Source organism: Lutjanus erythropterus, chromosome 11 (genome assembly GCF_056507025.1).
Source record: "Lutjanus erythropterus isolate fLutEry1 chromosome 11, fLutEry1.hap2, whole genome shotgun sequence".
Classification (NCBI taxonomy): domain Eukaryota; kingdom Metazoa; phylum Chordata; class Actinopteri; order Lutjaniformes; family Lutjanidae; genus Lutjanus; species Lutjanus erythropterus.
Window position 1 is genome coordinate 5335098 of NC_139327.1, and position 63432 is coordinate 5398529.

General features: G+C 39.2%; 2 protein-coding genes across 2 annotated transcripts; both read right to left on the bottom strand.

Moving 5' to 3' along the window:
- Positions 1-14379: 14379 nt before the first annotated feature.
- Positions 14380-36097, bottom strand: wnt11 (wingless-type MMTV integration site family, member 11). The gene is made up of 6 exons (XM_084730549.1): positions 35810-36097; positions 32102-32293; positions 26599-26843; positions 21215-21492; positions 20295-20587; positions 14380-15394 (listed from the first exon to the last, which is right to left on the bottom strand). The coding sequence occupies exons 2-6, from the start codon at positions 32182-32184 to the stop codon at positions 15220-15222; spliced, it is 1074 nt and encodes a 357-aa protein (XP_084586675.1). The 5' UTR covers positions 32185-32293; positions 35810-36097; the 3' UTR covers positions 14380-15219.
- Positions 36098-48496: 12399 nt separating this feature from the next.
- On the bottom strand, positions 48497-61057 carry LOC146318578 (uncharacterized). The gene is made up of 11 exons (XM_084730551.1): positions 60695-61057; positions 58964-59084; positions 57393-57500; positions 57257-57293; positions 55306-57104; positions 55122-55152; positions 53036-54801; positions 52862-52910; positions 50900-52692; positions 50771-50807; positions 48497-50644 (listed from the first exon to the last, which is right to left on the bottom strand). Exons 1-11 carry the CDS (start codon positions 60781-60783, stop codon positions 49107-49109), a joined length of 7368 nt encoding a protein of 2455 aa, XP_084586677.1. The 5' UTR covers positions 60784-61057; the 3' UTR covers positions 48497-49106.
- Positions 61058-63432: the final 2375 nt, after the last annotated feature.

Below are 63432 nucleotides of genomic sequence, written 5' to 3' on the forward strand. Positions count from 1 at the left end.
GGAAAAGTGGGAAATGGATGACATATAAAGTGCATACAGTTAATTTTTTACTTACATAAAATATGCAAGTATGAAAGAAAACAAAAAACAGTCACAAATTAACTTAACAGCAACCATTCAGCAGAAATAGATCATTCATATTTGAAAAGGAGTAGAAAGAAGTGAATACCAATGAAGTCCTTCCCCCTTTTTTATATTTCATTGATACACTTTATGAAATTCTTGAATATTCCAGATTTTTTCCCCAATTTTTCACCACATACAACCAATAAAATCAACACATGAAAACATTCATAACACAGCAACAGCAAATAAGACAAATATTCAATTTTATTTGCCAAGTAAACAGCACCGTATGAATATTTTTCGGAATAAGGGCAATTACTGGGATATTTTGTGCATGTTAACATAGTCAATGACAGTGAAATATTTGTTAGAAATAAACAGGACTCACATCTGTTCTCCATTTTTCAAAATGTATGACAAACAAAGTGCTTTCCAAAAATATCAGCTAGCATTCATTTTTATAAAACTAGACACTGACGCAAAGGAACGCACCAGCTGCACTCCGCTATGATTCAAATGAAGATCCACAAATCAGTACAGAGTTAGTCCAAATGTTTCCAGACTTTTGAACTCATAAAATCTCTTCCTCAGTTCATACAGATATGAACAAATCAGTTAACAATAAACATGTGACACATAAAAAGAAGCTATAAATCTGGCAAACACATCTAAAAACAAACCAAAAATCTAATGGACCCCACTGTTTCCTCTGCATCAAGTGACCAATGGAAAAGTCATTTTAATAATACCAAGTCTTGCATTACATGTCCTTTTTGTTCTTTTTAATATTCCACCATTTATTCATAACATTAAGCAGATTTCTTTGATATGTTTGCATGACATCAGTCAGCTTGGCAGCACATGACAGCTGACTGTCAGACGAGGATATTATAGAGGAAAAAACGCTTCACGCAGGATGACGACACACAAACGCAATCGGTCCGACGCCTCATGGGTGGAGTGGGGTGGGGCTGCTCCATTTATCAGATCATCTCTGCTCATTGTAACACTTCTGGCGAGGTGAATGTTCTCCCTCATTGATGTTCTCACTCTGCTCTCACTCTGCAATTTTGCAAGGCTTCTCTGTTGGTCTAAGGGTTCCATTAAGAACCCTTTTCATCCAAAGAACCCTTTTTGGGAGAAAGAGTTTTTCAATAATTGTTGAAAACGTTAAAGAACTTTTTTGTCAAGGGTTCTTTGGACCTGGGTAGGTTATAGATAGAACATTTGCAAAATAAAAATGTTGTCTGAAGAACCCCCTTAGTGTATTCTAGATAAAACAGTTCTCAGTAGAACTCCCTGGAAGCAAGTAAAGCCTTTGGAATATAAAAAAAAAATCTCAATAGAACTTCCTTGGTGAGTTCTAGATAAAGTTTAAAGATAAGTTTCTTAGTTGAACTTCCTAGGTGGTCTCTAGATAAAAGTCTTGTAATATAAAATGTTTCTTGGTAGAACATCCTTTGTGGGTTCTAAATAAAAACTCCAGCAATATAAAAAGGTTTTTGGTTGAACTTGACGGGGTGGTCTCTAGATAAAACTCTTGAAATGTAAAAAACGTTCTCAGTAGAATCCCCTTCGATAAAAAAAAAAAAAGGTTCCCCTTGGTGGGCTGGCTCTAGATAAAAAAAGTTCTTAGTAGAACTCCATAGGTGGGTTCTAGGTAAAGCTCTTGGAATATAAAAAGGTTCTCATCAGAATCCCCTTGATCGGTTCTAGATAAAACCTTTGAGATATAAAAAGGTTCTGAGTTGAAACCCCTGAATTTGTTCTAGAGAAAAAGTTTGTCAGTAGAACTCCTTGGGTGGTGTCTAGATAAAACCCTTGAAATATAAAAAGGTTCTCTATAGGATCTCCTTAATGGTTTCTAGATAAAAAGGTTCTCACTAGAACTCTCCAGGTGGGTTCTAGGTAAAGCCCTTGGAATATAAAAAGTGTCTCAAAAAACCCTCATTGTTGCTTTAAAGCCCTGGAAATGTGAGAAAGTTCTTGGTAGAACCCCCTTAGATAAAAAGGTTCTCAGTTGAACTCCCTGTGTGGTCTCTAGATAAAACCCTTGGAATAGAAAACGGTTCTTGCTAGAACCCTCTTAGTGGGTTCAGGATAAAACCTTTGGAATATAAAAGGATTCTCGGTAGAAATTCCTGAGTGTATTCTAGATGAAACCCTCGGACTATAGGAAGCGGAACATTTAAAAAAGGTTCTACCAAGAACCAAAAAGAGGTGGGGACAAGCCGAAGAACGCTTTATGGTTCGTGTTAGTTAGCATGTGGCCTTAAACAACGGCAGGTTTCGTGTCAGAAGTGGCTTTAAGATTGTCGGCCATGTTCACAGGACACACCCCTACACACACACACTCCTACACACACACACACACACTCCTACACACACACACACACACACACACACACAGGTTAAAAAGCCTTTAAAACAGTGACTGAAGTCATCTTTACATTTGTGACCCTGAGTTCTCTCCTTGAATTCTGCGTTGAGGTTTACACAGTTTAACTCAGCCAGACACTGGGTAAACATGGCGGCGTTTCACTGATCTTCATGTGAATAAAGCCGTGCCTCTCCCCTCTTTAACCCCTCTCACTCATGTTAGTTAGTTAGGTGCTTTTTTCTCTCCGTTTGTTGACTCCTCGACTGAGGGTGCAGCCTGCTCTGTCGGCCCCCCGGCCAGATTTACTGTGATTACACGGAGCAGTGTTTACTTTTCCCAGCGTACTTAGCTCGCTGTTTCTTTTATTCATATTAATTCAGTCCCCTCTTTCTCTCTCCAGGGCTCTTTTCATCCATTCCTCCTCTGGTGGCTTTTACTCCAAGGGTCTGCCATCCAGATAGGCTCTGATTCACTGTATGTTGAGATTATGGACGTATAAATTTATCTATTTAAAGCCCAGTTTAGTCTGAAGGTGAACAAATTTGTTTTTATCCCAAACAATGTGGCATGTGGTTTAACTTTTACTCATATGGAGGGTGTAGGAGTCAAAAACAGAAAATAAGTTACTTTGATTCACTTTCACAGAGTTTTCAAACACTTCAGAAAGAATATGATAAAGATATATAAATATAATAATAATATATATAAGTAAATCTTCTTATTCCATGTTTTAAAGCATGACTGTCTATATATGGCCAAGCTGTTCGCTGACCTTCATTACACACATATTATCTTGATTTGTGGGCTCTATTAAATTACAGGCTTATTCCGATTACCTTGTGAAACTCACTGTGACTCATAACAGAAAAATTTAAATATGTGCTGTGGTTCGGCTCCTGTTTGAAATGTCCGACCACCGCAGTCATTGTAAAACACTCTGGGACAAATCCATATTTTCAGGGGGTTTTGATTTTTACTCTTCAATTTTGCTGCAAAAATATGTTTTAAAAGATCAGAACTCCTGGCTGTTAAACCTTGAAACTTGCCAACCTCCTACTGATTAAGTTTTTATTGAATGTAGATGTATTACAAAGCTGTTCAGAATTTTCATTTCACAGCTCAGTCGTGGTGAGCAGCTATTTTATTTTTTTAAAGTTGCTCAGAGTTCTCTCAAAGTTCACATTTTTAAACCATAATTCATATTCAGCTTTGATTCAGAAGGACTACAGAGTTGAAATGTTCTGGTTGAGACACATCTGATAGCAACAAAATTTAATGAATTTGTCAAAAATAGAAAACTTACCAGTGTTTGCGCAGTATTCCTGCCATTTATAAACCAGGAAGTGAGACAGGGTAGGGTATAGCTAACTCTGTCTATGCCTGATTAAATCATGTTGACACAACTTTAAAGACCTAACATTTTCATAAAAAATCAATTTTAAAAAATAATAATAATGATTTACTTATAGCACATTGTTATACTACTGTATGTCATCAGTAGGTATTGTTAATTTTATATTTTGAAGGCTTTTAAGACATTTTTAAATTGTTTGAAGTTGTAAATTCTTCTGTAACAAGGTTATTTTCTGGCACAGAGCAAATTTCGAAATTAAAATAGCAAACCAAAGCAAACCAAAACATTTTATATATGACATATATTTCATATACATAAATCCTTAAAGAATAATGTTTTGTGTTGTTGAGTGTTGATATTAATATTTTTTTAAAGATATTTTTTGTTGGACGTGATTTATCCCAATTCTCAAGAAAGAGTTTGAAACAAATAAAATGATGGCATTTAAACTGAAATATTGCAATTACATGTTGACATATTCTTTATTTCTATTAAATTTAAATTATCTATTTAAAAATAGATATTTACTATAGATATAAGATATGATATGATACAATGCATATTTTTTGTCAGTATATACTGAAATTCATTTTGCATCCTTAGGATCTATTCAAGACATTTCCTCACAGATTAAACAGACAGTTACACATCTGACATTTTACATAATTCAAAATACTTTCAAGATTCAAGATTTTTATTGTCTCACTGTTATACAAGGACAAACATGTAAAAAACTTTTGCTGTGAAGCTCCACTAAGGAGTAAGTTAAGTAGGAAAATAGAACAATAATAATAAAATATATACAGTGTAGAATAAAATAAAATTAGCAAATGTAAAATGTGTATTTGCTAAATTACATACAATAAGTAAAAATACTCAGCAGTTTTTGTAGTACTCACTATGGACACAATAAGTAACAAATAGATATAGCAGCAACATCATAAGGAGTCATAACAGTTAAACATATATTATGTCCTCTAAGTTCAGATGTGAGTTAGAAACACGCTGTTTTTGGTTCAGTAACAGGACAGACTGATGTGTAAAAGAATTCCTCAGCCTGTTGTGTTTAAATGGTGGGACTCTGAATCGCCTGCAGGAGGGCAGAAGTCGCTAATCTCCATTTAAAAGTAATTTGCCGATTGTTTCTGGTTAATACTAAATGTGTTCCAGAATTTGTTTTTTAAGTGTTATATAATCTGTCATAGTAGTATAATGATTTAAAATAAAGGCAAAGCTTGGTTTGATTTGTTTTGATCTGATTCTTTTGGAAACAATCTGCAAGTCCAAATATTCAAGAGACAAAACAACAAGAAAACAAAAGACACATGGGGGCGGACATGCAGAGAGGAACGGCTGAAAATAACATGCAATACAACAAGCTGTAAACAGTATCAAACCCATATAACATGTTATGTATAAAAATGATGGATGACACAGGATGAAAGGATGAAAAATAATTTCCAAGAGACAGTTCAAACAAAATAAGAAATATTTTCCTGTAATGCTATTTATCCATCTAGATCAGAGGTTCCCAAATGTTGTGCCGGGGGACACTGGTGTGCTGTATAACTACTATACGAAAAGTTATGATTGAGTATTAATGAACTATATCAGAATTTAATATGCAATCATTTCCCAAAACAGAGACTAATTCTATACCCTAAAAAATTTCCTTTACAAATAGTGGGAATTAGAGTGCGACACATTGAAATGGCCCCGATTTCACCTTTTCTTAATATATTTTGTCAAAGTTTCAACTGAAGTCTTGTTTTATTTTGTTAATAAATATTTCATGACTATGCTTAACATAGTTATATAGTTGTTTCTCAAATTTTATTCACCATTAGTAAATTGAAATAACTCTTTACAGACTGTGTTATGGGCACAATTTTGCATGGATATGTTTCATGTTGTTTTTCATGTGAGTTGCAGAGTTTTGGAAATATTGGTTGTTGTGATGTCTGTCTCCTCTCCAGTATAATGAAACAGATGGCACTCTGTTCGTGGTGCTCATACAGCCAAAGATAAATTTGACAAACTCAACAGCAATGTCTGTTTCCGCTAATCTCGACCCGGTCAGTCAGTACAATCCACAGGCCTTAATGTGAGCAGGAACTATTTTCTTTCTACCAGACTACACCTGCCGACCGCAGCACCACGCTGGCTGACTCAGTGGTGTTGAAGTAACTGCTCGGCTAAGGAGGACGCCATTAATGCTTATGTCACAGACACAAGCCTCTCACCCATGAGGAGATGCACACTTTGATCTATGTGGTGATACGGTTGGTGGGTCTAAGATAAGATATGATAAATTTTATTGATCCCACACTGGAGAAATGTTACAGCATCTTAAAAAGTACAAGTAGCAATGATACAAAAGAATTAAAAAATATAAAATATAAAATTCTGAATTTGTCAAAATTATACACTCAGGACTATATACATTATATACACTTCCACAGATATACAGAGATGTTTGGATATATGGACAGATGTATGGGTATATATGTACAGTGTACAGTGATGGGTCAAAGTATAAATACTCCTGGTCAAATATTACTCAACTACAAGTGAAAGTTGCTCAGTCAAAATTTTATGAGTAAATACTAGAGCACTTGCTTTTAAAAAATACTTCAGTATTCAAAAGTACAAATTACAAAGTACATTTGTTAATATCAGTACATGCTGTATTGTTTTCATGATGCATTTACAGAAGCTTGTATCTCTCTGAAACCATCTAATGATGCACTGACCTGCCTGTAGAACCACTCTGCTACACAAAGTCTATAGAAACACCTATAAAAACTTCAGCAGAGAAATTCAGTCAAAAACATTTTCTGATGTAACTGTATTAAAATCACTGCATTAAATTAGATTGAAGCCGACTGTAAGGAGTTCTTTAAGTCTCTTAAATAACTGAGATTTCTTTCTGTCTTCAGAGGCAGTATATACATGAATTATGTGGTATTTTTCACCCCAATGAAAACAATCCAACATTAAAAGCTACCTGGAATTATTATTTTTCTAATTATAATAACATCTTGAGATTTAATTTAGTCTTCCTCCTGCTGTCATCATTACTGAGTTTTGTTTCAATGAAAGAGGGAGAGTTTGCTTGTTCTTGTTACAGAGCGTCTGGATGGTGTATTTCTACTTTTACATCAGTCCCAGTTGAGAGCGGGTACTGTGATTGGTTTCCTTCTGTGAGGAACACAGCGTGTGACCAATTTATTTTAGAAAAGAAAAAACAGCAACAGCTGACTTTAAAGCTCTGCTTAGACTAAAAGTAACAAGTAACGACAACCTTCCTAAAATATAGTGGAGTGAAAGTCTGAAGTTTACAAAAACAACAAAGACTCAAGTACAGATACTTAAAAAATGTACTTGATTACTGTATATGCATAACTGTGCAGGATAATTGCACACAAGTTCACACAGTGTGTAGCATTAGAATTAAGAGAGAAAACAATGTAAATAGTGTTACCTTGTGAAGGCACATTGCACAGAGAACTAGAATGGATTGCACACAATATTAACAGCAAAAATTTCACAGTGATGATTTACAATTGTATATATATATATATATATATATATATATATATATATATATATATATATATATATATATATATAGCACAGAAAATGATTTAACAGTGTAAATATACAATATATTCACAAGATAATTGCCCATTAGAGATGTGAAGACTTAACAGTATGTATAAAGAGAGTATATGAGAATATGTTCTGCCAAATGGTAATGCATATATGTCATATATGTCATATGCAAATATTGTCAAGTATGATATGCAAACTGTTACAGAGAAGAGTGCAAATAAGTCGAATGCTGATGTTGTAAGTGATGTAACAGACACGTAACAGTGCTACATTAAGTCATGCTAGTATTAAAGTCTGCTAAAGAAATGCACTTTGAGCACCATGAGTGCAATCTACTTCATTATATTCCAGAGAAGACATCTCTACAGCTGATGTCTCCAAATCTCTGCAACTCACACCAAAACTGCCTCGATGGATGAATGGCACTAGAGGCTGGAGAAGAAATATGTATTTTTGATTTTGGGGTGAACTGTCTCTTTAAATCTTTATTTGTATCCACTGAGGGTCTTTGGCCAAATGAGTTTCCGACTAAACACTGTAAACTCACTGTCTGCTCCTCCTCAGTCATCCACTGGTGTGTCTTTATCTGGAAAGGTGCCTGTGGGTGCACACACGCACACACGCACACACACACACACACACACACAGAGAGAGAGAGAGAGACACTCACTCACACACACAGACCAAAACAAAAAATGGCTTTTAACAGCACATACTGCTGCTGGGCTCCTATTTAAAGGCTGGAGGGTGGGGGCGGGGGTGTTGCCCACAAAAGTCCATTTACAGTACGGGTCAGTACATCTGAAAGCCTTTACCACTGCAGCCAAATTCTTTGTCTCCCTCATTCACAGCCAGTTACCTCCACCACCGGCTGCACAAAGGCAATTGGTATTATATTGTCCGGGCTGACATTAACCCCTGATATTTTCACTGCTCTCCATTAAACTCCTCTTTTCCTTCTCTATTACTGGGCAATTCCCACAGAGCGAGGGGTCACACCAACCCCGCAGAGACGCTCAGATACTTTGTGACAAAGAGAGAAAAGAAACAGAAAGCGCAGCGGCGATTAGTTCCGTTTTTTTGTCGTCTTTACTTTTGTTTAGTTTTCCTTTCGGACACAATGGTCTTTAACAGCCCGGATGAGGGCCGCTCTTAAGCGGTTTTCTACCTGATCCCCGCCAAAACGGCAGCCCATTCAATCCCATTTTCCACACAGTCACTCTTCCTCTCCGCCGCGGCTTTGAGAGATGGAGGAATGTGGAGCAAATTAATGCTAACAACGGGTTCATACTGTCACATGAAGTGTTGTCTCATTGTGTGGACTTTAAAGTGAGATATTTCAGGGGGGTTAGACGGAGGTCAGCTGAATAGTTGCACATCTTAATGATAACAATGGTTGCTCGGAGGGTCAGCGTTTCCAGACTGACTTCTGGCCCTATCTAATCTGCAGACGCCTGATGAAATTACTCCATGGTATTGGTGTGTGGCAATGAATTTATCAACTTGATTCCAACATTTACATAAGCACGATTTTGTGAAAATAGTAAATTCCTAGACAGGGCTTAAATTGACAGAAGATGACAAGGGTCGATAAGTAATTTCGTGAGACATATCACAGATTTTAGAGGGTCAGGAGTTCAGCTGACTATCAGAAGTGCTTTAAACATTCCAGCGAGTATCTGACATGTTCAAAATACACTATTTTAAAAGACGTTGTGGCAGGGGTTCCCAGACTTTCTCAGCTCTGGACCCAAAAGAGAAATTTGGGGGACTGTCTGGGGACACAAACTTACAAAAATACATCTTGAATTGCCATAGCGTGTACAAACAAATGAATTTTGTTACTGTATGTATGCAAATCAAATTTGCTGAGTGTAAAAATGTTTCACTATCTCATAACAAACCTGCTTTGTCCACCGAAACTTGAGGGCTTTTAATTTGAAATGGGCACAGGTGTGGAGTAAGTAATGTGTGAAGTAAGGGATAATCAATAAATACTTTGAAGCACAATGTTGAGGCAAAAAACCATGAAAAACTCCATGAAGTGACTTCAAACCATTTTAATGCACACCTACAAGTTGATTATCCTGATTATACCATGGTCACTTGCTAACAATATGAAATAAAAGCATTTGCAGATTTGTTTGGTGAAAGTTTTGCACTCAAAATCAAAAATTATCAAGCAAGAGCTTACCGTTACTGTTATGACAAGGAATAATTTTAGTCCCTTTTACAACCAAACTCAGCTCCGCAGTTGACAAATAACCGCTTTCTAACTAGAAAGAACTTCTGAAAGATATGCATCTGACAGCCAATCAGCAATACAGCAAGCAGATCTGACCAAACAATCTGATTGGTCAACTAGACTTTTAGAATATGCTCAAATCAGCATGACAGCACACCGTGCTCATCACTAAAACTGTTATTCTGCTACTTAATCCATGGTGTTGTTAGACTGCTGATGGACCAATCTGTGAATACAGGTACATGCTGTCTTTGTGTGCAGCAAACATGAGAGCAAACCTCAATGAAAATGTTGTCTTTGAAAGGCTGAATGGCAACAAATGTAGCCCGAAGCAGAATATTTTGTTAGCTAAAACATGTTGTGAATTATTCAGTTTGAGAAATCCAAAAATCTCCAGACAGCATCGGCGTTAGCTCATACTTTCTGTTGCTAGGTCGTTACTAAGGGAAGTAAACTAGTTTTCATTACATAGGAGTCTACTATCGTGGCTGATTATTATCCAGTTATTAGTCAGGCCCCATTTGTTAACAGGGAAACAGAGATAACACAAGCAAGTTTTTTGTTTATTTATATTGAGACCAAATTTTCCCACAATATGAATACTTTTTCATTTTGTCTTTTGGTTTGTTGGTAAGTGTTATATAATATAGTCTGCAAATAGGAGTGGATCATAATTTCCCATCATGCCTACACTGAGCAGAGTGTTGAGTGTTATCTTCCAAAATGTTACTTTTTTGTCATGACCTTGGGGTCCTCAATAGCACCTTTTCATCCAGTGGTAGTTCAGACTCTGGCTGAGACACCTCTGTTTGAGGACAGTGTGCAACAGTCATGGAGGAAGTATCCTTTTCTTGAACATACTCCCAATAAAAGTTCTGCATAGAAAATGTTACTTAAGTAAAAGTAGCAAATGTGCATTTGTACTCAAAGTATCAAAAGTAAAAATGCCTCATGTGCGTGTTTATAGTATGCCCAGTGATATACTATACATACTAGTACATCTTATTTCTCATGTATTAATGTTTCAGTAGAATTTTGTGGTGGGTAAAGGGATAGTTCAGGCAAAAATGAAAATTCAGTCATTATCTACTCACCCTTATGGTGATTGAAGGTCTGGTTTATGTTTTTTAGTCCACAAAACACTGCTGGAGTTTCACAGGAAAACAGTGTTGCAGAATCTCCCAGACAATGGAAGTGAATGGTGACCAGTTTTCAAATGGAAAAAAACAACAACCAAAAAAACAAACATAAATGCCTCCATACTGCTCGTCTGGTGTAATCCAAGTCTCCTAAAGTCCCACAGTTCAGACAGTGTGCACGTGAACGTGGCTCCAAGCTCAGGATCTACAGTGAAGATTGAGGCTAAAAACATGGTGTAAATGATCTTTCGAGTCAACTTGGCATGTTGGGGCTTTAGAAGACTTGGATTACATCAGACGAGCAGTTGCTGTTGTTGTTTTTGCTCACCATTCACTTCCATTGTTTGGGAGACTCTTCAACACTGTTTTCCTGTGAAACTCCAGCAGTGTTTTGTGGAATAAAAAACTAAACCTGACCTTCAATTAGTATGAGGAGGGAGTAGACAATGACTGAATTTTCATTTTTGGGTGAACTATCCCTTTAAGGTGGAGCTAAGTTTGACTGTTTATCACAGGGCTGCAGCTAATTATTGAATTTAATTTTGTCCATTCAATAGTCCTCGAAATTATTCTGTCTACTGAAAGTTAAAAGGAACAACAGCAGAAAATTGTTTTTTTTTTTCTTTCTTTCTTTTTGCTAATTGACAAATCAACTAAATTGTTTAAGCTCAAATTTTATATATTGTTTTTAAAAGTATATTAATATTAAGTGACAGTAGCTGCTAGATAAATGTGAAGTAATAAAGGTACAATATTTCCCTCTGAAATGGAGTAGAGGTACAAAGTGTCTGGAAATACTTAAGTATTCATACTTCAAATTTGTACTTAAGTATAGTACTTGAGTAAATGTACTCAGTCATGTTCCACCACTGGTGCACAGCTCCTCAATCAGCACGTGAGGCTTCACGTTTGTGTAGCAGTGAACCCAGTGACAGACAGCAGTGGGTGGACTCACACAAACACAGCCCGTTCTCTCCTACTACCAGGCTGAGGAATGCCAGTGACTGGAGAGTCCTTGAGGCTGTCGACGGACAGGCCTGTGTGCAGAGCAGAGCGCCACATCCTCCCTGCCCCCAAAACAAAAGACTACACAGCCAGGTTCTGTTTCCAGACTCATCAAATCTTTATGCATGCATCGCCTTTGGTTCTCCGTTAGCGGTTTGTGTGTCCAGGGTGTTGGCTTTGGATGTAATTGCTCCTCATGACCTGAAATAAACAGACCTAATCAACTCTTTTTATGTTTTAATCCAAAAAAACAAGTCCTGCATCATTAAATGGCCACTAACATCTTAACGCCTGGTGATAATGTTCCCCTCGGCCTTGTTTTTCCAGAGTTGCTCTGGCGCTTTCTGTGTGCGTCCACAGGCCGGGGTCAACAAGTGTTACAGCCTCAGTGAGTGTGCAGCCTGGTGCTGCGATGTATCATGTGAGCTCACAGCATGGGCCCTACATCTTCCACAGCTATTTCTGTCAGTGTAAAATCATGAGAACCACTTTAACCAACACAAGGCTGGCCAGAGGGTAATATCTCGGCTCGACACCGCGCCAAGTATGTTCTCTCAGACAGGCCAGCGGTCTGAACATATTAAGTGAGTTCAAAATAAATTACCCCTCTCATTCTTTTTTTTTGTTTTGTTTTTTTTTTTAGTTAGATTTGATGTTTGTCATTTGGAGGTCTGGCTCACAGACTGATGAGTGTTAAAGCCGTGACAGGAGTGACAAAAATCCCTTTGTAATGGCCTTTGTGAGGAGGTGGAATGTCCAAACAAACACTTTCCCAGGGTTTGGGTGATTCAGAGAGCGATCCCAATAGGCTGTCAGGTTGAACCTTGCAACTCATTACAGACTGTGCCGAGCTGATTTACAATCACAGCGGGCTATAAGTTGTGGTAAACTGCTATTTTATAACACTTGGATTTGCAGTGAAGTACACTAAATGTTGCTTAGTTTCAAAATAATTAGGCTTGGATGTTATGGAAGTGTCTGTGCCTAAATTCTCTGAAATGAGTTACACAGTATCACAAGCGTTTCCAGACTTTTGTGACCAGGGTGGCCCAAGTGAGGAGCAAATATCTACTTTAATTACTAACATTACAGTGTCTTACAATTTCTTACATTCCTGTGTTTAAAAATATCATTTTAAATATAAATTGTCCTACTAATCACAACACAACAGAGTGGCACCATAAAAATTGAATAAAAAAACTTCCATATTTAATTGTTTAAGTCCTTCAAAAGAAATTGTACCTCCAGCATACATTAATTATTAATTATGAAGTAAATTTAACTAGTAAATAATTAAAAGAAGGCTACATACAAAAGAAATCAATGCACATTTAAAAATACTCAAATAGCTGGTTCAAACCAGCGTTTATCTTAATTGAGATTTATGTAAATCTTTTGTGAGTTTTACTCACACTTGAGTCTTTATTATAATTTTTGACAGTTTACATTATTCACTTTATTTAAAAATGTTCATCCTTTATCCTTCAGTAAAGTTATTTTAAAATTGGGTAGTGAGGATCATATATAAGCTAATTACCTCTCGTTGTTACATCTATACTGGGGCAACAACTGAACTCTTTGTATTTGACAGTAATTCACATTATCCGTGTTTGTGTGAATGCATAAGTCATTACTGATGCGTTATTATTGTTTATCAGACACTGATCATTTTTATTACCTGATAAAACAGACTTTTTATGTATTACTGAGGTCTTCTGCTGAATTATGTGTCATGTTTCACTCAGTTACTGAGTTACTGTTACTCAGCTAAATCAGCTTTAAAAATGAACCACTGCATCATTCAGGCAGACGAGGCTGACGATTAACAGGGAAAGATCATGTTTATTCACTTTTAGTGGAACTAAAACTGATGCAGAATTATGTTAGATGTTAATGAGTCGTAATAAATTATAAATGACCTTTTTGTGGGAGAAGCTCGGCTCCACTGAATTAAACATGTTAACAGAGCGCATCAATGTGCCCCGAATCTGCACAGAACATTTAGCTCTCTAACATTAGCTTACTTTTAGTTCTAAAAGGGAATTTACATGTTACTGAATCAGCCAAGTTAGGTCATTGATATTCACCTTGGCAGACACTGAAGGACAGTGTGTTTTTTAGGTGTCTATGGCACATTTTTAAATCCACAAGACGCTCATCTTAGTTGGGAACGATCCACCCATTCTTTTGGTTAGGATTAGTTATGAGGGTCTCTCCTCTTTTTCTCTATTTCCAACTGACAAGCCGCTGGTGAAGATGAGGTACACACTCAGCAAGATTTATTAGTAATCTGAGATGCTGATTACTGTGATCCAATTAGATTGCCTGCCTGAACAGAGACAAATATTTCATCTCATCTTTATTCGTCAAAAACTTATCGCCAAAACTTTAATTGACAAAATTAACACTGGTTCAAACTTAAGTCCCACCTCTCACCGGACAGATAACCAATCACACATGAAGATAATGTGGTGGCACTTGGGGTGGCCAACCAGATTTCAGGGGTGGTCAGTGCCCTCCCTCTAGAGCCGCCCCTGCACATTATATCAAAAGAGAATAACGTGCACTTCCCATGTAAAGATGATGGTGAAGATCATTTAATTATTTTATAAATACTTCTTTCTTTATTTCAGTATACAAAATAACAGTATGTACATCCACACAAAAGTGGTTTACAAAATCCATGAGTTCAGCTCATACGCTCATGAAAAATAGAATATATTTTGAACTGCATGTCAGACATAAAGGAGATAATGCACCATTTTATAAAGTCCTTATTAATGCTCCTCTCTCAATCCACAGGGATGCAGGCGATGTGAAGATCCACATGAGTCCAAAACGTCAACCACAGAAATGTTCCGTGATTGAAAAGTACTTGAAATTCCCTTTGTGTTCCCTTTTTTCCTCTATTGTCCATCACTGCCGAGGAAAAAAAAGTTTTATAGTACCTAAAAAAAGTACCACATGGATCCATCTTCGATTTCCGTGGAATGAAGCCAAACATCAGTCTCTGTCTAGTGAGGGAAAAAAAAGACAATCCCTCTCCTCCAGCATAAAATCCAATATTATTTCTTTTTACTAGAGATATAATAAAATAGACTTTCAATATCCCTGTCAGAGGGATTTATAATCATTAACAAGAAAAAGGAAATACCCAGGAGGACGGCGGTCTTCACGTAAACCGGCGCTGTCACCACGCTCTCCACATCCAGGCTTGTGAAGAGCTAAAGCTTAGGAGCCCAAGTGGCGGTTTGGAGATACAAAAATGATACTGACACAAGAATAGACCTTTTCTCCTTGAGATACACATGCTAAAGCTTAAGACAAAAGTAAGCCTTCTCGATATTGTAGTGCTTTGGTTAATCTGTAGCCTCGGGCGGCCGGGTACACATAGAGGAGGACAACCGGTGTGGAATCATTTGCAGACGTATCTCTCCACGATCCGCTCGCATTTCTTGCAGGTGACGTAGCAGCACCAGTGGTACTTGCAGTGGCAGCGCTCCACCAGCTTCTCGGTGTACGGGTTGTAGCCACGGCCGCAGCACATCAGGTCGCAGCTGTCACTGCCCAAGGAGGTTTTGTTGCACTGCCTGAAATTAAAACAGAAAACAAAATAAAGTATTAGACGTTTTATTTTGTGTTACAACTATTAATTTTGGCTCAACCATAGGGATAAAACAATATATCAAGTAGCTTTTCAGCTGTTCACAACAACAGGCAAATAGCACGGTTGGCTACAGACACCCGGGTGCCTCACAGTGGCCAGCCCATCCCGGGTGCAAAAAGCATCTTCCATGAAAAACCCACCCAAAAAAACTGTGACAATATCTACCATGATATTACATGGTGAATTATTTTTATTTTGTATTTTTTTTATTTTCAAAAAGGTCTGCTATTCACTGCTGCATTGTTGCATTACTTTGTTTTTGTTTTCATTGCAACATTCATTGCTAAAGACAAATCATGGCATTATATGCACATGCTTCAGTCATGGCTGCTACTTTCATTTTATTAAAGTAAGAAAGCAGAAGCAGTTTAAGTTAAAAGGGAAAAATACAGAAACAAAATAAAACTGCTGTACATATAACAGACGTTTTTCAAATCGTCACTTTATTTTGTTTTTTAATATCCTGATAAATATCCTATCATCAGATGTTTTATCATGATATTATCATATGTTGAGTCTTTGGTGTCGTTACATCCCTTCTCAACAAGGTTAAGTAGAGGGAAGAAAAAGGACTGAACAACGTGAAAGTGAACTGTGCCTTGGTTAGCTTTAGCTAGGTTAGCTAGTTTAGCCTAGCCTTATCTAAATCTAAATGTATTTAAGAGTAACACAAAAAATGACAAAAGACGTAATTTGATGATGTGTGAAATAGCTTGGGACGATGAGAGTCATCTTGACTTTTTAACAGCCACCACAGCTAATTAAAATCTATCTGACGCGATTCAAACAAATTAGGAAATTAGCAGGAAACAGTGTTACGTTAATTAAATCACGTATTTCTCTGAGTTTGAAGAGTGTTGGAAACATTTGGGATAATGTAAGCACACGTCTTAAGAAAATATATAACATTAGTATAGCATTTTGAGACATTTTATTACAGCAATATTACATTTTTTCAAGTCGTATTTTTTCTCCATTTTGTTTTACTATAATTGTTATGTCGTAGACTTTTTGTTGTGGTATTATTGTAAGTTAACCCACCTATGAAAGCTAACTGAATCTAGGTTACTTTTAGCTAAGTTAGCTAGGTTAGGTTTCTAAGAGCCTGAATTGATGTTTAATTCAGCTACACTGTAATGAGGTTACTCACTAAATGTATTTCCACGTTAAAATAAAGGTTTAAACATGCATGAAGTAGTGTGGGATCATGGGAGTTGTTATCTTGTTTATCTAGGTAGCATTAAAGTTTTATTCATGTTATGTTTTGTCACATTCTCTGACTTCCTTCCTCACCCTCTGATGTATCCCGTCTTTTCCTCATAGCAACTAGAGGCTAACAGGAAATGCACTGTTACGCCACAAAATTACATTTTAATGGTTTACCCATTGATGGAAATATTTGGGATAATGTAAGTAAACAACTCAACAAAATATATAACAGAAGTCCAGGGTTTTTAGACAGTTCCGTTGTTGGTTAGAATGAACATTTTCCCAGTTTGGTTCCCTGCTGATGACATTTAAGTTTACAGCTTCATTCTAAAGTAGTTTGTACAACCGCGCAGCCTGTGAACAACCCGCAATAGCCCTTTAAAAGTGCTTGACCGAATGGCATGCCTTAACCTTTTGTCCAGTCCTCCCTCCAAACATTTTTTCTTCCATCTTCTTTTTGTCTTTGGCAAGCGGATGCTTTGCCTCTCATTTCAGAAGCCTGAGGCATCTTGAATGAGCAGAGAATAGCCCTTCGTAAATCACACTGAATACACAGGGCTGCCCTCCCTTTCTTTAGCTTGCCCTCCCCACATAATTGCATTGTTTTACGATGGCAGAGTGTTAATGACCGGTGCTGTGAGGGAGATGCTGAGCTCATGGCTGCTGCAGGAGTGAAGGAGGGGGGTGGGGGGGGACGAGACTCATTGAGAGTGTAAGACAGGTTTATTACATCGGTGGGAGCTGGGAAATAGACAGAAACCCCCACACAGTACTGTTTTGTCAGGAGCGAGATCTCATTATATCATTGCGGTGCTGTAAGTGGAGCAGGAGGACGGCACTGTACATTCTGTAGTTCACATCTGCTGCTTTAAGCAGAGGCACAATAATGTAATTTAAGACTAAAGCACGAGCTTCTTTTACGTGCTTCACCCCAGGGCCATGACACTCTTTTACATCACTGATCACACTTAATCTATTAGGGACTGGTGCTAAAATTTGCCTGCCCCAGATTCCCTCATTAGTACAAAAACAAAGAAGCTGACTCTAGAAAGAGTATCGACCGCTCTCAGGTCTTGTGAATGGATCAGAGCTAAAAATGTAGACAGGACAAGGTCATTTCAAGTGCAAAAACTGATAAAACCTCTCCACCAATAAGCGAGAAATCAAGGCAAAGCGCGCAATATTGTGACCATGTGATTGAGTGTTATGATGTTTGAGAATCTAGGCACATGTGGATATCCACACATGTACATTGTAAAAAAAAAAAAACAATAAACAGTTCAGATGACTTAAAATTTGATGACAACAGGCTGCAAGACAGTTTTGAGGTTTGAGCCCAACTCTATAATCTTCAGCTGAGAACATCTACTTTTCCTCTTAAGATCAACTTGAATCTTTGAGTTTTAGAAACTGTGAAAAAAAAAGTGAAAAAAAAAATTGGTCACAGTGAGTTGCGAACATGGTGTGTTTTCCATTTTTACAGTGTGCACATACACAACCTTCAGGGTCACACGTTCATGTGATGACTTGGCAAAAGCACTCATGTTGCAGACTGTGTGTGGCTGCTGCTCTATCAGGCTGCAGACATGGGACACACAGGGCACTGTGAGTGTCCTTGACATGAAGCATGTCCTCTGGTTATCTGCAGAGTGGCCTATGGCTGGGGAACACATGATATGACAGTCATATGATGTATGACATTTATAACATACAACAACATCAGTGGAGCTTTTTATCCTCAGTGGCTTACACGACCACGATTACTGGCTGTTGGCATTGGAGCTCGCTAAAATGCACGTAGATGCAGAAATAGGCCACGTAACCAGATGAGCCCCCACTTATCACACACATTGAGCTGCTTTGTGAAAACAGCTTAGCATAAAGAGTAATTTAAGTATTTTTTTAACCTGGACCCTCTTTTCCATGTTCTGTGTCTAAGTGCCCTAATAGGGACAACAGTTTTTGAAAGGGCTGCAGCCAGCAACAGTGAAACTAAGCTATAATGTAATCCTTAAGGGCAACTGCGCACCGTCAAAGTATGCCCACTAGAAGTGCTTGTTGTTGCAACTGACAGGCTCAGATTGTTTTGTTTTTTTTGTTGAGCCTGACAATATTATGGAAAGGATTGCTGCAGAGATAGAGCTTTTATCAAGAGAAAGATTTGTTTTGTTCACCAGAAACAACTCTTTTATTGCTCTTACCACACTCCGTTTGCAGAAATGCTCATTTTATCACCACCATCGTCATCTTCGTTCAAACTCAACAGAAACAAAATAAAACTCACGAAAAGCATCTTAGCTTGCCATTCCACTGTTCCAATGATCACCAACTCTGGTTTGGTTGAAATAAACCCTTACTTCACAGCGCTGGATGTAAAAATATCGGGAGAAGAGCGGGAAGGAGGTTGGACATTGGAGAAGCAGTGGGGGGGGAAATTGTGTGCAGCCAGAATATTTTCACATCTAGCACGGTGAATTGAGGGTTTATTTCAAACCAAACCAGAGTTGGTGATTGTTGGAGCAGTGCAAAAACGAGCCAAGATATTTTGGGTGACTTTTATTTTGTTTGTTGTCGAATTTCGAATGAAGTTTGTTTTACAGTGATAAAATTACCATTTCTGCAAAAGAAGTTTGGTGAGAGCAATAACACAGCTGTTTTTGGTTAAACAAAACACATCTTAGTCTTTTAAAAAAGTCTCTTTTTGTAGCCATACTTTCCATGATTTTCCCAGACATTCATAACAACAATCCGAGCCTGTCAGTGACAAAAAAACAAGGACTTTCAGTGGATGTTCTTTCACTGTCTGCAGTTGCCCAGAGGGATTACATTGTAGGTTAGTTTTGCTTCTCAATGCTGGACAAATTTCAAAAACTGTTGTTCCCATTACACACTAAAACAGAAAAACAAAACATGGGAAAATATGGTCCAGGTTGAAAAATGCCGTTAAACAACACTCATTAAAATGTGCCTCCTGTGCCATGCAATTCAAAACTAAAAAATAAAGCCTGAGATATGATCTGTCTCTCCCTGCAACATATTTATAAGCTTGTCAGACAGGGCTGCATATTTGTGCCTCTCTGATATGAGTTAGACCCTCTAACAAATGGGCTCCTCACTGCCCTACAACCCAGCAGCACTTAACACTGTCCCAACTCAAACACTGCAGCTGACTGGTGTAAATAAACCTTTATCTTTGGGGGACCAGCAACTGTTTCCCCATTTGTGTGGCCCTCTACAATCAATATCAGCTCGAGTGCACTCAGCCCTAAGAATAACCGCATTAGTCATTGTTTTTCAGATAGCGGGACAACGACTCCAGTCACAGCAGTTCTCTCAGCGACACACACTCAGACAGGCCACAGACGGAGCTCTCTCAGGGGCTGCTGGCTGTTATCAGCCAGGCTGCAAACGAAACGGTGCCACCGGGCAGGAACGCACTTCACTAAAGTCAACATCCCAGATGAGCAGTCTTTCACGACTGGTCATTTCCTGTTTGTCAGCAGTGTTGTGGGTCTGTCACTGATATGACTCATGCTAAGAAATCCAGATACAAAGGAATATCATCATCCCACTTTGTCTCAGTCAAACACAGCGACGTGGCGCGGTGGTCTCACCTGTCCTGTGTGCCAACGGATCCCTGTTTATCGTTCTTGGTGCAGAAGTCTGGGGAGCTCTGGAGGTAGACCAGCTCGTTCTCCCTCACCGGCCTGATGTCGATGTCTTTGGGCACCAGCTGCTTGCGCGTCCCCATGGGCCGGTGAACCACCTTGGTGGCAGACAGGTACTTGGTCTTCAGGTCCATGGCGATCTCCCTCAGGTCTTGGAGGCCTTTCCAGCAGGTCCTTATGGAGCAGGAGCCGGACACACCATGACATTTACACTTCATCACCAGCGCCTCTCTCAATACCTGCACATGAAGACAGATGGTTAGATAGTGTTAACATTCATACAGATTAGATCCACAAATAAATTTACAATTTAAAGTAGCTATTGCACACACAAAAAGGAGTACAGCTGTCCAAATAGCAAGTTGGAACCATAGACTGTATATTTAATAGGTTGTAATCCTGTTTAAAATGTGATCTGTGGTTGAAGCGAGTTGTTTCCCCTGCCCTCTCCACCCCAGACAGCAGAGACAGGCAGGCTGCAGGAACTCTGCAGGAGCGCAGGATGCTTGAAACCTCGTGAACTGACAATAACTTTTTTAACAGTTTTCTTTACTGTCAGTTGTCTGTCAATGTAAAGATAAGCCTGTTATTCTGAAAAAAAAAAGCTGATATAACGTGCTCTGGACTTCTGGGTTCAATGACTGCCTGTCACACTTTTTGGTAAACTCCATTAACATTTTGCTCAATTTAACAGTTATAAACATCTACACCTTCTACAAGATTATTACAGATTTTTTACAACTCATCAGCAGACACTTTCTCATTCTGTGAAAATTCGGCATTAATTTAAACTCCTTTAAACTGTTGTATCCAGTAAAAAAAAAACATATATAAATACATAATAAAAATCTGTCCATGCTGCTTACTTGTCTCCCAACTTCACTGTTGTGTAGGTGCATCAGTTTGTTGGCGTGGGAGCCTGCACGCTTCATCTTCATGGGAGCATCAGAGAACTTGGAGCCCATGATCAGACCGTAGTGCAGGTTATCAGCGCAGCCGCCCCAGCGGTAGCCGGGCTCCAGGATCTGAGCGGGGATGGGACCACACGAGCACAGCCGCAGGTCTCCAGAAGTGCACGCCCGCGCTATAGTGTGACTGATGGTCGCTGCCGACAGGGCGTAGACAAACGCAGCCTCTCTCGTTCCTGTCAAAACAGATAAGAAACACAAATGATACAGGTGAAAACTCAACTTTTTTAGGCCCCAGTAAACTGCAAACTGAAAGAGCAGACAGCAAGTTTAGTAGTTGAATCATCAGTCAGAAACCACTCAGTCAACTGAGATTCTTCAGGTCTTTTTTTTTGTTGTTGTTGTTGTCAGTAAGCTGGCATTACTATAACAGGATAAAACAGAGAGAAGCTCACAAAAATGCACAGGGAGTACATTTCAATGAGGAATTTAAGAGAATCATAAATCTATTTTTACATTAGCTGGTGCGCTTATGAAAAAAATCCATGTGAGAATATGCACTGACAGATAACTGATGACAGAAGGTGAAGCAAGTGGTTGGTAAGCAAGTTTCAGTTCTTGTTTAGCTGCGTCATTGCACACAGAGCACCGCGACAGCATGGCAGGCTGTAAACTTTCCAAACTGAGTTTCAAAATCACCACAAACCACAAAAAAATAACTGTGATGGAAGTGGAGAAGAGTGACAGAAGCGGAGCGTGACACCAGACAGCAGCTGACACGCTATCACTGGCCCGGCAGGAGAGGTGTCCCATGGTACACTGAGATTTTATACCTGAACCATAGAAGCAGGTTGACGGACACTTTAACTCTCTCTGGCTGTGTGGATATCTGATGTTTTCACGTCACACATGATGAAGAATGTCTTATGGGTAATATATACTCATGTAAGCTGATATAATGGGATGACTTGAAAAAAAAGAAAAAGAATAATTGAAACTGCATAGTGAACAGCCAAATCCAATCTGACTGACAAACCTCTGAGCCTTAGATTAGTGCTAACACAAGTATAACTTATATTCAGTGGTCATTAGCAGTTATTAGGGCTGCAACTGACAATTACTTCCATTATCAATCTTTTGTTATATCAAATATAAGAATATGGTGAATTTTCCATCACAATTTCCTAAAGATATTTCCATCAGATATTTTGATTTGTCTGACTAACAGTCTAAAACTCAAGTTTGCAATCACACCAGTCGAAGCTTAAAAATATATATATTATCATATTATAGTTACACATTATTTTTATGTTTATTAATTAATCAAGTAATAATTTCAGCCATAACGGTTATTAGTAGCAAAACCTACTATATATACGTATGTGTGTATATTTGGTGTTTTAAAGGGTTAGTTGGAATTCATCAAAGACACATAATAACACAAACAATCTAACTGATCAAGGCAGTGGTAGACCAGCAACTCTGCACTAAAATTTGACTGTTTGGTTGTTTTGGTTGCTTATTTAACGGTGGTTTCCTGTTGAAAAAGGCTGTCTGACAGCAAGGTAAAGAGGTGACAATACTCTATATATAGTATAGTAAAATTAAACTGATGTAGATATTTTTAGGTGGCTAAACTACATTTTGTTGCTGATGCTGTCCACAGCAGCACATTGCTTAGCTTCCATGCTAGTGCTCCTGCAGCTTTTCAAAGTTGGTTGTGTGTTGACCATCATCTAGTGTAGGTAATAAAAAAAAGGAAAAGCCATGAATCACACATAAAATGTTTGTCAATTTAGAAGATAATTTTACAAATCCACAAAACTGCTGTTTGATGTAAAACTATTTAAGTATTGGACTGTGAAGGTACATAGTTAGAAAGACTGCACACCCAGAAGTCACGTAAGTGATGTCATGATTTTCTCCTTCCTAAAGCTAACATTAGCTGCTGAAGCTATGTGTGTGTGTGTGTGTGTGATTGTAACACAATCAACAGGTCTTGCTCGTTCCTTCACTTCCTGGCTGATATAAAAGCATCAGGAGTCACTGGATAAAACACCTCATGTAAGATAACGATACAAGTGACAGTGAGATTGGTGTTGATGACATATATTGTGTGAGACGATAGATGTAGTTCACTGAGTGCTTTCACACAAAACTAAACTAAATTATGACAAACCTATGACAACTTTGTTGACTTGTGAAATCTTTTTTAAACTGACAAACATCAGAAATGCAATTGATGACACAATTAAAGTGGGACTATCATTAGTATTTTTTCTGAAGTAAGGCACCAGAAGGGGAGGGTGCAGGGCCTCCTCTACGGAGTCCACCATGTTGCTCTGCCATGTTTCTACAGTAGCCCAGACCGGACGAACCAAATAGCTCTAGAAACAGCCCTTCACATTTTTCAAGAGGTTCACAGCTATCATAGGTTCTTCTACACGCTTGGAAGGGGAAGGTGAGACGAGGTGTTTGCAATCTGCAAGCTCCCACCTAGATGCCATGATACCCTACAAACTGGTCTTTTAAGATAATATGTATTCTTGAATGCATACTAACCCATAATGCTATCCCACCTTGTCTTGAAAAATTATCTTTTAAATTGACAAACTTTACTTAGTGGCATAGTTCAAGGGGGAAGAGAAAATTATTTGTCTCCATAGACTACAGTCCAACTATGGATCATGCCTCATCCAACCCAACATTAAACTATCCGAACTATACCTTTAAATCATGAAAAAATATTTACTCAATATAGGGTGCTACTTGTACAGTTTCTGAATATTTTTTCAGATTTTCAAGTTTGTGATTGTTTTTAAGTGTGCGCTCTCTTTTCTGGTTGTCAGAGGCTGCAACATTTCATACTTTCAGGACAGGAGGCAACTCGTCTGAATATGTTGGCATGTTAGCATGGAGCTTGTAGCGGTTAGCTTGAACTGATGTTGGTTACAGTGTATTCCGAGGATGAAAGGTTTTTACGGAATATAAAAAAACAAATCAAAACATGTACTGAAAGTTCACTTCCACGTCTCTGTGATCCTTCTATCCTGTTCCTCTAGTTTCCTCTCAGCTTTCTAGTGTCTCAGTGGAAAAACACAGAAAGTGATTGAGTGCACAAAATGAAACTATCAAACACAGTCAATCACCGCTTGCGCTGAGTGAGCCCTGATGTGATTGGTAGTGATGTGCGTACACGGAAAGCACATATGTTGAAGGCCGAGGAGCAATTGGAAGTAGAGGAAGAAATCATGTATGACCGTGGGCTGCGTACTAGATCAAAGCCATCCCTGGACAGAGATGAGCCATTTCCTGCTTGCTGCAGACTGTTCATTTGGCAAATGGCAGCCATGTCCTTCCCCCACCCACAGCCCAGCCCTGCAGCAACTGTCTCCGGCTGACTCAAGGTCCTTTTTGGCAACACAAACAGCCAAGTCAGACTGCGACGCAAACGGGCGTGCAGTCAGATAATGCTGTGGATTTCGGAAATAACAAGCCAATTATTTTATCATACAGAATGTACACATGTGGTGGTGTGTGTGGGGCGGGCGGGGGTGGGGGTGTCTTCTCAAATAACAGCTTCAGTACTCGTCCATGCTGAAAGCTCCTCAGGAATGAATAATGGAATAAATTGGCTGGCAGCAAAGAAGTGGAAAGATGAAGCAACACGTCATCTTCAAACCAGAAATGATTTTTGAAAAGGACATAATTCTGTATTAAAGTTCACAAGCCAGCCGTCATGTTAAAGGGATAGTTTGAATTTTTTAAAGAAGGGTTGTATGGCGTACTTATCCATAGTCAGGGTAATACTTACAGTAGATACTTGCAAGCGCATCCCCAGTTTGGAGAAGCAGAGAGGGGCACCAGCACAGAAGTTAAGCAATGAACTACTTTAGCCACTTAAAAAAAGGTCCACCTAAAAAAATCATTATTAATTTAAGTGCATGCTATATTTAGGATGTTTTTGTTGTTTTCCTTTACTGTTTGACAGCCTTTTCTGACAGGGAACTGCTGCTACATAAACCACATATTGTTCTCTCCAAACCAACCAAACTCCATAGGCAAATTAGTCACTTTACCCTGCAGAAGATGGGATTTGTTAGTCTACTGCTGCCTCGATGTGTTGTGTTTGTTTGTAATTGTGTGGCTTTCGTGAATCTGAACTATCCTTTTAAAACATGAAGGTCACATAAATAACATACAGAAACTTAATAGATTGAGGCAGCGGACAACCAGCAGCTCCTGTGTTCTGTGAGGTAAAATTGAAAATTTTTCCTATGGAGTTTGGTTGGTTTGAAGAGCGTGATATTTGGCTTGTTTAGCAGCATTTTCTTGTCAGAAAAGGCTGTCTGACAGCAAAGTAAAATGATGAAAATATTCTAAATGTAGTGTATACTTACACTGATACTGATTTTTTTAGGTGGACCTTTTTTAAGTGGCTAAAATACGTTTTGTTGCTGAACCTGGCCACAGCGGTTCATTGCTTAGCTTTTGTGCTGCTTCTTCTCTTAACTGAACTGAACTACTGTGGACAGGGACAGAGTATTTTCACAATTTTACTTTGCAGTCAGACAGCCTTTTCTGATGGGAAACTGTGGTTAAGCCAATTATCTGCTGGTCTACCACTGCCTTGATCAGTTAATTAGTTTGTGTTATGGTGTGACTTTGGTGTTTTGTTTAGGTTAGTTCAGATTCACCAAAGTCACACCATAATACAAACTAATTAAGAGATCAAGGCAGCAGTGTACCAGCAACTCACCTTTTCTGCAAGATAAAAATAATGATTTCATGTATGGAGCTTGGTTCATTTGGAGAGAGTGATATCTGGCTTATTTAACATCTGTTTTTCCATCATAAAAAGCTTAGTGGCAGCAAAATAAAGCAGTGAAAATATTCTAGTATAAAATAAATATAGTGTACACTTGAACTGATACTATTTTTTTAGGTGAGCTCTAATGACCCCGTCCACAGCAGTACATTGCTTTGCTTCTATGCTGGTACTCCTATCTGCTTCTCCTAACTGGAGGCACACCGACTGGCATCTACTCTAGCTAATACACCAACTATGGATAAGTACCTCATACAACCCTACTTCAAATAATCTGACCTATCCCTTTAATACATATGGCTAAACTGTTGGGATGTATGAGCACAGACACCATTTAAGAGCTCAGGATCATTTCACCAGTTACCGTAAACTGAACCACAGCACATACATGCAGCACTTACTGACCTCGATTTGATATATTCACTGAATGTAAAGCGTGACCATAAACATTAGACTCTTGTGGGTAAAAAACTTTGGAAACAGCTGTCATTCCAAACTGTTTACAAAAGCATACCTCTGTCGAGGTCTGGCCGATACTTGGGGGCATCGACAGGGATGTCGATGGAGGAGCAGTTCCAGCGCATATCAGCAAACGTCTTCTGGCACGTTTTCTTGACTTCGCGGGCAGCCTGGATGATGGTTTGCATGAGCTCCAGGTTGCTGCGGCACAGCTGAGCTTGCGATGACACCATGCCCGGCAGCAGCTTACAGTGTTGGGTCTGGTTGATGTGGAAAGACGCAGCAGTGTGGGATAGCGCTCTGTAGGGATAAACAAAGACAAGAGGTGTGGGTCAGTATGCTGCGAACAATGCATATTCTCTTAAAGGACAAGTATGTAGGATATAGTGACAACTAGCAGGGAGCTTTGCAAACACCTTGCCTCACCTTCCCCTTCAAACTGTGTAGGAGAGGAGTCTGCAACCTTCACAATCACTAGAGCTATTTTTGGCCAAAAAAGAAAAAAATGACTGCTTGGAGCCTCAACTATCAAATTCTCTTTTCTGTGAAGACTTTTTTTTTCAAAATTTGGTGTCCATAGTGAGCTTATGGAGACTCAAGAAGACGAGCCACTGTCAAAATTTAGAGGAAACCGTCACCGAGCCATAGATGTAGGCTATGACACACATTTTACCTAAGAAAATATTTAAATTCTTTTTTTTATAAATTGGTGTATAGGCTACATATTTTTACAGTAGACAAGACCCACTTTACACTGTAAAAAAAACTGAGATGACTCAAAATTTCATGGCAACATACTGCAATATATTCAAATTTTGAGTCCAGCTCAAACTACAATCTTTGAGATAACTGAGATAATTTACAATTCTTCTGTAAATAAACAAATCTTTGAGTTCCCAGACACTCAAAAAAATGTGTCTCAAAATTAGTTTGGTGCCTAAAAATTAAATGGTTTTAATAGAAAATATTGAAATTTTAACCACCAGTCACTTTCACTTGAATTAATTTACTCTATCATTTTTTAAATACTATTTTGGGGGGTTCTAAAACTCAAAGATTTAAGTTTATCTAAAGAGGAAAAGAAAATTATCTCAACAAAAGATCAGTAGTTGGTAAAACTTACAAGTCTGAGTTGGGCCCAAAGCTCTAAAATCTATTGCAGTACGTTGCCTTGAATTTTTGAGTTTTGTCATCTTTTTCATAGACCTACAACAATTCTAAGTTTCCATATCTTTTTTGCCAAACTCACATGGAACCACTGGTGAGGGGCTAAAGAGCTGCATGTTGCAGACCCCTGGTGTAAGACAACCTTCAGTAGCTGTGAAAATCTCGAAAAATGTGAAAGGCTGCATCTAGAGCTATTTGGTTTGTCCATTATGGGCTACTATAGAAACATGACGGAGTAACATAATGGACTCCATAGAAGAGGATGTGCGCCTTCCCCTTCCAGTGTGCCTCATGGGACCTTACTCCAGAAAAAAAAATACTAACCAATGTTGAATCACCAATTAGACATTTGATGTTTGCCAGTTTAAAAGATGATTTCACAAGTCAAGAAAGTCACAGTTTGTCATTGGTTTGTCATAATTGTTTCCTGGTCCTTTTATCAGCCAGGAAGTGAAGGAACTTCTGAAGCGTCGGAGCTTCGGTGGCTAACATTAGCTTTTGGAGGGAGAGAGTCATGACGTCACTTACGCGACTTCTGGGTGTGTAGCCTTTCTAATTACTTAAACAGTTTTTTGTCTTGATTTGAAAAACTATCTTTTAAATCGACAAACATCAAATGTGTGATTTTGACGCAATTCAAATAGGATCAAAAATAAAGAAGTAAGGTGGCATCGTGGTCCACTGGAAGGGGGGGGGGGGACTTAACCCCTCTATAAACATCTCTTTCTAAGGTAATGATCATTATTTTCAGGTAGTTACACACCAATGAAAACACACTTACACGTTAAGTATATGAATTCCTGTCAATCTCACACACTGGACCTTTAATTGAGGTGGTGATGACAACAATGGGGTGATTTCATAATCACGTTTCTTTGTTTTATGAGTTGTGGAATTATCCGTTTATGGGAATAACAAAGCATGCTGGGACTTGTAGCTACAGTGGTGTGTTAGCGATTTGAGGTTCTTCAAGCCTCTGAGACACATCAGCTTTGAACAAACAATTGAAAAATCCAAACAGATAATGCTGCAGGCGGGGGGAATATCTTGGCCCGCGCCGGAGAAAAGAACCATCTTATCACACGAGAATCCCAAAGGAGAGTCAGCTGCAGATCCATAAAATATAAGTGACACGTTCTTGGCACATGGATTTCCTTTTGTTAAAGCGCAGAAGAGGCCTCAAGATATGCCAAAAAATCTACAAAACCCCTACTAAATTCTGAAGCACAGTCAGATCCCTCGCCATTTACATTTTGCACTGCAGGAAGCAGCGTCCTCTGTGGCCTCCGTTTGACATGAATCGTCTGTTTACAGACTATTAAAGGGTGCGCACATTTGATTTAAACAATTTAAACTTAATGAGGATTAACTTAATAGAGAAGCCACAGGCGGAGCAGGTTAGCTCTGATGTCTGCTCTCTGTGTCCTGCACTCTGCTGAGGGTTCGTGAGAACCAGGCAGCACCGCGGCCTGTTTTGCATTAAGGGGCCGAGGGGCCGCCACTCTGTGCCCAATGATAAGCTGTGACTCCGCTGGCTTCGTGGTAACCCGGCACTCACAGGTGTTTACAGCCGCATCTGTTTTGCATTGCACCGCTGCGTATCATCAAGACTGTCAGACCCCTCACTCAGATTTAGCAAATGCCATCCGAGCTCTCATGGGCACATCTGCTCAAGTCTTCCCACTGTGAACATTACAACCACTCATGCTGATAAGGAGACGTGGATATGTTTGGTGAAGCCGAAAGCAGAAAGATGTGGTTTCACAGTGATCAGAAACAAGAACCAGAGGTTGGACATAACGCTGTTCTTAAAGGCATAATATGCAACATTTTCCTAAAAACAAAAAGTAAAAAATAAAACAATACATAGTCTCACATGAACATAATCCCTTTCAGTCGTCACTCATGACCCACTAGAAGTGTGTGCTGGTGTCTGTACCTGCCTGCATTTTCTTATTTTAATATTATTTTGCTGCTCGGGACGCTTTACCAACACAAAATGTTGGTATTTGACATCCTGGTAAAGAGACTCAACAATTAATTATCTTTCTGGTGAATTCTGAACAATTTTTTCTGATTCTACCTTTAAAGAACCTTTCTTTCTAGTAGACAGAAAGCAGTTCTGGTCGGCTCTCCTGCATAGAGAAAATAGTTCCTATATGAAACTTTTTGATTTTTGGAAAGAGACACTGGTTTTGAATTTTTAAAATGTATTTTTTGACATTTTGAGCACCACAAGCCGAGCGCCTGTTATATTAGAGTGAAGGCAAACGTCTCTATGGCCGACATCTACAACAGTCTAAAACGCATACCCAAAAAATCTAGATGGTGAACTTTGGGGTGAACTGTCACTTTAAGTAGATTTTTAGTTGTGTATTTATTTTTCTGACAATTTTTTTACTCCATTCCTCCCTACATTTTAACACAAATATCTGTGCTTTCTACTCATTAAAATTTCAAAGTTTGGCTTGTTACTTTAGTTTTAATGAATTTAAGGGACATTATTGATTATTTATAATAATTGTATGGGACAATAACACCCAGAAAAGACAATTCCTTGGTGTATCCATCAGAGTATATCATGCGTGACAAATGTAACAAGATGAAAAACCACGTAAAAGACAAAACAGACAAACAGTGTGCGACTGGACCGTGGAGAAAATTTGAGGTTCAGTCAGAGAAACTTTTTACTTTTATATTTTGAGTACTTTTTGTGTCCTTTTTCAGTCTTGCTTGAGTAAAGAAGTTGACTCCCTATTTCTGCTTTTACCAGATTCTTTTTTTACACAAGTATCTTTTCCTCAATTGTGTTTTTGTGTGCATTGATAGGACAATCAATCAACTTAGTGTTGGTTTATTCGTTTAAAGAATGGCTTCTATCTGTTTCTGCAAATGAAAATAGACAAAAGAGTACGCAAACTGTGGAGAAAACCTCAAACCGTTTAAACAAAACCTTCCAAAACTGTCAATTGAAACAGAAATAAATTCAAAAACTACCAACTTGGGAATTTTACGGACTTTCCAAAATTATTGCGAAAATTATTGTTTACTTTTACTCACCATAAAACCAGTGTGGCACTCGGTACGAGCAATCAACATCCGTGTCAACATCTGTGGCATCAGTTTACTTCTACAGACACTATTTTTAAAGAAATGTTTGGGTACGAGCGCTTCATGGACTCGAGATAAGTTTGTTTGAGGCGCTGTTTGGTTAGGGACACATGCATACAAAAATCACAAAAAACCCTAAGGCACTCTGAGGTCGTGTTAGACCTTAAAGGGGTAGTTCACCCAAAAATCAGCCATTATCTACTCACCCTTCACCCTTATGCCAATTAAAGTTCGGGTTTAGTTTCATTTTTCAAATGTAAAAAACAAAAGGAAAACTACATAAAGCACCTCCATACTGGTTGTCTGGTGTAATCCAAGTCTCCTAAAGCCCTGATATGCTGTTCACTTGCGCGCACGCACCATCACACCACACACACCCAGTTCAGAAGGTGTGCACATTCACATGAACGTGGCTCCAAGTTACAGATCTACAGTGAATATTCAGGCTAAAAACAAGGTGTAAATGACATCTTTTAAGTCAGTCTGGCATGTGGGGGCTGTGGAATACTTGGATTACACCAGATGAGCAGTGTGGAGGCATTTTGTGTTTTTTTCCGTTTGTTTTTTTGTTTTGTTTTTTTCATTTGAAAATCATTCACCTCCATTGTTCAGGAGATTCTGCAGCGCTTTTTTCCTGTGAAACTCCAGCAGTGTTTTGTGGACTGAAAAACTAAACCCAACCTTCAATCAACATGAGGGTGAGAAGATAATGACTGAATTTTTATTTTTGGGTGAACTATCCCTTTAAAACAAACTCCTTCTGATGTGTTTCAGCATCAAGCATTCATCAGGGAGTTAAAAAGACACTCTTTTACATTGAATGAGGTCTTACCAGCCTACACACAGTGACAACACTGGCACTGTGTGCGCCGCTGCGACGCCTCCTCATCTCATTTTCTCTTCTTATCTCCTTATTATCAGACAGTGGGGGGGTTTATTTGATCCGAGAGCTTGGAACTGAAACGCCATCTCCTTTTCCTGAAGCCACGTTTAAGTTAATAAAACAAAGAGGTTTCCGTTCATAAACCCGAGCCTGAGCTAATCTACTGTCCCCTTCATCAGACACACATGTACAGAACGCACAGCCTGATCAGGAGCAACTCGTGGAATGCTGGGGCCCTTTTCAAAGCTGCCACGGGCCCTCTGCTGCATAAAACAAGCACACACACAGGAGAGAGAGCCACACAATGCCCGCGGAAAGCTGCGTGACGTCATGTGTTTTGACATTTGTTTGAGCGTACAGACGGCGAAAGAACGAGAATACTCCCGAGAATACTTACAGCCATTTGATGCCGGAGCAGACCTGAGACAGCAGCAGAGCCGTGAGCACACCAAGAGGCAGGACATGAGAGCTGCTCCTCATGGTTGGACAGGGGCTCTGGTTCACACAGGATACAAATACAAAGGGCTGACGGGTTCGTTGGCTCACGCTCAGAAGTCAGCTCTCATAGCACGGCCTCCTCCTCGAAATCCTGGAAGAAATCATAGAAACATCATCGATGACTTGGCCATGATGCTGCAGTTTTAACATGTTCAGTACTTTCTCTTTGTGTGAGCTCTGAAACATTACAACTTCAAAATGGAAAAACCTGTTATACGAATATTACTCTGCTTCTGTCAGCTATCTCAAATATTATGCACACATTAAAGGGACCCCAAAATCAAGAATATTTCATATTTTTCCTCCGGTCTGCAGTACTTTTTATCCATATAGATTTTTTTGGCGCGAGTTGCAGAGTTTTAGAGATGTCTGCCTTCTCTCCAACATAATAGGACTAAATGGCACTCAGCTTGTGGTACTCAAAGCGCCAAAAAAATACATTTGAAAAATTCAAAACCAGCGTCTTTCCGAAAATCGTGACCCAGTTACTCAAGACAATCCACACACCTTGTGGTGAGCTGTTTCATGTAGGAACTACTTTCTTTCTGCAGTAGAATCTACCAGAACTATTTTAGAATCATTCTACTACTTTCTCTCTACTACATGAAACTGCTCACATCAAGGTCTGTGGATTATCTTGAGTAACTGTGTCATGATTTTTGGAAAGAGACACTGGTTTTGAATTTTTCAAATGTATTTTTTTGGCGCTTTGAGCACCACAAGCTGAGCCCCATCTAGTTCCATTACAGTGGAGAGAAGGCAGACATCTCTATGCCCGATATCTCCAAAACTCTACAACTCACACCAAATAAATCTAGGGTGGATAAACAGCACTACAGGCCAGTTGGAAAACATGTATTTTTGATTTTGAGGGGAACTGTCCCTTTAATTAAAGAATAACTAGATGATAGAAAATACTGGAAAAAACAGAATTTTTGCGCTTTGCAATAAACACTTTTTATACACCTCTGTAAGTGTTCAAAGCACTTTTTTTCTACATGCAAACAAACACATAAGAAACAAAACACTAATGCTAATTGCAGTGAAACTTTCAGGAAGATTAACTTTTTTGTCCATCAGCTACTGAATACTCAATTTTTACCAGCCGCTCGGTAGATGGCCGTTGTGTTTTTGGTTGTTAGTAAAGCTAATCTCCCAGCCGGTTGCACATTTTAGCCTCATTTGGCTGCTGGCTGGTGTTAATTTTGGTTCCTGCCTTTAAGACAGGCGTTTTTTTTTTTTTTGTGACCAACTTTTTATTGGTTTTCCACTCCGTCCTACATGGTGGTGTAAACATACAGACATACAAATTATACACATGCCCTTGCCCGCTCCTCCACTCCTGTTTGCAATCGCTGGAGTTCATCTATTCACACTCGTTTTTATAAGGCATCTCTTAATTGTGCAAAACGCTCAGTGTGTACCCCTTCACACTTGTCCTATATTAATTTCTTCATGTACATTTCACATAAAGAATATCATCACCAGGTCAGCAGCTCCTTTAATGGCCTCTAATGTTTCTACTTACCATTGTTTCAGAATGCAGAAATCTAATATTTTCATAAAGGGAAATGTGCTGTGTCTGTGCTACAGACCGTGTTACAAATGGCACAAAGCTGACTTTTAAACTTCTATTAAACAATAACACAGTCCTAAAAGACTGAAGCTGATTGTTATGCAGCTATATTTAGTATCTTATTGTATGATGAGTAGGTTTAACTTGTTTTACCATTATTTCATGTTTTAGTAATTACTGCATGGTTTGGATATTATCTGTTTTATACTTTAATGTTCTTGTGCTTTATGAGTGAGTAGTATGGCCATTTTTGTCTTTTAGTCTCCATGGTGCAGAGGAGGTTGTGTGGCTCAGGTCCCACAGGTGACACCTGAAGTTGTCCCTCTGGATCTACATTACATATATTTAAAAGTATTCAGAAATGATGTCATCAAATGTGGTTTTGTTGATCTGTTCTGTCCATGTGTCCTGTAAAAGAGGGATCCTTTCTCTGTGGCTCTCCCTGTGGATTCTTCCATTTTAATCTCTATTAAAAGGAGTTTTAAGAGGTTTTTCTTTAAGAGTTTTTTTAAGAGTTTTTCCTTTCTTAACTCTTTCGAGGAGTGTTGCACACTGCACAGATTGCAAAGCCCCCTGGAGAAATTGACTTAACTTGAGTGAGCTCACCGAGGCAAATCTAGTTTAAATCACATGAACTTTTGCTAAACTTTGAGGCACAAGCAAGGCCTATTTATTCCCCTTCATCATCAGGCCCTTGGGTTTATTTTAGTCTCTGTAATTCAGTTTGTTGTCACCTCTGCCTCTGCTCCACTTGGAAAAATGTAAAGAATTTTAAATAGAGTGACAGTGCGGGGCAGCGGCGCAGATCAGCGCACTAATCTGCAGCCGGTGGACAGCTAGAAGCATTATCTGATAGCGGCTTTGAGCTGAAGACGATAAGAGATCTCTTTGAAGAGAGCTTAAAGTGAGCGCGTTAAAACAGCAGGTAACTGATAATGGAGCGCGTTACAGCGGCAGTTCCTGCTCGCCGCTGATTGGCGGAGACGCGCGCTCGAAACCGCGTGAAATCACTGATATTAATTATGCTAATGAGATGAAACTGTTGGCCGAGGAAAGTAAAAAAAGAAGGAAGGAGCATTTACATGACTGACAATATGCGCGAGATGTTTGTGTCAGCTCCATTGAAGCTTATGGAAGATGCCTGAACTAAAACCCAATATATCATTGCATGAGGGAATTCTTTAAAAATTAACTAAATTAACGAACACACTTAAGAGGAGAGCATTTACACGACTTTTTTCTCCATTTAACGTGACTTTTCTTAAAAAATTCCAAGCGCTTCCTTCTTATTTTTTTAGTTTCCTCGGTGTTGACCAGCTACTTAACTTTTTAAGCAGCTGGATTCTGACCTGTGGGCTTAAATAATAAAATAATAATGAACCTATCACATACTGTGGACGGAAAATAAGATGTTTTCTTTGTTTGCCGTCCGGCGTCACGTCTGTTTTAAGAGCTCAAGTGGATTTACTGTTTAAATCTACATTTTGGCCAAAGTGGGTTAAATGGCAGCTCCTGTTTCCCCCCCAGAAGAAGATAAAGGCTGATAGCCCCTCACACTCACACACCAGCCGATGTGTGTCTCTCATCAAGCTCAGATAAGCCGGGCAGGGCGCACCAAGTGGACTATTAATCATATTTCCTAACCACAATTAGCGGAGATTAACTAACAAGGTCGGACAAGGATATTTTTAAATGATAAACTTATGAAAATTGTGTTTCCCGGGCAGAAGTTTGCTATAGTTGAAGTCTTAAGAAGCAGGTTGCACTGAAGTTATAAAATTAAATTAAAGTATTATTAATCTTTTTTTTTTTTTTTTTTTTTAAGTAAAGCAGAATAAAGACGGTTATCCATCTTAAACTCGCCTATTCGTTCCCACGATTCATACAATTCACACTTGTCAACACTTCAACTGGAAAACTTCAGCGTCAAACAAAGCATTCACTCAGTAATCCCAAACTTTACACCACTAAAAGTGCACACAGACTCACTAACAGCAGGATAAAGAACTTTTTCCTCCTGTTTCAGCTCACCTTTGGGCAGCAGCGCTCACTTTTCCCCGGTGAACAAAACAAGAAAAAGAAGAAGAAGAAGAAGAAAAATCAAATCTCAGCAGGTCTATATCCTTTCCGCGGTGTTGTCTCTCAGCCAGACGCGTGAGTAATAAAATCCAGCCTGGGTTGGTGGTAGAATAACTCCGGACAGGTACGCATGGTGTGTATCAGAGCGGTGTGTGTGTGTCTGTGTGTGTGTGTATGAGAGTGAGTGGGACAGACGGACAGACAGAGTGTGAGTGTGTGAGAGGTCTGAGTGAGTGAGTGAGTGAGTGAGCCTCTGTGGGGGCAGATCAGCTCTAAAGTACCCCTGCCCCGCTTTGATCTCACTGCTGATGTCAGAGCAGCATTAGCATAAGAAAGCACGCGGAGCGGAGCGGAGCGGAGCCGGACGCGGACACACTGGCTGTATACGCGGTGGAGTAGACTGAGTGAAAATCCTGAGGAATAGAGCCGTAATATTCCCACAGGGAGGTGAAGTGAGTTACAGCGTGTCTGTGATGATGAATAGTCAATGCACTGACCTTATTTTAATGGCATTTTTAGAGCTGCTTTGGTATCAAACTCCATTAAAAATGTCATTAAAGTTTCTCAAAGGACGCATTGTAGTAGTGACCTTATAAGAATGCTCAATAATTCCCAAAGTATTCTATACAAGGAATTAGGGGAGACTAGGGGCAAGAGTAACTTTTTTTTTTTTTTACATTGGCCTTCATACACTACAACTTTACATAGTTACTCATTAGTTATTTATATTTCATTTATATCTTCACATATGCAAAACTATGCAATAATTCAACTCTTTACTATTCAGTAAGCAATAATAATAATTCAATAGATACATACACTGTTTACCTGGCATCATTATTGCATTTATTTATTTGTACTGTGCATTTAAACCAACCTATAATCTTATTTATATAATACTCTTGCATCTTAACGCACTTATCCTCCATCTTCAGCATTGTTGTTGTTGTTTTACACTATTTGTGTACCACTTTTGTGTATATTGTTGTATATTTTTGTTGTTTACATATTTTTACACCCCTTATTTGTACATATAAATATATAAATATATAGTCTTACAATTACTTTTATGATTAACTTACAATTTCTATTTCCATTCTTATTTTTCTATGTGCCTACATATACTTCTATTCTTGAATGGGACAAACTCTAACACAAACAACTTCCTCCTAAGTATCAATAAAGTATTTTTTATTCAGACTCTCAAATACACCAGTCATCCTTTGATATGAAGAACATATATGTATATATGTGCACCAAAAAAAAGGATAAGACTATAATATTAAAATTTAATGCAAGAGCTTAGACTGTAACAATTGCCCTTTTGGTTGGGTCAGTTGTAACACCGAAAAAAACATTGCATATATATTTTTCTGCCTTGAGTAGGGGAGATGGGCAATTGTAACATTTTTTTCATTTTGCTCACTCTTGGTGGGCATTATAATGATACAATTGATGTATCTTCACTAATAAGCACAAGACCAATATTACTGTTAAACATAGGATTTGTTTGCATTTAAAGCACAAGTCTATTTGTATTTTTGTAGAAGACGAGGCTACTATTTTAGTAAGTAGATGGTAATCATTTGAATTACATTAAAAGTGATTTTCAAATTTAAATTCGGTAAAGCATAACAGAACAGAAAACAGAAAAGTGTGTCAACACAATCAAACAAGGTGCTTACAGTCATGTTAAAGTCTCATATGCTAGATAGCAACACCTAGTCTATATTAGCATAGTTTGTCTATATTCATTTTAACCAAAAACCAAGAGGTAACAATAATGTAACTGTTGCCTCAGTTACATGTGGCCCTAGTCTCCCCTACATGGCTATAAAAATGACATTAAATGTTAGATGAAGCTGGTACAAAAAATAAATCCTAAATGCCCCGTAACATATGTTTTTGGATTAGAATAACTGTTATTCTGAAAAGAAAATGTTATCTATAACGTAGTAGTTATCTATAGTTACATTCTTCTTTCAAAATGATTATTCTGTGTTTTTACATGCTGCGCTGCTAAAACAGTAATATTATGATTTGTTCTAAAACAATTAAGTCTCATATTAGTTTTAACATTACAGCAGTGTCCATAAGTTATATTCATACCTGTATATACAGTATTCTGCAACGTCGAATGTAAAGTGTAGCAGAGTTCAGCACAGTTATTGCTCTTGACTTGTTCTATATTCAGTATTCTTGACTTGTACTGTATTTTATTATTTCTATTTTTATTGTCAATTTGTATAGTATTCTTAAATTGTATATTTTAAATTTTGTAATTTATCTTGTCAAACAACTTTACTTTTCTTATTCTTCTGCGCCGTATCATCAAATCAAATTCCTGTGTACGCTGCACATTTGGCAAATAAAGCGATTCTGATTCTGAATCAAACTGGTGTCTGAGGACCAACAGGGGCCCTTCAGTGGGTTGTAGAGGGTCCCCAACAGAATGAGGAACAGACTATTATTATGTTATAATATATAACTTTTATCACATTTATTTCAATGTTGGAACAACATGGACTGAAACAGGGTTGGCTGTTTTGATTCATTGTAATTTAGTTTGATCATTGATTGACTATGAAGAATTTAAACCTAAAAATTATAAAATACTCAGAGGGGATTCCTGAAAATTAAATCCTCTCAAATTAGGTGTCCATGGTCTAATGCGCATCCACTGTGAGGCTCCTCGACATGAAAAAGTTTGAGAACCCCTGTGTCAACTTATTTCTTCTCAAAATGTTGACGTAATTGTCATCTGACAAAAAAACACGTTATTGATATTTTAGGAAAGTTACAGTTAATTAGCATTTTTTGTAAAGCAAAAATAGATAGAGCACATCTGTGTCTGCTGCATCTGTCCCCTTAAAATGACCATGATACTTTAAATTAGAACCCACAGCAAAGCCGTAATATTTAATGTGTTGTTAAGAAAACCATGATATTATACAAAGTCATTCATAACAAACTCAATGACAAAGTCGTGAAAAATTGGAATGATGGCATAAAGCACCTGTGAGACATGACATAAAGTACCCAAAGACCCCAGAGGCATCCAGTCGGTAGGATTAAAGTTAAAAGGCCACAATGAGACATTTAATTAATCTGTTGTAAGCTATGTGAGTATAATTCTTAAGATATGAAAAGATACACAGATAGATATATAGCATATGGGCACAGATGAAAGGCAAAAATGCCTTTGTTGTTCCAAGCACTGAAATGAAACAAGAAATGTTCTGCATCTGTTGATACAATTCAAATGGAAAAAAACATGGGATAATTGAATCATTCTATGACAATTAGTGAAAATCTCCATGTCTTGTGCTTTTCATCCAAATCCCCTTTCCTTTTGTGCGCTCGGACAAACAAAAAGAGATCTACAAGCAATATTCAGCCACAGCTCGACTGTGGGAAAACTCTGCCCTGCACAGTCTCTTGTGTGTGAGCAAACTGCCTTCATATGAGTGGTAAATATTCCTAAAAGTAAAGTTTTGTAGTCACAGATGTCTCACTGTCTTTATCTGAACTGAAATATATTTTTTCTTTTTTTAAATGAAGTAAATTTGTCATTATAAAAATATTCCAATCTGAAATGTAAATACTCCTCTGAATTCACTGCAACACTAAAAACATATTATATATAATAGTTACAATATATTGTAATGCAATGTGACATGATATTGTGGTCATATGCACACACACTAATGCTCTCCAACATGTTCTTTAAAAAACTTTAAATAAAACCTTCCTTAGGTTACATGGAGTTCTACTGCACTGGCTGATTTCCTTAAATATTAACCACACTGTAAGTGATCCGCTGCAGAGCCAGCTGTGGGAAAGTAATGTATAGTTTCCCTGAGAATCTGCTGCACCTCCAGCACTCACACAAAGGCAATACTGAGCTGTTGTCCAGACCTTGACCTTGTGACTGGTATAGCTAACACGGCTGGCCTATAGTGCTCCGCCGGGACCGGCAGATCAGGTGTTGTCGTGCCGTCTCTGGAGCAGGCACATTTACAGACCACAACAAGCCCCGCTCCTCTGGGAACACCCGGATCCTGTGTCTAAATCTGTTGGCCAAACAGGGTCCACGGCAACCTTTTCCACGCAGCGTGATAGTCCCGTATGCATGTATCTCATTTACAGAGTGCTGTGATCCCGGTTCCAGAGAAACTCAATGTGTTTTACATGGCAGTCAACTGTGAATGGGCACAGGTCGGAGCGTGTGTGGGAGTCGTGGAGCTTCCAGCAGGACCGGGCCCGTCTACAGAGAGACTTTTTACACTCAGGCTCTCCATTCCTGAGCTAGGATCAACACGCAGCCCCTTGATCTCCACATCTCACCTGCCAAGCAACACAGAGGGGGGAAGACACCTTCTGAAGGGGATCAGCGAGCCGCTGGAGTTCATGATAATGAAATAAGTCATGTCACAAAACAGCCCAATCAGAGATGAGTTATTATAGATAATCCACATGCACGATCAAAACCAGCTTTAGGGGGATCCTGTTACAGTTACATTGTCCTTTGTAGCTGTCACAAAAATCAGCTTTTGACATGGTGGGATTACTGGCGAAAAAGAGACAACATGTCCTGGAAAAGATGTCCCATTACATTCACAGTAAAAACATTTCCAAGTTTCCAAAACACGGTTCATTTATTTTACACACTTTGGTTTAATCCAGATGTGCTTTGAGCCGGAGCTGCAAGTTTATTTTCAAATCAGTAAATTAGACGAATCCCTTTTAGATTATGGGAGATCACAACCCCAATGTAATATTTCAAGAAGCCATAATGTAAATTGATGTAAATAGAAACTGCAATTTATTTGCCTTTGTGTAAAAAACTGCACGTGCAAACTGTATGTTACAAAGTCTTGAGATGCAGAAACAAATGCTGTGTGCTGTTTAAATCGGCTGAATGAGAAATGGAGTAAGCCCAGATAAGTCTGAGCTAAATGTAAATTCTCACAAATAGAAACCATAATTTATTTACCTTTGGGTAAAAAAAAAACTGCATGTGCAAACAGAATACCACAAATCTTGTGATACAAAAGTTGTTGAAAATGGAGTGTTTAAAAATGTGCACGTTTAAATTGTCTGAATAAAAAATGGAGTTAGCCCACATAGCTCTAAGCTGAACGCAAATTCACGTGAATAGAAACCATAATTAATTTGCCTTTGTGTAAAAAAAAACTGCATGTGCAAACTATATACCACAAATCCTGTGATGCAAAAAGATGCTAAAAAAATGTGCACTTTCCAAATGGTCTGAATGAGAAATGGAGTTGGCTGAGATAACTATACTAAATGTAAATTCACATAAATAGAAACTGCAATTTATTTGCCTTTAGGTAAAAAAAAAAATGCATTTGCAAACTGTCCTGAGATGCAAAAAGTTGTTGAAACGAGCTGAAAAAAGGTGAAATTTCTAAATTGTCTGGATGAGAAACGTGAGTTTGGGCAGCTCAGCCTGAATACAGCGTTAATGTTTTGGAGGAATGAGTCCTCGGGCTCACAGCACTGAGCCATTGTCCTTCGAATCTCAAGAGGATTGAGGCAATATCACAAATCTGGAGGCTCACCAGGGTGGGGATGGGGGTGGGAGGGAGTAAGGACACTCAACTTTCACCCAGGAGGATCAGGGCCTGAATGGGTGCAGAGTTACTATTATGCCCCTGGAAAATACTCCCATGCTCCCATCAGGATAAAACCCAACTGGGCAAATGTATCTGTAACTTAGCTGGCAAAAGAATATGTTTAATGTTTATTTGATTTTTTTTCCCTTGATGTTATAAATGTTTCAAGATGATATAAACGCTAAAAACAATGAAGTAGATGTTCTCAACAGTTCAGATTTGATGCCAAACCCGCATTACATGATCAGAACAAAGGTTTTACATAAGCACACTGCCACGTTCCCTTTTATTTTGTCAATTTTTGATAAAAATTGCTAAAATGAAACCACAATGATAAACTAATAAAGGTTCAACTCTCTTATGAGGTACGTTCATGTCTGTCTGTCCCCTATTACCAACTAAACCCGTTTGACCATAAATAATTTTCCAATCAGAATTAAAACCAGGAGTTAGATTAACAGCCACCGTAAATACAATAAAGCAAAGACTTAAAAGGGGATTTTCAAATGGAAACAATCAGTGAACCGTATCTGTAACGGTTAGACTTTATTTTGCCTCTTATCTCTGACCAAACACAGCAGGGCTCTGCCGGCAGATTATTGACAAAGATCAAGAACACTGTTTACTATCAGCAGTAGAGCCAGACCGATATATTGGTCGGTCAATATTGGCCTATCACAGCTGCATGTTGTCTGATATCGACCATTTTTATTTATTTTTATAGGAAGCATTTTATGTATATTTCACCCTTTTTCTTAATTATTTTTTCTTAATATGAAGACATTTGTGTTTTTTTATTACAGTTATTTATAAATATTAAAAATACTGGTAAAAGTTTACTGTTTCATTACCATCATGTAAATTTCAGACATTGTCAAATTGTAAAATATCCTGCTCCCATTTACTTATCTTTGTCACAGGTGTTTGAGTGATCACTGGAATATCGGCTAATACTGTAATTTTTATTCTCCCAAAAATCCTGAACCCATCAGGCTCTGATCATCAGTACTCCTAAAGGGTAAAAACTGTCAAATCAGAGGGGCAGTGACAGCTTCGGATCAGCCATGTGAAAATCCCATCACCCTCCGGTGTCCCTCCTGTGAAAGCTGCCGTAGCTCACAGTGGGGATCGCCGCAGAAACAACAAGCTCCGTCCAATCTGTCTGACTGGACACACATCTCTGCTGTATACCATTTGTTTATAACCTCTGTCTCTATTGTGCTTTGAGGACGGAGCTCTTTCAAGTGACAGATGGGTGGCACTTTTGAACACATCATGTGGTCCTGCAGGAACCTACACCGTGAGCTGTGTGCTCATGAACCCTGCTCCACGAGTTTACCAGCGCTGGAGGACGAAGGTTCCCGAAAAACAAAGTCACCATGGCCATCCTGGTTTGAGCTGTGGGTCCAAAAGTTGCCCACATTATGTGTTAACCGGCCAAGAGAGGGGTGGATTCCAGTAATACAACTCATCAAGCACATTACAGTCCCTTCATATCACCAGAGCGTCATAAATTGGAGTTAAATTCACTGCATGGCCATTGGCTTCAACAACACAACACACTTCAAAGGGAAAATTCACCCTGCAACATATTTGTTATAACATTTTTATACTGCAGTGATTAAAGGCCCATTTCTGAGGCTCATTTTCCTTTAAGCTGTTTCAAACTATGTTAACTGTCGCTGCCCACATACTTCCATATGTCCTTTATGTTGGCATGGATGTTAAAGATCAAGTAACGGCTTTGTCACACCACTGAAACATGTGAACTACATAATTCTCAGTCTCTTTTCAATAGTCTTTGTTTTCAATAGCTATATTCTATAGGTATAATCCACTAGTGGGCGCTGCTCCAACTTAAAAGTTGCCCCAAAGGAGAAGACAACAAACATGGCAATGCTGGAGGAGGCTATAATAATTCGCCTCTTGAGAAAGAGGCGAAAGAAGCGACCCCACACACTGACACACAAATAACACAACCTGCCCATCCCCATCCGTCAGTTACAAATGTACCTTCAGCAGTCCCTCAGTTCAAATCAGCCCAGCAGTTCACTTCAGCTCGCTTCAGTTCCAACAACCCGACACAGAAGGAAAATAACATCCTGTCACCGTCCTCTGGCTCTGGTGGCTCAAACAAGTCTGGACATGTCCAATAAAGCTGCTAAAGAGACAATCCATGTTTCAGGTCATATTTATTTTGAGAAGATTGAGACATTAATTACTGATTTCACCAGGTGGCATGATTTGGATTTGTTTTATTGACACAGAATTAATAACTAAATCAACGGAGAAGTGGAAACTCCCTCTTCTTGACATCCAAGTAAGTTATAGCTAAATGTCGAGCAGCACATACCTCTGCGAATTAGAAGATGTGTCTATAATCCACTAAAAACGTCTTGGGATTAGTTTTAATATTTACTGTCTATGGAGCAGCTGCAGGATTTGTCTCATGACATCATCATTACAGTCTGTCTCTTTGCTCTCCATAGGGTCCAAGTCATGTATTAAAACTGAGCCATAAATCACTTAAAAATTAACACGTGATATATATGTTCGGGTGTATTTTTCTTATAAAAAGAGACATTTCTTCCAGTGTCAAGGGCGGCTGCACAAGTCCTTTATCACACTGAATAAAGCCACATCGCTTGTGTCTGAAGATGTGTTGCTGAAGAGGAGCAAAAGGTGTTGAAGGCAGAGGGGGCTGAGGTGAACCATGTGGGTGGGGTGATGACTTCAGCAGAGTCTGGGGCGCTCTGTTCATTTGCAGACGTCGCTCCACTCACACCTCCGGGTAAACATAAAGCCGAAGAGCGATGGAGGAATCACAGAGACAGGCACCAGCCCGGCTGCAGGCCTCTAAACAGTACAATAGATAAATTGTGCAGATACATCTGGTTCTTATGAATTTAGGCCTTTAGATTGTGGTTGGTGGAGGCGTGAGAGCACCAGAGCATCTTTATAAATGATTAAAGCTTACAAAAGGATTACAAAAGCATTTGAAATTCCAAGCAGCATGCCCATTGCTCTTTGGACTAAAATGGATGGTTTTGTACACATCCAAAAAGGGGCGCCGAGTACCGTTTTGAGAGGAGTATTTTGAGACAATTAAGTAAGTCTTGTGAAATATATTGTAATAAATTCATTGCCTCATGATTGGATTACTGTATCTCTTAATATACCTCAGTAAAGAGAAGTGAAGTCCCTTCCCTTCTGGACCGCCATGGGACCTTACTTTGGAAAAAATAGCTGGTTTGAATTGTGTCACAAATTATGCTATAGTGACCAGAAGAAAATGGACAAGGGTGTAGAACTGGGTGGGGAAAGTAGGGACATGTCCCTACCTGTATTCAAAGATTACTTAATTGTCCTTAGCAGTTATTTTGATAGAATATAGCCATGGGTCTCTTTTTTCGGCCAAAATAATAAATGATTTAAGCGACTCACAACAAATCTAGCAAGTTGTTAAGACCACCAGGATGAAAGTGAGGAATTTGCACAAATCTATTATTTTGTCATTTCTTTCCTTGCTGTAATCTTAGTGCTCCTCTGGCATGAGCACAGCATCTTTCTGTTTCAGCTCGCATTGTGCGTCAGAGATGTTCTCCTTCTGTGTTGTCTGACAGGCTGACAGTGTAGAGGGAGAACATTGCAGGGTGGTAGAGAAAACAGTTGCAGCAGACTAACCTGGTTCATTTAGGTCCACTCACCACAAGTGAACAGACTCCCCCGGCATCATTCTCCCTTGAGAATGGGTGAAATTCAGGACAGCGACATTTAGGATTGAGTATGTCACAATTCAAAAGTAGTCACGTTAATGGTTACACACAGGTGTGTTACAGTCTTTTTTAAATGTCTCTTCAGCAGTTAAAATTGTCATGAAGCTGTAGGAGATCACAAACGTCTTTTGGATATTTTTATCACAAACTCCTCCTGCAGTGGTGGCTGTACTGTCTGTCATCTGGTTTAAAACAGGGCAAATGACATAACCAATCTGTTATTTATGATTGCTTAATCAGTGCAACAGACAAGTGAAAATAAATCAATAATATTTTGACACATTTTACAAAAATGGGGACAAAGAACAGGACATTTTTAATAACTAAAAGCAGGAATTATAGCCTACACCCGTGATTTGATCAAAATATTTTCACAAATTTACGTTTGTATTATTTATTACCATAATGTTTAATTTCAGGACAAACAGAAAGGTTCGGGATTCGGGACAATTGCTTGTAATTTGGGATTGTCTTGAATTTTCAGGATGTCTGGTCACCCTAAATTACATGTGATTTTTGTCAATTTCAAGGATAATTTTACAAGTTGTAAAACTGTTGATATGTTAAATATGTAATTGGAAAGACCCAAAAGTTGCGTATGTGTAGTCATGACTTTCTCCCACCAAAAGCTAACATTAGCTGCTGGAGCTACAATGCTTGTGTGTTTTCGTACCAGGATGTAGTCGCACGAGCTATGGTTCTTGCTCGTTCCTTAATTTAAACAAAAAAGCAACAGAAACATAACACAAACAACACAAGGGACAGCAATGGTAGCGCTGGTGATGTATATTATGTGAGAAGAAGGATGTGGTTCACTGAGCAGTTTCACACAAAACTAAACTAAATTGCAACAAACCCAGCACAAAGTGCTACTTTCTTGTCTTGTAAAATGAAATTTTAAATCAACAAATACCATATGTGTTATTTGTGGCAAAATTCACATGGTAGCAAAAAAAATATTTGTCTCTCGCCATAGACTACAGTTCATATTTTTTCCTGATCCCATGTGTCAGAACAGTCTTTGCCACTCTACTGGTTAAACACATTCATCACAGACAATCCTTCACATTTCACTTTACAGTTTAAAATCCTTTAGCTTCACAGTGTAAAAACAAAAATGAAGTGTTCTTAAAATGTACAATCAACAAGTTGACATCTGAATAATTAAAACCAAAAGTTTTGCTGGTAGTCCAAGGAGGATCTGAATTCTGGCCTGTGCTGCCAATTTTCCCTGAAAGGGGAACCTTGAAATAAAATCCACTTAAGCTCTCTGTCTTCCCCTCTAGAGTGTAGTTAAATCCTGGCTGTGTATGGACATGATTACAGAGTGCCACGGGTCTTACATCAGTGCAGAACCTTGACTTCCAGCAGGAAACCTGGTGCACGGGTCAATTATGGCAATACCTTGTTTTGTTTAAAATCGGAGGATGTGCTCTTCATGCTCAAACACACAGGCTGCACCTGAGATTTAAACTGTAACAATGTCCACTTCTACATCCAAAGTGTAAATAAATAAAACACAGCCTGTAGGAGGTTTATACTACTTGGCAATAAGCGTAGAGATGGGGGTTATGAGACGATGTTGGTGTGCTCCTGTGCTGCACATGGTTACAGTGAGGCCTGCGAACGCCGCTGCTGGCGAGCCCACAGCACAGCGGAGACAGATCCGTTTGCTCAGCAGCTGAGCGGGGACACGGAGATGCTCCTTTCACACTGAGCTGAGCACCGACAATCAGGGCTTTGTCAGGGAGGCATCTGCTGTTACAATTCACAGGAAGAATACATGTCTCTTTAAAAAGTGCACTCCGTAGGGTTATTGGTGTTAAAGATAAGCTGGCTTCATGTCAACAAACACAAAATGTATGTATATGGTTGGGTTTTAACAGCATACAGTCTTTGAACCCTGTTGGATAGTTAATATGTTTTATTATAACAGCAGGTCTCCTTTGTCCAAAAAGACTTAAATTTAGCCCTTGTTTTGACTGGGATCATGTCTTTAACTTGACCTTAAAAGTAACTTAAGTAAGCTCTGGGGTATTGTGTATAGCTTTTATCAGTTATTAACACTGAGAGTGGTTATTATCAGCTGTTCTACTGAAGAAACTACAATAAACCAGGAAATAGATTCAAATACAGTGCAATAGAAAGTTTTAGATTTTCCAAATTAGAGCTGTTGATGGCAGCCTTAAATTTAGTATAACATTTGGAGGGACTAAATGGCTTAAATAAAGCTATTACCACCTAGTCGTTTGTATTTCTAACTGTCAGTACAGTAGCTGTGTTATTCAAATTCCTCTTAAAAAGGCTTATACACTAGATTGGAATTCAGAGCAAATAATTGACAAGAAAGGCAGACACTGCCCTACGCAGACTGACAGAATACACTTGTTCTTGGAAATTACATATTAACCAAAACACAATGACAACAATGGAGACCGAATGCGACAATTTGCATTACTGGTGCATACTAGTCAACCCAGTGTGTCTCACATACCCAGCATTGCAGAGACCTTACACTTTGAGGACAAAAAGTAATTGGAAAACAAATATTTACCAGATATCTAGAGATAATATGGCGGTTATATGACCTTAATAACCCTCCCTCTAAACCCACATCCTTGTTGATCACTGACTGAATCATGCAGGACATTTTTATACAATATATCATGACCCAAACAAAGGGTGAACTGCCTATTTTAAGTCAGCAATCATTAACACCGGCAGCCTGAGAATCTATTGTGAATTGACATACCTTTAGAGGACAACTCTATCAAAATGGCCCATGAACATATCACAGCAAATATACTGGAAAAATGTGTTGAAAAACTAGACTGGCGAATAAAAACAGAAAACCACAATTACCCTTTACCTAATAATACTAGAAAGAATGCAAAAGCTATGTGGATAATATCTAGCAGCTATTAACTAGCAGAGGCTAGTGATCACTTAGATTTCCTTTAGCCCAGCTGGACTTTATTAGTGTAAATATCATCCTTACATTTGCTAGGAGCCAGCCTTTTGACAACTACAACTAGTGCTAGAACTTAGAGGTAAGCTCATCCATTACAGTGCTACTTCTTAAGTCATTTCCTCTTAAAGTAACTTGCAGCCTCACAGCGCCATCTTGTGTTAACTTGCAGATGTAACTACAGACTTGCCATCACATGAAAACCTACTCCTTATCTAGCTTGGGGGGGAAAAAGAGAAACACAAAAGCTCAAACATCTTTTTGGAGCATTTTATTACTTTTTTGACAAATATATATGAAGGTTTTCCTATTAAGGAAACATTCTTTCAAAGATAACGTTTACAGCAAATTCATTCCTGCAAAGAGACAGAAAACATGGGAAATCATCAGAAGACATGATGGAACTAACCATTTCTATTTGTGCCCAGGAAAGGTAAGGGTGCAATTTAATAATAATTATAATGAATTCATGACAGCTATACAGAAGTCAATCAACACCAATGGGACATTTTTCAACATCTGTATTATCATGATACATGGGGTGAATTATTAGTTTTGCATCAAGGCACACAAGCATTGATAACATCTGTGGAGCATTGCTTTTTTTTGCCAAGACATTGGTCCCATTGGGTAGTACAACTGTACAAACTACAGAATAAAAAAACAAAACATAACATAGGGCTTGGTTTGCAGGATAACAACAAAAGGAAATCTCAAAGAATTTAGATCAATAATGTACACAGAAATATTGAGTTCAGAACTTGGGACCTCAATTAGGGCTGAGACATTAGTTCTTAAGTATGGTGGCGGTGACATCTCAAACGCATTGCTCAAAACTGCTAGCCGTGACGGAAGACCTGCGACTCTTACAGAGGATGTAGCTCAGTGAGGGATCGCTTTTCCTGCTGTATAAACTCATGTAAGCTTCTTTTTCCCTGCCTGAAGTTGCTCTCCCTCCTTGAAAACGGCAAGATGACCTGGAGTCTGAGGAGAGTTTCAATGTTACTGAAACTTCTGATCTGTGATGTCTTGAGTGTATCGAGCACAGTGGTTGGGAGATAGCCTGCCAGGGGATCCAACCATTTCTCCTTCCATGACTTCATCTCAGAGTGAAGAGAGACCTGATCTGGCAAGTCCTCCTTGTACAGGCGGAACACAAGCCCACTAAGAATGCTGGTTTCTACTTTGGACATTGCGTAAGGCACAATCTCCAGACACTTCAAGGTATCCAATACCTTTTCTGTGAAGAGGTCATCAATTTCTGCTATTGAGTGCTCTACAACTTTCATGCTTACTGATTCTTTGTAAAACTCACTCAATGGCTCGAGCAGCACCGAATGCAACATTGTCACATGGAGTTTAGAAGCCAGTGCAACAGCTTCCTCAAACCAGGCCCTGTGATGGGAGTCGATATCACTCTTCAGTTTACTGAGGGATGCTTTGACATCAGGCAAATTATTCACAGCAAGTAACATATCTAAGGGTTTACCTTGAAGAGACTGACTTAGCTTTCTAGTTACCCTCAAGATGTTCTTTTGCACCACTGTTGATAGGATGAACTCGAAGTTTCTGATTGCATCGAAGAACTGTGATGCTTGCTGCTGGTTTGAAGTACTTCCCTCCAATTTCAGCTCATTCAAACAGAGCATGACAGCTTCTAAAATCTCTACCATCACCTCATGCATGTCATGACTCTTCTCCCAGTTTTTGATGAGTTTGTCACTCAGCTCATTGCCCTTTCCTTCATCATGCTGGAACACGTGAATGATCATGTCTTCCAGTTTATTCTGCCGTTCTGCATCCTCCGTGAGCCAGTGTAGTATTTTACCCATGAGAACTGCTCCTTCCGCTACTTCTTCAGCAGGAGAGGATCTAGCCAGCCATACATTAAGAGACAACGCAGAACTGACAGTTCTTACAGCCTGGGGGTATTTGTTAGCTATAGCTAAACTTACGGCCTTCATCTGAGCTCCTACTTCACCAACGCTCAACAAGGCCTGTCCTCTACAATACTCCATGTTGAGGCCCCACTTCTGGGAGAGGGCAGTCTCAATGGCATCTGCAAGGACAGCTGGGTCTTCACCAAACGGGATGAAAGCCAAGGTTTCCTCACACTGGATGTCCTCTTTGTTTAAGTACCTGATGCACAAGGGCACATAGATCTCACCATCAATTTCAACAGCTTGCTCAGTTATAACTGTGAAGAACTGAGAGTCCCAGAGTTCCTTGAGGATCTGTTCACGCAGTTGTGGCTCATAGAAAGACACCGCTTTTCTTGGTCCTTGAGCGACCTCCAATGTCATTTCAGTGTCAGCCGATTTCACCTCCCCATCCAATTCTGGCTTCTCTGCTACACTGGAGGCATGCGATTCTGTTTGTGCTGCTGGTTTTACTTCAATGCCTCCTGATTAAGAATAAAAATAAATGTTAATGCCACACATACAAACTAGACACTGCCAATTTTCTTCCTCTCACAAATAGAATCAAATACATAGTGATACTTTTACATAGTTGCCATTAATACACTTACCACTATCCAACTTTTGTCTTTGTAGAGTTCCCATCACCTAAAAAATATGTGGCACTAATTAGAATGGCTGCAAAAAATGCTCTACTTTTTTATTCACATAACTATTTTGAAATTATTTAAATTTTTTACCTGTGAAAGACACGGACTGCTCTCTGGATCAACCTCCATACACTTCTCAATCACCTCTGGCAGTCTTTGCAGTGTTGTGCAGTGAGAGAGGAGCATCACATGATCTATTCTGTTGCCTTTGCTTACAGTGTTTTTAAACAGATCCCTCATAGAATTCAGAGTGGTCTTCATCAGGTCACACTCCATACTGACACTAGGAAGGACAGCTACTAGCCTCAGCAATAAGGTAACTGTTGGGTGGCTTTTCGACTCGGGATGGACTAGTGTTTCAGCGATGGATGTTGGAGGAGCAACATCCTGGTATTTCTCTCTCCATACAGTGGCCCAGGTGTTGATTTCCTGTTCTGCTGCTTCAGGCTCAGGAAGATCTGCAAGGTAGAGGCTGAATGGCTTGTCTGTCCACTCTGAGAGAATGGGATTGCAGGAGGGCAGCAATGACAGAACTGACAAGGCCTTTAGATGGCTGTCTGAGAAGCTGTACTTCATTTCATCAATGAGACTTCGGAGGAGAGGAACGCTGAGATTTTCTCGGTAATATATCTCCGGAGATTCATAGCTGTTGGCTTCCTCTGAGAAGCACACTTGTTCAGGAGCTACCTTGGTTGCTAGTTGGAACGCCTGCTCAAACCAAGTGGAGTGAACAGTGCTCACATTTTCTAACATTTTGTTAAGAGTCTCTATGATCGAGGGGATTTTTTCCACTTCACAGAGAATATCAGCAGGGTTTCCACAGCGGAAGACAGTGCTACAGTTACGAAGAGGAGCACAAGCATTCTTCAAAATCACAAGGGTGACAATGAAATCCATATTTCTCAGAGCGGTAGAGAGAACTTGTGCATGCATTGACTTGGAACCTATGGCACTAGAGCTAACAGCATCTAGGCAGCTGAGAATGCCCTCTAATGTGTCGGCGAGTATGTCAAAGAAGTCCTCTCTCTTTTTCCACCTCGAGCAACATGTTTCTGGCATTTCTTCCAGGGCCTCTCTCGGCATATTCAAAAGACCATCAACAGCCTGTGCAAGCTGTCCCTCCAGAAAAGGAGATTCATCAAAGAACAGCAGCAGATCTTCTGTGATGTCTAACATTTGTGCTACTGAAGGGCAAGGCACACTTCCTGCCAGCCAATGGGCAAGGCCGCAAGACTCACTGGGTGTTACAACAGAGAGTGGATAGCTCTTGAGGAAATCCAAAGACATTTTCTTCAGGCTTTGATAACCTGAGCCCAGGTGCATGAATGCTTGTCCACGACACTGAGACATTGGTAAGCCCCAGTCTTCAGTGAGAACCTTTGCAAGCTTATTTGCTTGTGTATCAACATGTGAGCTTTCATCAAATGGCAAGAAACCCATAAGCTCTACTTTTGGAGCAGATTCTCCAACATACCTGACAAAAACAGGTAGGTGCGTTTTGTCAGCAATTTTCACAGGTTTGTCTGTGATAAGTGAAAAGAATGGTGATTCCTGTATTTCCTTGAGTATGACATCTCTGATTCCATTTATGAGGAGGTTCATCATTTCATCATCACCTATACAAGGTGTGCACTTGCTCTGACTTCCAAACCAGTGGCACATGCTAAGCTCCTGGATGAAAAGCTCTCTCTCCTCTTCCAAGAGGTCAGAGACACTGCTATTCTTTTTACCCAGTAGTGCAGCCAGTCTGAATACAGTTGCCAAGCTCTGACGATTATCTCCTGCATGCCCATTCTCATCTGCTAGTTTCATGTCTTGGTCCTCAATCTTGGTGGGAGATTGCTGAATGTTAGGCTCTTCAAGTTCCTCTTTGACACAATCAACTAAATGCATCAGGGAGAAAAACAGACAACACAACAGTGGTTATGACAAACATTCGAACTATAGCAAAAATTACCTTTAATAACTTGGTATGGACATTATGTATTCATGTTTCTTAAGAATCATTAGTAAATATTTATATTAGTAATATTTAATAATCAACTATCATACCTTCCATATTATTTTCAGAGTTCCTAATCAAACTTTTGGCTTCCTTGTCCTGTGAAAATATAAAACCACGTAGATAAAAATTAGTCCAACATTCATACAATTAACAACAGTGAGAAAAAAGGAGAGTAAACTAAAATGAAACAGTCATTTTTATTAAAGAGTACATGCACGTACCAGACAGATACCCTCCAAGGCTTGTGGAGTAACCTTCAAACACTGGGTCACCATGTGGTCCAGGTCTCTGCTGAAGTCTGTGCCCACCTGCAGCATAGCCAAGCACGGGGACCTGTCTTTGGGATTTGTGTTTCTCAGGTACTCTTGGAACTTCTTGTGGCGCATTATAACACCACAGTCCTCCAGAGCTGTGCTGGGTAGGACAGACATAATCCTCAGCAGTGCATTGATGTTCCCAAAGTACTGCATGAGTGGCAGACGCAATGTGTGAAATATTGTGGCTGGTATGGTCACGGATGCAACTTTGGTCTTCCACGTTACTCTCCAACAGCACAGCTCTGTGAAGAAGTTGGCAGCATCAGGAAGATCACTGCTGTAGAGAGGAGGCTTTGACTTCAAGCTCTCAAACATGTAACTCACTGTGACTGAGCATGGAACTAGGGAGAGGAAGTTGAGAGCTTCTTTGTGGTCCTCTGAAAAATGATCCTTCACGGCATTGATAAGGTTATCTACTAGGGGGACACTTAAGTTGTCTCTGTAAAAACCGACTGGCTTAATCATGCCATCTCTTGGCAAAGCGTTTTCAGGCACTTCAATCTGTACTCTGAGACTCTGTGCCATTGCACAGGCCTCGTCAAACCAGTTCTGGTGAAACACCTTCATATTTGTTTTTACTCGGTTCAGAGTGGCCACAATACCACTGATTTGGCAAAGTTGGGATGCAGCACTGAAGTGGTCCTTCTGGAGACCTGCACTCAGCTCTCTGGTAAAGGAGGATGCATTCTTCAAGACCACCATAGCAATGATGAAATCGAATTCCATTACCTTGCGGAGGAGTGCACCAGCTTGCTCAGACACAAAGGATTTCCATCTCTGTGGGTTGTTTTTGATTTTCTCCAGACATTCAACCAGGGGCTCCAGCATCTGCACAAACACCTCATAAGAATCATGCTTCTCTTGCCAAAGGGCACAGAACTTCCCCTGTAACTCTTGGACCTTTTCATAGCTCTCTCTCAGACCAAAGGCTATTACATGGTCTAGTTGTTTTTGTAGAGTAGCACTGCTGCCAAAAAACATCAAAACCTCTTCAAAAGTATCCAGGGCTCTCTTAACAGCAGGCACCGGGATGGATTTTGACCACCAAGTGTTGAAAGAGTAGGAAGAGCAGTGTGTACTAATCGCAAGAGGATACTTCTCCTGGACTTTGCAGGCAAAGGCTTTCAACTTGTAGGAAACATCACCAGAGCCTAGGTATGCTTGACCTCTGCAGTTATTCAAGTCAAGACGCCACTCAACTGTTACTATTTCCAGTAGACGCTGTACCATGGCTTCACAATCAAGATCTGCCTCAAGGAATCCCATCAACTCCAATCGCATGACATCAAAACTGTCCACAAACCTAAGGAAAAGTGGAAGATAGTCTTTCTCCCCCAGCTTCACAACACAGTCAATGAACAAGGAAAAGAATGAACTCCCCACTTCCATGAGGATTCCCTCCCTGACAGCATTCTCACACACAGTGAGAACTTCTTTCATTTCAGATTTGGTCACGTACTCGACCTCTCCATCCTGAGCTGAGGCATCACTGTGCTGTCTGCTTTGACTGCTGTACGCAGCCGTCACTGCAGCCTGCAAAGCAGATTTAAGTGCTTCTCTGTCAGTCTCTGCACACTTCAACTCCACAAGCCTTTCAGCATCCATCTCTAGGTTTATGAGTTGTAATTCTTCTTCAGTGTCCTTTTCAGCATGGTTCCCATGGGATGCCACTGAAATGAGAGGTGGGAATAATCTTGTAAATGGAGTTTTCAGTTTAACACATTAGTAAATAAGCAAATCAGAAAGTGTGCAGATTGATGATTGCAAGTTTTTACAAAAATATTCAACTTGCTCAAGGTATTTCCACTCAAGTCCAATTGTCATTTAATTCTAAAACCTTTTTCAAATGTAAGTATCATTGTATATGCTGCCCATCTCCGTGTCTACAGCTCTATTTCAAGAACAATGTTCTCTAAAATGGTGTATTTCAGATTTTTTTTTAACAAGAATAGTCATGTGATTAACCAAAATGATTTCAAATGCTTCTCACCTTGGGGAGGCTTCTCCTTTGTGTCATCATCCTGTAAAAACACACACACACACACACACACACACACACACACACACACACACACACACACACACAAAGTATGATGTAAATCCAGAATAGATGTTTTATCACAAAAGAGGAAAATAAAATTTCAATAGTAGCCTTCTTATAAAAATCTACTCACAATTTGCAGCAACTGCAGGATGTCTGGATGCTTCTGGACATACGACTCCACCATTTGTTCGACATTGAAGTGCACATCTTGGTTAACATAGACATATGCCATGCTGCATTGTCTTTGGTCCTCTGGTGTGGCTCTCAGGTAGGAGTGGCACCGCTCCAGTACCATATGGTATTGGCCATACACATCTGCCTCTGCATTTACACACGGAACAGTGCCCAACACCCTCAGCAAGCTCTGAACATTTGGGTAAAACCCAATATCAGGAATCTTGAGTGTAGCAAACACTGTAGTTGGTAAGATCCTCCGTTTGCTCGCATGCCTCCACTTCACTTCCCAACAGCCAAGCTCCTCGTAGAATGTGTCTGGCCTTGCAAGGTTGTTCAAGTTGGCGTCTGCTACTTTATCCCTGCGAATGCTGAAATTGTGGTCAGCCATGTAAGATGGTACTAGTGACAGCCATCGGAGAATCCTCACCATCTCTGTGCTGAATACTCGCTTCACCTCTGCAACAAGATACTGCAAGATAGGTCGGCTCAGAGTTTCTCTGTAAAAGTCCTCCAGTGGTGTTTCAGTTGTGTCTCCTTGGTCCATCTCTGGTTTAGTGACCTCCACTCCTAGCTTCTTGGCTCTGCCAACTGCATCTGAAAACCATTTCCTGTGAAATATTGCAAGCTCCTGTTGGTATTTGCTTACTAGCTTTAAGGCATTGGAAATTGTGTACTGTAAGGTACTGCTGATGCTAATTATTCCCCTGAGACTTGAGTTGAGTATGCTCACACAACAGAGGGTGTTCTTCAGAACAACAAGTGAGATGATGAAATTGAAATTCTTCAAAACTGGCTTGAGCTTGGCCATCTGCTCAGCCGTATCTTCATCTACCTTTGAAATCATCTCATTGATGCAGTTCAGGAATGGCTCCAGAATATCTAACATGGTCTGGAAGGCATCTGTGCCATATTCCCAGTTCTCGCTGACGGCTGCCTTGATCCTGTCCGCTTCCCCCTTTAAATGCCCGTATGTCATCTGGATCTTTCCCTCCAATCTTTTCCACAGTTCTGGTGCTCTCCTGAGTAACGAGGCCACCTCCTCTACGGTGTCTGCAACATTTTGAATGGAGGGCACAGGCATGCAGCGAATAATCCATATGTTGAAGGCATATGGGTCACTTGGTGACAGAACTACTTGTGGAAACTCCTGCAGGATTCTGCAGGTAAGGTCTCGCATTTTCTGACACATACTGCCTGTGACCAGATAAGTCAGTCCTCTGCAGTGCTCCATCCTTAGTCCCCACTTGTTTCGCAACTCTGAGAGAAGCATGTAAAACAAATTCTCTGCATCCATGTCGCATGGTAAAAAACCAATGAGGTGCTTTTGTGGGAAGCCATCCACCGTGACAGACCTGATGAAAACTGGGATCTGCTCCTTTCCCTCTATACTTGTCACATCCTGAAGCAGAATGGAGAAAAAACGGGCCAGTCTGAGGCTGTTTTGAATCTCCTGCCGCATAAGGTCTTCGCTGAACTGGAGGACTTCTTTCTTGTCAATTTTCTCCACACAGATACGATTGAGAGCTTGCTGACCTCTTGCACCTCCAATTGGCTCATCAGTGTTGATGTTTGCACCATTGATGCTGAATCCAGTAACTGCCAGGATTTCCTTGAAATAGACTTTCAGAGTCTCTTTTGCTTTGGAGCTGGCTATGTCCTCTTGGGTTTGGTTATCTTTTGGCAGTTCAGGCGTTGCACTGTTTTCCCCTGATACTTCTCTTGTCTCCTCAGAGACTTCTGCTGCTGTGTTTTCTGATGAGAGAGAGGAAAAACCTGATTGAAAGGTTGCGATGATTCATTCAGTGAATACTTATAACAATGGCTAGTACATTTTAACACTGACTAAAGCTCAAGAGGCTTGAATAGGGGGATGTTTCAAGAATAAAGTGAACCAAGTACTGTACCTTTTGTTTTCTTCACAGAAGTAGGCTTCTCTTCCGACTGGATATATGAAAAGGAAAATTACAAATGAGCATTTTTAGTGTTTTAATGTCTGATGAAAAATGCTGAGTAATTTTAAACACTGAATGAAACACTTACAGGATCTCTAGCTCGTTTCCTGTTGCAGGCTGATTGATTATTCACAGGCATTGTAGAGTCAAATATTGTTGGAACAGCATCTTCCCTTAAGACACAACTGGAGGCGCTCTGAAAAACAAAAAGCAGTAGATCACACTTTCATGCTTATCCATGATATTCTGTGTGAAACACCCACCAAAAAGTTCACATCATATGATATGTAGATTAAGGAATCTATACACAGTATCATCTGGCATCACTGGGTACACAAGTGTTGAGTAACAAAATCATTATTGGCACTTTGATCATTTGTACAGATATTAAAAGAAGAACAATTTTTCATCAACAAACTGTCTAAACAACCAAAATACCAAAGAGTTTTTGTGGGGTTTTTTTAACAGGAAATGGCCATTTTTAAACATGCCCTGCATTCCAAATCACTTTTTTTGTATGTACAGCAACTATTTGTGTACAAAGTGCATATAATTACATGCAGTATGCATACAATCAGGAATTACTATTTCCCCATGACATTGCAACTTGAATATCTTGCACATACATCTAACACAAAAGATTGTGCAGAACAGCCAGAAAAACATGCTAGCTTGCATAGTGCAAAATATGACTTGATGCAGTAGGGCATCCTGGTAATTTTGGTGTACTACATTTGACATGCTAAATATTGGTAGTATGGGTACTGGAGCCAATCACTCACGAGTTCAACATGAATGTTTGTTTTGGGTCAATTTTACTCGTCCCAGTATTTTTTGTAGCTGTTTAGACTACAGTTAATTGTCATGTTTAATCTAGAGCTGCAATGTCCAAAAAATGTCAGAAAATAGTGAAAAATATCCATTGCAGTTTTTCAGAGTCCAACAATAAAACAAACAAAACAGCTCTGAGATCTGAGGATTCAGTCACTAGTGAGGTTTTACTGAATTGGCATCACGGTGACTGACTGAACGATAAAAGGCCTGTCATGATAAATATGTTATCAGCTCAACAAAGTCAGCAAAAATGACTGAGGTCATTTCAATATATTGTACAATGTTGCCTGTTGTGTTTAGCCAACATGATCCCAGAATGAACACCTGGGTTTTCCCTACCATTAGAAGCGCCTAAGCATTTCATCACAGAGCATAAGCCGACAGAACAGAAAAAACTCTTCTGAGACACATTTTGCTGTCATTTCTGGTCGCACTGCTTCTGTCCTGTCATTGTGTACTCTATGTGTCTGCATATCACCATTGGTGATGCTCAAGCAGCACGTGCAGTGACAACTGTATAATTCCAGCCAGAAAGTCTGTAAGATAAGTCCAAATGGTCTTGGACACTCCAGAGCTCCACTGTAGAAACATTTTGGATTTAAGCTGAATGTGTTGTATTATTATTATTATCATTATAATTATTGTGATATTACAGTACTTTATTAATATATCAGTGTCATTAAAAGGTCTTAAAATGACGATATTATTGTTTATTGCAATTATTTCTGGGACAATATATCAACAACAAAAGTAGTTAACATGACAGACCAAAATGATTGCATATATGCATTGCTAATAATAATGGCCAACACATTTGCCTCTTACCTGATGAGAGATCATAGAAGGCTCAAAGTGCTTTGCACAAAGTCTGTACAGTGTATGCAACTGCTCAGGAGGTTCTGATGCCAAGTCTTGGCGACAACAGTTGTTCAACCATTGTTTGCAGCTGAAAAATACAGGAGGAAAAAGGCATTAATTGTTGGAGTCACACTGCATGATAATCATCTTTCTTCTAAATATATTAAATACTAGCAACTGGACATTCGTTGTAGTCAGTTCCACAATACATACACTTCATTAAAAAAATATGAACATTTATTCAATTACTATTAAAATGGAACTTCTTTTTCTGATCTCAGAATACAACCTGGTTAGTGTGTGAAAAACAAAGGAAATTAAATGTTTTTTTCAAGTGCATTCAAACACACAGACAGAAAGACCTTATTATTACATTGGTCCAAACCAATGTAAAGTGAAACAATTTTAAAGCTGCTAGTTGTAATGTTGAAAGACTTCATCACTGACTGAATGCAAAAGCAAATACATTTTTAGACCAGCACTACCATCCATACACAACTCTGTTTGTGAGGGATGCTTTTTTTATGCTTATTGCATCAAAAGCATGGCGCGTGGTGCTGTTACGCTACAAGAGGTCATGTCTGCAACAATTACATGGACTTGATAGACCAACTGATAGGATTTTGCTTTATTTATCTGCATTTGTAATGCACAATCTTGCCTCAGTGTTGGTGAATAAAAAAGAATTAATAATGAAGTTGTGACTGAGTGCTGACTAAAGTCAAGTGTTGTACATGAGCTCTATCCTGTCACTCCATCTTTCATTATACCTTTACTTCTCTCTCTGTCAATATGCACAGATTTAATAAGATTCACATCTCTCAACTTAACACAATATTAGGTAGGTGCAAGTTTAAAAAAAGAGCACATGAAAAAAATAACATTCATGAATTATTTTGAGAGCCCGTGATTTAAGTGTGTCCTCTGGCTTGGTGGTTACATTTCCTGTTCGCAGATCCTTAACTGTGATACAGCCAGCTGTACTGCAGCTGTCATTCAATTACGACCCATAAATGAATTCTACCGATTTGTTTTCAAGCAAGATAACGCCTCTATGATTGCACAAATATACAGGAATCTCAGAGTGAAAACAGCGGCAGTCAAGAGGAAACAGCAGGATAAAGGGAGGCGCTAGACTGCTGTTTATTCACCTGTTAAATCTAACTACCTAAATATAAGTTTGGATTTATATGGTTCATGATGAATAATGATCAACTGCAAAATGACTGCGTAATTTACGCAATTTGGTAAACAATAGACACAGTAAGGTCAAATAGCACAAACAATGGGAGGCATTTTAGTTCAGCTAAGCTAACGTCAGTCCTACTAACGTTACCACACTATCGAGACGGTAGGTGTCGTGTAGCGATGGCGATTTAAATTACAGCACAAAAAGTTTTTAACTATGGTTTCCCTTGGTTTGTGGAATGACTGAAGGCATAATATAAACTGATAGAGCCAATATTGCAGCTCGGCGTCGGTTTTTGAGCTTGAATGACTGAACTGAGTGTATTTCACACGGACTTTTCTTTCAAGAGTAACGATAGTCTGCGCCATTTTCCACAGAGTTGTGTCACTGTTAGCCAACATGATGTTAAGCTAACGCCAGTGCTAACAGTGGACAGCTAACACATTCATTTTGCATGCTAAGTGGCTCATTTTAAAGCCACAGCTCAATGAAATAGGCACAACTCTTACCGCTCCGGGTCCAAAGGAAAGCTGAAAAGTGGAGTGGAGTTTTCCCCTTGCTGGTAATCACAGTTGGCTGCGGCGCAGCAGTCAGTCATTTTGGACTGCAATGTAGCTAGCTAGCTAGCTAGCAAGTTAGCTAGCTTAGCTGGCGGTTGCAAGCTGGCAAGCCTACTGTGAGAAAACCTGCAGGAGAGTCTACAGAGTCATGCCTCAGGCAAAGCCTGCAACGGACACCGTTGGGTTTCAATGTTATTTTCGCTTAATGTCTCTTTGGCAAACTAAGAATGTACTAATTCCATGCTTTCAAAAGTTGATGTTGCGTGGTGAGCCAAGAGTCGCCGAAAGCGTGTTATCCCATCAACCAGGAACTGGACTGTGTAGTACAAAATGTTCCCCAGCAGAGGGCAGAATGGCACCGTCAGGCTTGGCCAAAGAGTTTCAATGTCAAGATCATTCACATCCTTGTCCATAGAGTAAAGCAGGCATATGCCCCGAGAGCCCTGTATCAACTGGTTTCTTCAATATTTTTCTTGTGTAAGTATGACAATCTTATGTATGTATGTATGTTTGTATGTATGTGTGTGTGTGTGTGTGTGTGTTTACATAGCAGTTAGTGCCATAATAAAAATTAATATTAATAATTACAATTATTAAACTTCTTCTGATGTGCCCCCCTTTCACAGCCAGAAAAAGTTCCCACCCCCAAATTTTTAAATTTTTAATCAATCGTTAACAACAATTGAGCTTGGAACTGATTTAAAAAAAAATGGATTCACAAGCTGAATTTTAGTAAAATAAAGGTCAGCAGGATAGAATAAGCAAACTCTTGTTTGTTTATTTCCTTTACATATATCACATCCATTCATTCATTCATTCAGTTTTACTCTTTGCGTCTCCCCTGGTCTTCAGCGCCCCCTCTGAAGAGGCTCTGCGCCCTCCCATGGGGGCCCGCCCTCCAGTTTGGGAACCACTGGACGAATCAGTTATCCTGGAATAAATATCAATGTATTTTTCAATTTACTTATATATTAATGGCCTCTATATTTGGCTGATATAGAAACACCATAATCTGACTGTTAACACGACAACTGGTGTTTTCTTTAAAATGCTACACATGGCAACTATGGTTAAGATTTTGATGAGCATTCAATGCTTATATCAGACCCGATATTATACAAACATTAAACAGAAGCCTTTGATAAATATTTTAGCTCCCACACTTCCACCAATATCTTAAAATGCAGAACTTCTCTTGTTCTGACTTGATACTCTTTGATAAGGATGTGCAGCTTCCTCTTCATACTTTGAAAAGCAGATTTGGTTCATGATATTCCTACTGTTGCCCTCCATAGATCCTGGTCTTATACTAAAATCCTTTTGTCATCCACTGAATAGTATATGCTACCATGTGTTTTGGCAGAAAAGAACAATGTGTACACTGAGTAGAACCTCCAGTATATTAAGTAATTAGTGTGTGATGAAAGATGATATTAATACTATCTTATCTTTTGAGATACAAATACATTTACTGGTAACAGTATATCTGTTTCTGTCTTTAGGGGATAACATTTTATTAATATTAAGATTAAATATGCTATATAGGTAAGTTATTTGGTTGCCTTCTTACACTGACAGTTGAAAAACATACAGAAGATATCCTTAAGCAATCATGCAGTGAACAGGAGCATTTAAGTAATATGTAGCAGCCACTGGTTTAATTCAAGCCAAAAACACAAAGAAGAATGGTCTAAATTGTTTAATGGTTGTATTATACAAAACACAGTGAATGCATCCAAATTACATAAACAAATTTATTTAAAAAACTACAAGCACTCTACATATTTGCCATTTTTGGCTGCAGATGATTGGTTAAAAGGAGATTCCTTTTCATATTTAAGATAAAAGCTCCCCTCGCACACAAAAGTTAGAAGATTAGAGTAATCCCATTGGAGATCAACTTCCTAAAGAAAAGGGACAGCAACAATAAAGTATTCAACTCAAAAATGTGACTTTACCTTAGTAAATGGTAGAGAAGGAAACATAGCTGGAAACGCATTTTAATTGTCCACTGCAGCAAACAGTGTAGGTAGGCCAAATGGTTTTAGTCTTCAATCATATCAAATTTCAGTAACACCAAACAGTGCAGTGGAAATTGGAGTCTCAGTAGAGACGGTGACAGTGACTAGGCTGTTTAGTCAGAAGCAAACACTCCATTCATCGCCATGATACCTAAAGTGCTAGATAAATAGCCATTGCCACTAGCAGGGGTGTTGCTTAGAACTGAGGGCGTTATTCATGAAAGGAATACTTTCAAAGCAACTCAAACAGATTTTGCCACTTAGTGATTCATTCTCAGAACAAAATATACAGATATTTTAAGTACTGCCTGAGTTGTGTCAATTGGCCGTTATATCCATTTTACACCAGCCAGTCAGTCCTACTCATTCCACTGAAAAAAACACAATTTGGAATTTTGTAGGGCTGGGTATCATTAAAAAAATGTGATACCAGTACAAATACCAGTACTCTTATAGTGATACCAATACCAAATATAGTACTTCATTTGGTACCATTTTTTGAAGGTTCTTTTTAATGAAGAACGCTTGTGTTGATTGGCTGCAAGCAAAACCATGTCAATAGTCTTTTTTTTTCGGATCTGGGTACCAAAAGGATTGAATGCATGTCTCGTTTGACTGGAGAAGTTCTGATACTACTTAGTACTGAGTAATTTTAATGGATACCTT

Coding starts and splice junctions, on each gene's coding strand:
- LOC146318578 (XM_084730551.1), bottom strand. CDS start 60,783: ATGACTGACTGCTGCGCCGCAGCCAACTGTGATTACCAGCAAGGGGAA. Junction 57,105..57,256: donor TTCTGTGAAGAAAACAAAAG/GTACAGTACTTG, acceptor CTCTCTCATCAG/AAAACACAGCAGCAGAAGTC. Junction 54,802..55,121: donor AAAGGAGAAGCCTCCCCAAG/GTGAGAAGCATT, acceptor CTCTCATTTCAG/TGGCATCCCATGGGAACCAT.
- wnt11 (XM_084730549.1), bottom strand. CDS start 32,184: ATGAGGAGCAGCTCTCATGTCCTGCCTCTTGGTGTGCTCACGGCTCTG. Junction 26,844..32,101: donor TGCTCCGGCATCAAATGGCT/GTAAGTATTCTC, acceptor TTATCCCTACAG/AGCGCTATCCCACACTGCTG. Junction 20,588..21,214: donor ACAGTGAAGTTGGGAGACAA/GTAAGCAGCATG, acceptor CTTCATGTGCAG/GTATTGAGAGAGGCGCTGGT.